Below are 72,089 nucleotides of genomic sequence, written 5' to 3' on the forward strand. Positions count from 1 at the left end.
GATTTTTCTCAGGTTTTTGCCTGCCATATGAGTTCTGCTATACTCACAGACATCATTCAAACAGTTTTAGAAACTCCAGAGTGTTTTCTATCCAAATCTACTAATAATATGCATATCCTACCTTCTGAGCTAGCTAATGTTGAGTATTTGAATCCTGTTAATTTGCTAATGATAATACAAATATGTTACATGAAATAATGGCATCGCTGCAGGAAGTAGGGGTGCTGCAGCAAATAATAACAATAAAAATAATAATAATAAAAAAGAAAGATAAAAGGTTCCCCAAAATGTGTGAACTAGGCTTTTTTTAAGCCTGTATTAGCAGAGAAAAATATTTTAGATTCATTTTCCAGATTTGAGATTCCAGTGTTATTTATTGAGATTCCAGTGTTGTTTATTGGGCAGAATAACGTATTGTTTTCTATAATTTTATAAGCTCTGGAAATTTGGTCAAAAGAACTCTCTACTGAAGAGAAGCAGTGATTTGTGGGAACAACTGAAGACATATTGTCTGATGTGGAGACCGACCCAGCGCGCCTTCGCATGAGGAAAATAGCCATCAGAACAAAAACCGGAGCAACCGTCCATGTCCACCACAGCATATGGAATTGTTTTAAGATGGTCATACTATCGATCATTTAGCTATTTGATATAGAATTTTAGGACCCCTTTAGGTATGAAAAAATATACAGTACCATTCAAAAGTTTGGACAAACCTACTCATTCAATGTTTTTTCTTTATTTTTTACTATTTTCCACATTGTAGAATAATAGTGAAGACACCAAAACTATGACATAACACATATGGAATCATGTAGTAACCAAAAAAGTTGTTAAACAAATCAAAATAGATTTTAGATTCTTCAAAGTAGCCACCCTTTTACTTGATGACAGCTTTGCACACTCTTGGCATTCTCTCAACCGGCTTCACGAGGAATGTTTTTCCAACAGTCTTGAAAGAGTTCTCACATATGCTGAGCACTTGTTGGCTGTTTTTCCTTCACTCTGCGGTCCAAATCATCCCAAACCATATCAATTGGGTTGAGGTCGGGTGATTGTGGAGGCCAGGTCATCTGATCCAGCACCATCACTCTCCTTCTTGGTCAAATAGCCCTTACACACTCAAACTACATCACACCTCCTCCTCCATGCTTCACGGTGGGAACCACACATGTGGAGATCATCCATTCACCTACTCTGCGTCTCACAAAGACACCAAGAATCTCAAATGTGGACTCATTATACCAAAGGACAGATTTCCTCCGGTCTAATGTCCATTGCTCATGTTTCTTGGCCCAAGCAATTCTCTTCTTATTATTGGTGTCTTTAGTAGTTGTTTCTTTGCAGCAAATCAAACATGAAGGCCTGATTCCCGCAGTCTCTAATGAACAGTTGATGTGCTGCAATTTCTGTGGTGCAGTTAACTCTAATGAAGCCTGGGTCTTCCTTTCCTGTGGCTGTCCTCATGAGAGCCAGTTTCATCATAGCACTTGATGGTTTTTGCTACTGCACTTGAAGAAACTTTCGAAGTTCTTGAAATGTTCCTGATTGACTGACCTTCATGTCTTAAAGTAATTATGGACTGTCGTTTCTCTTTGCTTATTTGAGCTGTTCTTGCCATAATATGGATTTGGTCTTATACTATCTTCTCTATACCACCCCTACCTTGCTACAACTGATTGGCTCAAACGCATCAAGAAGGAAATAAATTCCACAAATGAACTTCCAACAAGGCACACCTGTTAATTGAAATGCATTTCAGGCGACTACCTCGTGAAACTGGTTAAAATCAAATCAAATTTTATTGGTCACATACACGTGTTTAGCAGATGTTATTGTGGGTGTAGCGAAATGCTTGTAGTAAAGGAATGGAATTAAGAACATGTAAATATATGGACGAGTAATGTCAGAGCGGCATAGACTACGATACAGTAGAATAGTATAGAATACATTATTTACATATGAGATGAGTAATGCAAGATATGTAAACATTATTAAAGTGACATTATTAAAGTGACTAGTGTTCCATTTATTAAAGTGGAGAGTGATTTCAAGTATTTGTATATAGGCAGCAACCTCTCTGTGCTAGTGATGGCTATTTAACAGTCTGATGGCCTTGAGATATAAGCTGTTTTTCATAACACAGAGAATGAGAGAATGCCAAGAGTGTGTAAAGCTGTCATCAAGGCAAAGGGTGGCTACTTGAAGAATCTCAAATATAAAATACTTTTTTGGTTACTACATGATTACATTTGTGTTATTTCATAGTTTTGATATCTTCACTATTATTCTGCAATGTAGAAAATAGTAAAAATAAAGAAAAACCCTGGAATGAGTCATTGTGTCAAAACTTTGACTGGTACTGTACTGTATATACAAATTGTTTGATCAAATATTTAATTTGGCTTTTACTACTATATCCCAGAGAAACGTATTGAATCACACGTTCATAAATGGCAAAAAAGACAGTTAAAAAATAAATAATAAGAAAGAAGGTTTTGAAGTGTCTTTCCTATATCTAGGATATTTAAGAAAGCTAAGGAAATATACACTGCTCAAAAAAATAAAGGGAACACTTAAACAACACAATGTAATTCCAAGTCAATCACACTTCTGTGAAATCAAACTGTCCACTTAGGAAGCAACACTGATTGACAATACATTTCACATGCTGTTGGGCAAATGGAATAGACAACAGGTGGAAATTATAGGCAATTAGCAAGACACCCCCAATAAAGGAGTGGTTCTGCAGGTGGGGACCATAGACCACTTCTCAGTTCCTATGCTTCCTGGCTGATGTTTTGGTCACTTTTGAATGCTGGCGGTGATTTCACTCTAGTGGTAGCATGAGACTGAGTCTACAACCCACACAAGTGGCTCAGGTAGTGCAGCTCATCCAGGATGGCACATCAATGTGAGCTGTGGCAAGAAGGTTTGCTGTGTCTGTCAGCATAGTGTCCAGAGCATGAAGGCGCTACCAGGAGACAGGCCAGTACATCAGGAGACGTGGAGGAGGCCGTAGGAGGGCAACAACCCAGCAGCAGGACCGCTACCTCCGCCTTTGTGCAAGGAGGAGCAGGAGAAGCACTGCCAGAGCCCTGCAAAATGACCTCCAGCAGGCCACAAATGTGCATGTGTCTGCTCAAACGGTCAGAAACAGACTCCATGAGGGTGGTATGAGGGCTCGACGTCCACAGGTGGGGGTTGTGCTTACAGCCCAACACCGTGCAGGACGTTTGGCATTTGCCAGAGAACACCAAGATTGGCAAATTCGCCACTGGCGCCCTGTGCTCTTCACAGATGAAAGCAGGTTCACACTGAGCACGTGACAGACGTGACAGAGTCTGGAGACGCCGTGGAGAACGTTCTGCTGCCTGCAACATCCTCCAGCATGACCGGTTTGGCGGTGGGTCAGTCATGGTGTGGGGTGGCATTTCTTTGGGGGGCCGCACAGCCCTCCATGTGCTCGCCAGAGGTAGCCTGGCTGCCATTAGGTACCGAGATGAGATCCTCAGACCCCTTGTGAGACCATATGCTGGTGCGGTTGGCCCTGGGTTCCTCCTAATGCAAGACAATGCTAGACCTCATGTGGCTGGAGTGTGTCAGCAGTTCCTGCAAGAGGAAGGCATTGATGCTATGGACTGGCCCGCCCGTTCCCCAGACCTGAATCCAATTGAGCACATCTGGGACATCATGTCTCGCTCCATCCACCAACGCCACGTTGCACCACAGACTGTCCAGGAGCTGGCGGATGCTTTAGTCCAGGTCTGGGAGGAGATCCCTCAGGAGACCATCCGCCACCTCATCAGGAGCATGCCCAGGCGTTGTTGGGAGGTCATACAGGCACGCGGAGGCCCCACACACTACTGAGCCTCATTTTGACTTGTTTTAAGGACATTACATCAAAGTTGGATCAGCCTGTAGTGTGGTTTTCCACTTTAATTTTGAGTGTGACTCCAAATCCAGACCTCCATGGGTTGATAAATTGGATTTCCATTGATTATTTTTGTGTGATTTTGTTGTCAGCACATTCAACTATGTAAAGAAAAAAGTATTTAATAAGATTATTTCATTCATTCAGATCTAGGATGTGTTGTTGAAGTGTTCCCTTTATTTGTGTTCCCTTTATGTATATATATACACCTTTATACTTCCATTTTTTTTTTAACCGGTACCGGTTACTTTCAGACGAGTCCCGAGCAAAACGGAGACCATCGTGTTTGTGAGAGTCTCCCCTTTCCATAGAGTGGTCATAATAGTTTGTAGGACAAACCGTTCAGACGCTACAGACATTTTTGTGAGACATTTTTTATTATGTTACTTAGATTGACAGACCAGTGCGTCAATCGACTCTAGGGTAAATCAATTCAGGCTGTAACACAACAATATGTGGAAAAAGTCACGGGGTGTGAATACTTTCTGAAGGCACTGTATGGTCTTGTGAGTGTGCATGGGTTCAGTGCAGATAGTCCATGTAACCATTTAATTAACTATTTAGCAGTCTTATGGCTTGGGGGTAGAAGCGGTCTTGGAGACTTTTGGTCCGAGAGCCAATACAAATAATTTAGAACTATGTCCCCCCCCTTGACAATAGCATGACATTTTGAGAAAATGTGTGTGTATGCATGTGTTTGCACACACATAGGAATGTGACAGTCATGCAATTTTAGATGACGGTTATTTGTCAGCCAAATGACTGCAGCCACCGTTATAATCGTTCAAATAGTAACCCCAACATTATAATAATGGAGCTGATAGTAACAACCAACCCCACATTTGATGTGACAAACATCCCCAACCACCTCCCCAATGATAATTAAGTTGGTAGTTACCACATGGTTTGACCTACAGTAGGAACTCAGAACGAGGTTTCAAATATATCTCTCCTTTTTCTCTTTTCAACAAACATAATTGTTCATGGATACATTTACGAGGAAAATATATGTATTATGAAAAACAAATAAATTCCCCTCACCTCAGTGTTTTGTCATGCTGGCATGAATTCACCAGTGGGTAAGTTCTTTCAAAGAATTAATGCATTTTAACCTTAAAAATATTACATAGTGCAATTTAGATTGGGAGCAATGCTCACTGTGACAACCAACCCATGAGACAACCAACTGCGGTCTCTCCTAAGGATTACTTATGTGATGAAAAAAAATCTAATAATTCAGCAAATGTTTTTTGTTGTTGCTGGGTCTCAGGAGGATATTCATAATATAGAACTGCCTCGAGTGCCTTATTGCTTGAAGATGGGGTTGTCGTTTGGCAGAAAAACAACTTAAGGATTGTGACGTTAACCGACGGGCCAGAGGGCGATCGATTGTTTTGGGTTTGCTTGCTTTAACTAAAGGGAATTCAATGTGAAATCATAAAAAATGTCACCATGTCATTTAGGCAAATGTTGGGTGAAAAAAATAGGAAATTCCCTTACGTTGATCACCTTTTTCAAATCCAATCAATTTTACATGTTGATTCAACGTCAGCTGTTAACCCTGTCACATGCGTGGGGGCCCCTTGTTAATTACCCACCGGTGGACACACACACACACACACACACACACACACACACACACACACACACCAATAATGTCCCATTTGATATTCTGGCAGTGGTCTGTCTGGTGCGCCTGTAACAAACACCACTGTCTTTCCCTCTGTCAGATGGCGTGTGTTCTCTTCTTAGATGCACTGCACGGGTCATTCAGTTAAAATGATAACGTTCTAGGGGCTTAGTTTGACAATTAGCTTACCTCATTTCCCCCAAATTGATTTCCTATAACGGAGTGAAAAGCTTAAATTTAACGACGTGCAAGATAGTCTAACATTGATTAGATGACCCTTGGTAAAAACATTTACTTCTCTCTCTCTCTCGCCCACACGTCTGATATGGTACATTTTATTCAAGTTGAATCATAGCTTATGCTGTCTCTTCTTTTCATGTTCATGAAACAATATACCTTTAGGATTTTCTCGAAACAATGAGGTTAGACATACTCTTTCGAGTAGGTTAATTCCGAAAATCCTAGTAGCTCTGTAACTGCCAAGCGATGTCCATGGTGCTGAAGCGAATGGCTACTGTGAAGTCCTGACCCAATGTCATGCTCGCAACAGGAAATAGCTTTGTTGGGGAATATTTTACTTGTCATCATGGCGTTATTCTGCGTATGGTAGGCTATAGGTCATAAGGTCCTAAGATGTTCTGATGCTGCCCTAAATTTAGTTGGATCAGTTTGTCCAGTGTTCCTCTTTGGAGTTGATTGATTCGTAGCCTAGCCTCCATATCTGTGAACACCCGGTACGTTACGTGTTGAACACGGAACAAAGGAGAGCTCGGTTTGTTGTTTTGAACAATTTGAAAAGTCTCTGAAGTTTGAAAGTTTCTGAAAAAGTGTTCTATTGAAAAAGTTTGGTTACTAACTGACTTTGAATTTGGATCTCACGACGCGGTTAGCCTCAGTTGCTGGGACTGCTGTATCTGTCCAGGGATACTGCCAACCAAAAGTTTGGAGAGCAGTTTGGCGTAGCAGCTACCCTAACTGCTAACTAGCTATCAAGCTAGCAATGTTTCTTTGACAGTTTGAACACGGCCCACGACACGGTTTGCCCTTGTGTCTGGGGCCACAAATTGTCACAGGCTTGTTAATGTCTAAATCTATGCTGTTTGTTTGTTTAAATCTGCCCTGCAACCTTCCCTGTCTGGAACTGCATGGAGTTCCAGCATTAGTCTACATTGCTACCATGGCATCCAAAGCCTGTCAAGACATGTGTGTAGGTGGCAGGGAAGTCAGGCACAGGAGAAACAAACTTGGTGGAACTGGAGTAGTTTAATAAAGTTAAAAACAAACTCCAAAACCAACGTACATACTAAAATAAACATGGGTATAATAACCCGTCGCGCACCAATACAACAACACGAGCACATAACAACAAACAATCTCTGACAAGGACATGAGGGGAAACAGAGGGTTAAATACACAACATGTAATGAATGGGATTGGAACCAGGTGTGTAGGAAGACAAGACAAAACCAATGGAAAATGAAAAATTGATCAATGATGGCTAGAAGACCGGTGACGTCGACCGCCAAGCACCGCCCGAACAAGGAGGGGCATCGACTTCGGCAGAAGTCATGACAAAGCCAAAGATGGGAGTCATGGAGAGGAGTGTTCATCTGAAGAGAACAGCCATCTTTTCTTGTAGCCTCAGGAACTTGACCACTATTGGCCTGGGTCTGTCACATAGGCTGGTTATATGTTTTCTAGACCCGTGGGCATGCTCCACCTCAATCTTCATATGATCCATCTGCAGCTTTTTTAAGTGATAATTTTTCATACTTTTTCCTCAGACTCAGCCCAGTTCTCAGGATTCTGGTATGCTATCCACAATGATGTTATTCCATCTAGATTGTCCCTCTAGATAGACATGGGTCCCATTATGCCAAGCGAAAACTAAACACTGAATTCCACAGCAAGAAGCTTATACCAATAGTTAAGCATGGTGGTGGAAGTATGATTGTTTGGGGATGCTTTGCTGCCTCAGGAACTGGACGACTTGCCTTAATAGAAGGAACCATGAATTCTGCTCTGTATCAGAGAATTCTACAGGAGAATGTCAGGCCCTCGCTTTGTGCATGTGGGCATTGTCATGCTGAAACAGGAAAGGGCCTTCCCCAAACTATTGCCACAAAGTTAGAAGCACAGAATTGTCTAGAATGTCACTGTATGCTGTAGCATTAAGATTTCCCTTCACTGGAACTAGCTAGGGGCCTAACCCGAACCTTGAAAAACAACCCGAGACCATTATTCCTCCTCCACCAAACTTTACAGTTGCCACTATAAAGTTTGGGTTGCAATCTACTGCAGAGACAGCCTGCAGAGTTCTATCATACGATCCAGGTCTGTGCCCAAACAATTCGACCTTCTACTTTTAAAACTCCACCTTTCCAGAAATAAGTCTCTCACCGTTTTCGCTTGTTATAGACCCCCCTCAGCCCCCAGCTGTGCCCTGGACACCATATGTGAATTGATTGCCCCCATCTATCTTCAGAGTTCGTACTGCTAGGTGACCTAAACTGGAATATGCTTAACACCCCGGCCGTCCTACAATCTAAGCTGGATGCCCTCAATCTCAAACAAATTATCAAGGAACCTACCAGGTACAACCCTAAATCAGTAACCATGGGCACCCTCATAGATATCATCCTGACCAACTTGCCCTCGAAATACCCCTCTGCTGTCTTCAACAAGAATCGAACCCACAACCCTGGCGTTGCACACACCATGCTGGCGTTGCAAACACCATGCTCTACCAACTAAGCCACAGGAATGACGACCACCCCTCATCTCTGTCAAATGCTCCCTTAAACACTTCAGTGAGCAGGCCTTTCTAATCGACCTGGCCCGCGTATCCTGGAATAGAACTCATCCTGTCAGTAGGGGATGACTGGTTGCTCTTTACAAGTGCTTTCCTCACCATCTTAAATAAGCATGCCCCATTCAAAAAATGTAGAACGGAGAACAGATATAGCCCTTGGTTAACTCCAGACTTGACTGCCCTTGACCAGCACAAAAACATCCTGTGGCATACTGCATTAGCATCAAATAGCCCCCGAGATATGCAACTTTCAGGGAAGTCAGTAAACCAATATACACAGTCAGTTAGGAAAGCTAAGGCTAGCTTATTCAAACAGAAATGTGCATCCTGTAGCACTAATTCCAAAAAGTTTTGGGTCACTAAAGGTCCTAAACGATATCATAACCGCCATCGATAAAAGACAGTACTTGTGCAGCAGTCTTCATCGACCTGGCCAAGGCTTTCGACACTGTCAATCACCACATTCTTATCGGCAGACTCAATACCCTTGGTTTCTCAAATGACTCCCTCGCCTGATTCACAAACTACTTCTCAGACAGAGTTCAGTGTGTCAATTCGGAGGGCCTGTAGTCCGGACCTCTTACAGTCTCTGGGGGTGCCACAGGGTTCAATTCTCGGGCAGACTCTTTTCTCTGTATACATCAATGATGTCGGTCTTGCTGCTGGTGTTTCTCTGATCCACCTCTACGCAGACGACACCATTCTGTACACATCTGGCCCTTTTTTGAACACTGTGTTATCAAACCTCCAAACAATCTTCAATGCCAAACAACACTCCTTCCGTGGCAACAGCTTTTAAATGCTTGTAAAAATAAATGCATGCTCTTCAACCGATTGCTGCCCGCACCCGACAGCCCGACTAGCATCACTACTCTGGATGGTTCTGACTTAGCTATTTGTAGTTGTCCACATATTCTAAGTATCTAGTTAGACTGTAACTCTCCTTCCAGATTCACATTAAGCATCTCCAATCCAAAATTAAATCTAGAATTGGCTTCATATTTCACAACAAAGCCTCCTTCACTCATGATGCTAAACATACCCTCGTAAAACTGACTATCCTACCGATCCTTGACCTTGGCGATGTCATTTTCAAAATAGCCTCCAACACTCTACTCAGTAAATTGGATTTAGTCTATCACAGTGCCATCCGTTTTGTCACCAAAGTCCCATATACTATCCACCACTGCGACCTGTATGCTCTCGTTGGCTGGCCCTCGCTACATATTTGTCGCCAAACCCACTGGCTCCAGATCATGTATAAGTCTTTGCTAGGTAAAGCCCCGCCTTATCTCAGCTCACTGCTCACCATAGCAGCACCCACCCGAATTGCAAAAATAACTGAAGCTGTCAGAGCAGATTACCGATCCCTGTACCTGTACACAGCCCATCTGTAATTATCACACCCAGCTACCTCACCCCCATATTGTTATTTTTTGTTGTTGTTGCTCTTTTGCACCCCAGTATCTCTACTTGCACATCATCATCTGAACATCTATCACTCCAGTGTTAATGCTAAATTGTAATTATTTTGCCTCTATGGCCCATTTATTGCCTTAGTCCCTAATCTTACTATATTTGCACACACTGTACATAGACTTTTTCTATTGTGTTATTGACTGTACGTTTGTTTATCCCATGTGTAACTCTGTGTTGTTGTTTTTGTCGCACTGCTTTGCTTTATCTTGGCCAGGTCGCAGTTGTAAATGAGAATTTGTTCTCAACTGGCCTACCTGGATAAAATAGGTGAAATAAAACATAAAACAATTTTAAAATGAGGAAGCGAATCCAGATTCAACATTGGAATTATTTGTAAAACTATTCTTCCCAATTGTTGACAAGCATGCACCTGTTAAGAAAATAACTGTAAACTGTTAAGAGGCCACTGGATTAATGATGAATTGAAGAATGGTATGGTTAAAGAAATTATGCAAAAGTGGTGGCAAACAAGTTAGGCTACTCAGCTGATTGGTTGACATACTGTAAAGTGACAAAAGTTGTGACTAAACTTAACAAAAAGAAGAAGGAATTATATTATCAAACAAAGATAAATTACATAAAACACAATGGAGAAATACTTAAAAGTACCTTAAATTATATAATGGGCAGAAAACCAAATTAATCTCCCTCGTCATTGAATTTGGTTGGGTCAATTATAACAAAACCTTTCAATATTGCCAATCATTTCAATGACTATTTCACTAGTAAACTGGAAAAACTCAGAAGTGAAATGACATTATTTAAATGATAAAATAATGAAAGAGAAAGTTAGTGTGGGAGAGGTGGAAAAACTATCCACCAATAATGATAAACCCCTAGGTATAGACAACCTTGATGGAAAACTATAGAGAATAGTAACAGACTGTATTGCCAACCCTATTTTCTAAATCTTTAACAAAGCCTAAAGGAGTGTGTGTTCACAGGTGTGGAAAGAAGCTAAAGTAATTCCACTGCCTAAACATATTAAAGCACCCTTTGCTAGCTCTAACAGTCGCCCAATCAGTTTGCTGCCTGTTCTTAGTAAACTAATGGAGAGGGTTGTGTTAACTACTGACTTTCAGCATCCACATAGAGAAGGGCACTCAACTTGTAATGTGCTGACTCAGAGAGATGTTGTACCCACTGACTATTAAAACCTACTCTAAACAGAAACCGTGGATAGATGGCAGCATTCGTGCAAACTGAAAGAGCGAACCATCGCATTTAACCATGGCAAGGTGACTGGGAATATGGCCGAATACAAAGTGTAACTTTTCCCTCTGTAAGGCAATCAAACAGGCAAAACGTCAGTATAGAGACAAAGTGGAGTCGCAATTCAACGGCTCTGACACGAGACGTATGTGACAGGGTCTGTAGACCATCACAGACTACAAAGGGAAAACCCGACTTGCTTCTGGACAAGCTAAACACCTTCTTCGCCGCTTTGAGGATAACACAGTGCCACCGATGTGGCCCGCTTCCAAGGACTGTGGGCTCTCCTTCTCCGTGGCCGACATGAGTAAGACATTTAAGCGTGTTAACCCTTGGCCCAGACGGCATCCCTAGCTAACTACGTCCTCAGAGTATGCGCAGACCAGCTGGCTGGAGTGTTTACGGACATATTCAATCTCTCCCTATCCCAGTCCACTGTCCCCACTTGCTTCAAGATGTCCACCATTGTTCCTGTACCCAAGAAAGCAAAGGTAACTGAACTAAATGACTATCGACCCGTAGCACTCACTTCTGTCATCATGAAGTGCTTTGAGATGCTAGTTAAGGATTATATCACCTCTACATGCCTAGTTAAATAAAGATATATATATATATATCTTTATTTAACTAGGCATGTCAGGTAAGAACATATTCTTATTTACAATTACGGCCAAACCCAGACAGCACTGGGCCAATTGTGCAGTGCCCTATGAGACTCCCAATCACGGCCGGATGTGATGCAGCCTGGATTCAAACCAGGGACTGCAGTGATGCCTCTTGCACTGAGATGCAGTGCCTTAGACCGCTGCACCACTCGGGAGCCCAAAAGCATCTTGTCAGGCTGTACCACGCCTGGTATGGCAACTGCACCACCCTCAACCGTAAGGCTCTCCAGAGGGTGGTGCGGTCTGCACAACGCATCACCGGGGGAAAACTACCTGCCCTCCAGGACACCTACAGCACCTGATGTCACAGGAAGGCCAAAAAGATCATCCAGGACAACAACCACCTGAGCCACTGCCTGTTCACCCCACTATCATCCAGAAGGCGAGGTCAGTACAAGTGCATCAAAGCTGGGACCAAGAGAAACATAATCATTAACTGAATGAGAAACAGCTGTGTAGTAGGAATAAAACTGGGTGAGGAACAGCCAAACTCAGCTAACAAGGTAAGGTTGCTGAAGACAGTGTATTGTCAAATGTCAAACACCATGGAAAGACTGAGCACAGCAACAAAACATAAGGTCTGATATTGCATCAGCAAGGTCTCTCCCAGGCAGAAATTTCAAAGCAAACAGGGGTTTCCAGATGTGCTGTGAAAGCTCTTTTGAAGAAGCACAAAGAAATGGGTAGCGTTGAGGACCGTAGACGCAGTGATCGGCCAAGGAAACTTACTGCAGCAGATGAAAGACACATCATGCTTACTTCCCTTTGCAATCAGAAGATGTCCAGCAGTGCCATCAGCTAAGAATTGGCAGAAAACAGTGGGACCCTGGTACACCCATCTACTGTTCGGAGAAGTCTGGTCAGAAGTGTCCTTCATGAAAGACTTGCGGCCAAAAAGCTATACCTCCGATGTGGAAACAAGGCCAAGCGACTCAACTATGCACGAAAACACAGGAACTGGGTGCAGAAAAATGGCAGCAGGTGCTCTGGACTGATGAGTCAAAATTATAAATATTTGGCTGTTTGTTCGTTGAAGGGCTGGAGAGTGGTAGACGAATGAGTGTCTGCAGGCAACAGTGAAGCATGGTGGAGGTTCCTTGCATGTTTGGGTTGCATTTCTGCAAATGGAGTTGGGGATTTGGTCAGAATGAATGGTCTCCTCAAAGCTGAAAAGTACAGGCAGATACTTATCCATCATGCAATACCATCAGGGGGCCATCTGATTGGCCCCAAAATGTATTAAGCAGCATGACAACAACCCCAAACATACAGCGAAAGTCATTAAGAACTATCTTCAGTGTGAAGAATAACAAGGAGTCATGGAAGTGATGCTATGGCCCCCGCACAGCCCTGATCTCAACATCATCGAGTCTGTCTGGGATTACATGAAGACAGAGAAGCACCTGATGCTGCCTAAATCCACAGAAGAACTGTGGTTAGTTCTCCAAGATGTTTGGGCCAACCTACCTGCCGAGTTCCTTCAAAAATTGTGTGCAAGTGTACCTAGAAGAATTGAGGCTGTTTTGAAGGTAAAGCTTGGTCACACCAAATATTGATTTGATGTAGATTTTTCTTCTGATCACTCACTTTGGATTTTGTTAATTGATAAATATAAACTATTAACATGTCTATTTTTGAAAGCATTCTTACTTTACAGCATTTTTCCACACCTGCTTAAAACTTTTGCACAGTACTGTATACATAGACTTGAAATCACTGGCCACTTTAATAATGGAACACTAGTCACTTTAATTATGTTTACATATTTTTGCCTTACACATCTCAAATGTATGGACTGTATCTATTCTACTGTATTTTAGTCTATGCCACTCCGACATTGCTCATCCTAATATTGATATATTCCATTCTTTTACTTTTAGGTTGTGTGTATTGTTGTGAATTGTAAGATATTACTGCACTGTTGGAGCTAGAAACACAAGCATCTGCTAAACATGTGCATGAGACAAATAAAATTTGATTTGATACACAATCAGACACACTAACACAAACAAACTTTTTTTGTTGCAGTGTTTGTATATGGTTGTATTTGAAATGTGTGTGACTTTCCTTGTCTATCCGTATATCACGTTTTGTGTTTTTTGTGGACACCAAGAAAAAAAGCTAATGGAGATCCAAATTAACAAATAAATATATGAGGGCTCCAACGCATCCTCAGGGTTGCTCTTCACATTAGAAAAACCCAAAGTAATCCAGTTCTCTAATCACGACAATTCGTCCAAGAATAATCGCCGGACCCTGACAGACGTTCTTTGCAACTCTCTCTTCTCTCCAAACAGGCTGCGAGCAGCCGCTCTCATTACACGCGTTGATTAAAGCGCAGATTAACCAGCAGTGGCCCTGTGCGCCCCACTAGCAGCTCGCTCAATATCAATTAGAACCACTGCAAGCAGCAGCATGTCGGCACAGGCGGCTCTCTTTCCCACGCTTTCCAATGGCCTAATTGTGTTCGTGGTTATTTATCCGTTTAGAAAAGCAGGAAAACACTAATGATCAACGTTCAGGCAGAAAGGGGACTTGATAGACCAGGACCTTAATCTTTCACAGGGAAATATAGGCCTTCTCTTATAAACACACATGCTACGTCAGCTAGCTCAGACTACAATATAATAGGATACATATTTAATAATCCATTGAAATGTGTCTATCTGTTCTTATCTAATTCAGGACCTCACACACACCCAAGAGTCTGAAAGCAGCACAGGGTGCGCAGCAGAGCAGTGCCATAGTACTTTATTCAAGGGCACAATGGCAGTAAGTGGCACCTGATGTTCTGACACCAGCAACCTTTGAGTCTCACTCCCGGCAGATTTTCCCTGTCGGCCCTCGGATTCAAACTAGCATCCAATCTGGTTACTGGCCTGTTCTCTATCCTTGAGGGTACCACCACCCCCAGTACCGCTCAGCAGAATTTCAGTAGAGGGGGAGAGAATGTAGCCTAGATTACACCAGGAAGCCTTAGGCCTATATATCTAGCGTAGCCTATTGGAGTCACTTTTGTAAATAATGAATCTTATTACCTTATGAAAAGTATGCAATCTGACATCGGCAGGTCGTTAAAATAAATTCACATTTCTCCCCTCCACAGACCTACTAGCTTTTGCAGAATTGAAGCTAGTCACAGTTGATTTTATTAATTTATTTCATTATAGCATATGTTCCAATTGAGGCATAAAGTAGAAAGAGGCACGACAGCACCTCTTCACCCTCAGGAGGCTGAAAAGATTTGCCATGGGCCCTCAGATCCTCATAAAGTCCTACAACGGCACCATCGAGAGCATCTTGACTGGCTGCATCTCCGCTTGGTATGGCAAATGCACCGACCTCGACCGCAAAATGCTAAAGAGGGTGGTGCGGACGGCCCAGCACATCACTGGGGCCGAACTCCCTGCCATCCTCTATATCAGGCGGTGTCAGAGGAAGGCCCAAAAACAATTGACAGACTTCAACCACCCAAGCCATAGACTGTTCACTCTGCTACCGTCCAGCAAATGGTACTGGAGCATCAGCTCCAAGACAGCTTCTACCCCCAAGCCATAAGACTGCTTAGATGGTTACATGGATTATCTGCATTGAACCTATCTTGCACTGACTCAAGGCACACTCACAAGACTTTACAGTATCTTAAGACAGTATTCACACCCCTTGACTTTTTCCACATTTTGTTGGGTTACAAAGTGGGATTAAAATGGATTTAATTGTTAACGATCTAATGTCAAATTGGAAGGAACATTCTAACCTTTTCAATGTATTTTGATTAGATATGTAATCAACCCCCTGAGTCAATACAATCACCTTTGTCAGTGATTACAGCTGTTAGTCTTCACAGCGGGACTGTGAAGAGACACAGGCACAGACACACGCATACACATGATAAGACACACACTCTACACACGCGTAAACATGGATTTAAATTGTACATACATGGTACTGTAGTAGAGTAGTGTCCTGAGGGAACACACTTAATGTGTTATGAAATGTAAAGAAATATTTTAAATTGTATATAACTGCCTTAATGTTGCTGGACCCCAGGAAGAGTAGCTGCTGCCTTGGCAACAGCTAACAGGGACCCTTAATAAATACAAAGGGATATTCAATGTCTGCTTTTTTATTTCTACCCATCTACCAATAGCAATTTTAGACGCACTCATTATCATTACCTCAATCACTGTGGGAAGACATGAAACATGATATTTTCTATTGGGTAGAAAAAGATGGGTAGAAAAAGAGTTAAAAGCGTATCTTTTAGAAATAGATTGTGCCTTCCCTAAATAGCAGGAAGCAGATTGTACAGTCAACTTTCCTGCCAGTTCTTGACTATAGTGACACCATTTACCAGATTGCAGCAGTCACTACTCTTAAACCTTTGGATGCCATCTACCATAGCGCCCTTTGCTTTATCACAGGTGACAGTTTTAATACTCAGCACTGCATCCTATATCAGAAAAGTTGTCTGGTCCTAATAAAACTTCATTGTTCCCTTGTTGTTTACAAAGCTCTACTACTCAAGCTTCCAACCTACCTAACTTCGTTGCTAACATATAAAAGAATGACGTACCAAACCCACTCGCAAGATTGATTAACTCTTGAGGTCCCTCTGGTCTCAATCAATTTAGTTAAATACTCCTTTAGTTTTAGTGCCCCCCCATTGTTGGATGTTCTCGTGCTGCTAGGGCAGTTTAGGACTCTGGTGTTGAATGAATTCATTGTTGATTGCCATTGTTTCTATTGATTGTAGATGTTTATTTGTAGAAATGGTGGTGTTGAGGTTGTGCTTTGTGGTTATTTTTATTCTTCTTGTTATATTTGTAATGTAATTTTTTCTTCCTGTTTGTGACAAATGTTTGTACTCAGGGCACCATTGGGAATGAGACCCTGGTCTCAATTGAGCTACCCTGAACAAATAAAAGTTAATGCAAAAAATTAAAAGGTTTTATCTATTTTGATAGAAGTCACTTTACCCTGCATTTATGTACATCCTGTGTCTACCATGCACATTGATCTAGTATGGTACTCCCTGTATATCAAATCAAATCAAATTTTATTGGTCACATAAAATGATTAGGCTCCCGAGTGGCACAGTGGTCTAAGACACTGCGTCTCAGTGCTAGAGGGTACACAATTGGCCCAGTGACGCCTGGGTTTGGCCGGGGTAGGCCGTCATTGTAAAATAAGAATTTGTTCTTAACTGACTTGCCTAGTTAAATAAAGATTAAATAAAAAAATGAAAAAATAAAAAAACATGCTCTGAATACAACAGGTGTAGACTTTACCATGAAATACTTACTTACAAGACCTTAAGGTAAGGGAAGACCCCCATAAAATGGACAAAAATTAATGGCATCTTATTGGCATTGGGCCAACCAGATACACAATCGCAAATACCACTCAATTGGGCGGCAGTTGGTCAAAAACATATTGCAAGTGGAACATGTCAAATGCCGGGTTTATAAACCAAAAATCCAAAAAGTGGCGAGTGCGCTCCACTGTAGGATTTCATATGTGAAATGGTCTGAAAGTCAGATCGCAAGCGTGAAATCTTCAAACTTTAACAACATTTTAAAACTTTATAAAAAGTGTGTTTTTGACTGTTATTTTTTATTACATGTTTTTAATCAATTATACATATGTAGGAACCGTATGGACATAGATTCATTTTATGCGAGTTTGTCATATGGCTTATGTGTTGTCTATTTGCCATATATGATCATAGGAATTCGGGTTCTGAACCCAAAAGTCACAGAACCATGTCCAAATGGCATATAGAAGTATTGAAAGTACTAAATCAAGATGTTTGTCCACTTGACATGTATGATCATAGGAAGTCAGGTTCCAAACACATAAGTAGGCATCAGGTTGAAGTTAGGGCAGCAGGCAATGTATATGGCAATCATAATCCACATAGGCATCAGGTTGAAGTTGGGGCAGCAGGCAATGTATTCCTATGGGGAGAGATGTCAATGTCAACTGTTAGAAGAAATACTACCTGTTTTTACTGTTAAGGGTTAATTCCATACAGTCACGGATTTTTAAGGCTGTACCATAACAAAATGTGGAAAAAGTCAAGGGGTGTGAATCCTTTCCGAATGCACTGTACATATACTGTATATACAGTACCAGTCATAAGTTTAGACACACTGACTTTTATTTTTACTATTTTCTACATTGTAGAAAGACATAAACTATTAAATAACACATATGGAATCATGTAATAACCAACACAAGTGTTAAATATATTTTATATTTGAGATTCTTCAAAGTAGTCACCCTTTGCCTTGATGACAGCTTTGCACACTCTTGGCATTCTCTCAACCAGCTTCATGAGGTAGTCATCCCTTCTGGTTTGCGCTTAGTGGGACTGTCATTTGTTTTTCAACAGGACAATGATCCAACACAATTCCAGGCTGTGTAAGGGCTATTTGACCAAGAAGAAGAGTGATGGAGTGCTGCATCAGATGACCTGGCCACCACAATCAACCGACCTCGACCCAGTTGGGCCGCAGAGTAAGGTTGGGGGATTGTGGAGGCCTGTTTTTCAGTCTCTCGGTCTCAGCTTTAATGCACCTGTACTGACCTCACCTTCTGGATGATAACGTGGTGAACAGGCTGTGGCTGGGGTGGTTGATGTCCTTGATGATCTTCTTGGCCTTCCTGTGACATCGGTGTTGTAGGTGTCCTGGAGTGCAGGCAGTGTGCCCCCGGTGATGCATTGGGCAGACCGCATCACCGTTTGGAGAGCCCTGCGGTTGTGGGCGGTGCAGTGGTCGTACCAGGCGGTGATACAGCCTGACAGGATGCTCTCAATTTGAAGTCTTTGAGAGTTTCCTGCTTTGAGTTTGAGACAGACTGGGATGAAGAGTTCCAACTTGTGCTGTTTGAGGCATGGGAGGTTGTTTGGGAATCTCTTGGTTTTAGTCTGAATGAGCTCGTGTTTGGACATCATGTCAGAGGTCCTTAGAGCTTGCTGCAAGAGAATCTGTTGGAGCACGTTGGCACTTTTCATTACAGGTTGCACCGCGCCTGTGAGTGTGCCATTGATAATCTGGCAAAGGCACAAACAAAGTTGAAGTTTTGGTACAATTGAGAGGCCCGAAACCACACGATGTGACCATGTCCTGGTTTTGCTGTCCGTTCTAGGGTCACTGTTGCAGGCTCATTTTTCAGGCCATTGCTCCAAACTGAAATAAGTTTTTAATCTGGATTACATCATCGCCGCACCAGAGGGCAGTAATGGGGTTTAGCTGTGTCATGTCAGCATGTTGAAGCCATGCTTCACCTGCTATGATTGGGCGGAGAAGTCGGTTGAAACTGGTGATGTTCTGCCTGTGGCCATTGCTGTCACCTTTGACTATACTCATCCTCAGGAGCACGACGAGAGACCAATATACCCTGTGCCTGTTGGACAATTGAGTCACTCAGAGATTCTAGAAAGCCCTGATTTGTTTTGGCATACTTGTCTCTGGAGAAAAAAGGTGATATTGTTGCACTGCTTTTCCAATAGCAGGGTGCCAAACCAGACAAATGTACACGCCTACCGAGTGAACCCTGAAAAGAGAGAGAAGGTCTACAAGGAGGTGGAGTAAATGCTTGATCACGGCATTGCACAACATGGCAACAGTCTGTGGAGTTACCCCTGCATATTACTACCTAAGGCGGATGGGTCTCTGTTCAGATTTTCGTAAACTTAATGCCGTTACTAAGTTTGACCAGGGTCGACGATGGTGGGTGACTTTGTTGGCACTGCTTCAGTATGATGCTAACATGTTGAGCACCTTGTGTGGTGCTTTTCAAGGAAATTGGCCTCATAACAAAAAATTCCCTGTCTTGGGTAGGTTAGGATCACCACTTTATTTTAAGAATGTGAAATGTCAGAATAATAGTAGAGAGAACGATTTATTTCAGCTTTTATTTCTTTCATCACATTCCCAATGGGTCAGAAGTTTACATACACTCAATTAGTGTTTGGTAGCATTGCCTTTAAATTGTTTAACTTGGGTCAAACATTTCGGGTATCCTTTCATAAGCTTCCCACAATAAGTTGGGTGAATTTTGACCCATTCCTCCTGACAGAGCTGCTGTAACTGAGTCAGGTTTGTAGGCCTCCATGCTCACACACTCTTTTTCAGTTCTGCCCACACATTTTCTATAGGATTGAGGTCAGGGCTTTGTGATGGCCACTCCAATACCTTGCCTTTGTTGTCCTTAAGCCATTTTGCCACAAATTTGGAAGTGTGCTTGGGTCATTGTCCATTTGGAAGACCCATTTGCGACCAAGCTTTAACTTCCTGACTGATGTCTTGAGATGTTGCTTCAATATATCTACATCATTTTCCCTCCTCATGATGCCATTTATTTTGTGAAATGCACCAGTCCCTCCTGCAGCAAAGCACCCCCACAAAATGATGCTGCCACCTCCGTGCTTCATGGTTGGGATGGTGTTCGTCGGCTTGCAAGCCTCCCCCTTTTTCCTCCAAACATAACGATGGTCATTATTGCCAAACAGTTCTACTTTTGTTTCATCAGACCAGAGGACATTTCTCCAACAAGTACGATCTTTGTCCCCATGTGCAGTTGCAAACCATAGTCTGGCTTTTTTATGGCAGTTTTGGAGCAGTGGCTTCTTCTTTGCTGAGCGGCCTTTCAGGTTATGTCGATATAGGACTCGTTTTACTGTGGATATAGATACGTTTGTACCCGTTTCCTCCAGCATCTTCACAAGGTCCTTTGCTGTTGTTCTGGGATTGATTTGCACTTTTTGCACCAAAGTACGTTCATCTCTAGGAGACAGAACGCGTCTCCTTCCTGAGCGGTATGACGGCTGCGTGGTCCCATGGTGTTTATACTTGCGTACTATTGTTTGTATAGATGAACGTGGTACCTTCAGGCATTTGGAAATTGCTCCCAAGGATGAACCAGACATGTGGAGGTCTACATTTTTTGTCTGAGGTCTTGGCAGATTTCTTTTGATTTTCCCATGATGTCAAACAAAGAGGCACTGAGTTTGAAGGTAGGCCTTGAAATACATCCACACATACAGCTCCAATTGACTCAAATTATGTCAATTATCCTCTCAGAAGCTTCTCAAGCCACAAGATCATTTTTTGGAATTTTCCTTGCTGTTTAAAGGCACAGTCAACTTTGTGTATGTAAACTTCTGACCCATTGGATTTGTGATAGAGTGAATTATAAGTGAAATAATCTGTCTGTAAACAATTGTTGGAAAAATTACTTGTGTCATGCAAAAAGTAGATGTCCTAACTGACTTGCCAAAACTATAGTTTGTTAACAAGAAATTTGTGGAGTGGTTGAAAAATGTAAGGGTATGTAAACTTCTGACTTCAACTGTATCTGTTAACACCATTTTTATTTGCTGTTTATTTTTCAACTGTGCTGTGATGTTTTACAAAAGTTCTGAACCTTTTTAATTCTCATAGTTTCTATAGGTAGAACAGTTTTGCTAAAATTATTATTATATTTTTGATAGATTTGACTATGACTTTTCAAATCACCCTGCAGTGCTATTTGCAAAAGTTAGCTCCAAGTAAATGGACCTTCGACCAAAAACAAGCTACATATGTATGGACAGTACCAAAATATTTACATTTAGATTTTAGTCATTTAGCAGATGCTGTTATCCAGAGCGACTTACATTTCATTACATTTCATTTCATACATTTTTTTTCCCGTACTGGCCCCCCGTGGGAATCGAACCCACAACCCTTGCGTTGCAAACACCATGCGTTGCAAACACCATGCTCTATCAACTGAGCTACAGGGAACACCTAAAACAAAACAAATTATTTAATGGTTCCTTCTCCTTCTCAGGTTCTTCTCAGCTAAATCTGCAGAGCTGGGATGGTTGTATCCCCCATTTATATAACATTCTATTGGTTGCAAGCATTTTGTAAAATAATTGAAATTAAAAAATTCTAAGTTTTGAATCTGACGTTGTTTTGAATATCAGTTCATAAACCATGTGCCATGGAATAGGTACATCAAATCTCTTCCCAACTCTTTTCCAATCTATATGGTACAGCTGTACATTTTTTATCCTTAAATTAAACTGGTATACTTTTTATTTATCACAATTTTCTTTAACCAGTTTTGGTCTTTAATGCAGGGCCGACAGACAAGTTAATACTTTTTCCCCCTTCCACTTGCCTCTTACATTTTTGCGGTAATGCTGTAATTAGTTTGTTGTAATTTTGGATAGACATTTCATATATTTTTGTTAGCTGCATGTATGACAACTCCACTAGTCCTATTTATGATACAATTTACAAAGATTACACTTTTTTCAACATTATTTCCAAAAATATATTTTTTTCATCAATTGTTATATTTGAGTTTAACCAATAATATTTGTTGTATTATTTGTTATGTCTTCTTCTGGTGTATTAAACTGAAATTGCAACCAATTTGGCTTGTTTTAAAAATAGCGATATTCTGGAGATGATTTTCTTTTCAAATAACCTAAAGTGAGATGTTGTAATCTGAAAAAAAGGGAAAAATGCCATTCTTGAACATGGGGTGAGACATTCTTACTAATTTGCTAGAGAACCAGTTCAGATTTAACTATACATGTTGTATGATTGAAGCCTTTAGTGAGAGGTCAAATTTGTAAATATTTATGTCACGATTGTCTAGGACCAGTGGAGATGGAAATCAGGAGCAGGAGACAGAGGGCCGGAGCAACTGAGTTTTAATAATAAATAAAAAAATGCAATAGCCGTTGGGCACAGGGCGCGTGGCGAAGTCCGCCAGGAGAAAACACTTTTCCCAAAAATAAGCGCACTGGAAAACAAACAGCGTGCGGGGCGCAGCCCGGCAATATAATGTATACTTAATCGGATATAATTACAACTGTCCTGAGTGAACAAATAAACAATCCCGCACGAGAACCCCAACTGAAAATACACACTAAATAACCCCCCACTAATGACAAACACAAAACAGGTGCGGGATAGACAGACAAAACCAAAAGACACAGAAACAACGATCGGTGGCAGCTAATAGGCCGGCAACGACGACCGGCGAGCGCCGCCCGACCGAGGAGGGCGCCACCTTCGTTAGATACTGTGACAATTTAATCATTTCTACAACCAACATATTTTCATTCATTATTTGTTTTTTTACACATGAATACAATGACTCACTGTTCGCATTTGGCATTTCCTGCCTAAGTTTGCCCACTTTGTCAATGATGCAATCATTAAAATAATTGTCAACATCAAATGGTATTGTGATGAACAAGCTGAATTTGTTGAATTTGTATTGTAGCCCCTAATTTCATTTAAAGTGCTCATGTTTTTTTTACATTATTCTTTATATCATTGATCTTGGCTTCATAATACAGTTTATTCTTATTTTTATTGAGTTTAGTCACATCATTTATCAATTTGCAGTAAGTCACCCAGTCAATGTGCAGCCAGATTTATTAGCAACTCCTATTGCCCTGTCTCTTTCAATCATACAGTTTTCAATTTCTCATCAATCAATGGGGCCTGAAGAATTCTAACAATCAGTGTCTTAACAGGTGGATGTTCATCAATACATCTAAATCACTTTCATATGTGACCCATCACCTGGATTCGGTCCTATGTAGCAAATTTGAAATTGTGTTTTTTACATTGGATAAAAGTACAGACTCCGAGCTAGAAAATGATATATCATACACTGCCGTTGAGGAACAATGAGAAAGTGATTCTGCTTTGAAAGTTGACAAACTTGTAATGGGTGTAGAAATTGAAATGTGAATGTTTTGACACACCTACTGGAGAGGTCTTCTTTGTCTACCCCATTCAACATCGTTCACACCCTCTTAACCCTTAGCCCCACCCATCTCTTTAAGGATTCACTGTGTAGTAAACAACCAAAGATTTCAAGACTAAAAGGTGTGAAAGTAATTGCAAAAGTAGTAGTAAAAATAAGCTTTATCTAGGCCTTGGCCTATATTATAATCTGACTTTGGTGCAGGTAATGTTCTTCACATTACCGTCTCTGGTAAACACACTATATCAAATAAAATGAATGTTTATTTGTCTCATGCATAGGATACAGAAGGTGTAAATGGTACAGTGAAATTGTTACTTGCATAGTGGAGTATTTTGTTTAGATATGTAGCTAGCTAGCTAAACAATGAACCATAATCCCAACTCTAATGCTGCATTCAAAACAACTGGGAACTCAACCAACAAAAAAAAATCCTACTGGGAAATATAATTTTTAACAGTCATCTAACACAGAATTCCAACTTGGGAATTTGGGCTTATTTCTAGACTTCCTACACAGATCACACATGTAACGTTAGCAAGCCAGCCAGATAACGTTAGCTAGCTAGCTAACATTACGCTTTAACTGGCAATGAAACTTATAATATCGGAAAATGTAGCTACATGGATGAATGCTTCTCCTTCTGTCATGGATGCCATGGTTGCCCTTAATTTGAAGATGTAATCCAGAGACAGGTGTGTTTAAAGCTTGAGGTAGTCACCTCATTCAAGTACTTGGGAGTATGGCTAGACAGTACACTGTCCTACTCTCAGCACATATCAAAGCTGCAGGCTAAAGTTAAATCTAGACTTGGTTTCCTCTATCCTAAACACTCCTCTTTCACCCCAGCTGCTAAACTAACCCTGATTTAGATGACCACCCTACCCATGCTAGATTATGGAGACATAATTTATAGATCAGCAGGTAAGGGTGCTCTCGAGTGGCAAGATGTTCTTTACCATTCGGCCATCAGATTTGCCACCAATGCTCCTTATAGGACACATCACTGAACTCTATACTCCTCTGTAAACTGGTCATCTCTGTATACCCTTCGCAAGACCCACTGGTTGGTGCTTATTTATAAAACCCTCTTAGGCCTCACTCCCCCCTCCCCCCTATCTGAGATATCTACTGCAGCCCTCATCCTCCACATACAACACCCATTCTGTCAGTCACATTCTGTTAAAGGTCCCCAAAGCACACACATCCCTGGGTCGCTCGTCTTTTCAGTTCACTGCAGCTAGCAACTGGAACGAGCTGCAACAAACACTCAAACTGGACAGTTTTATCTCAATCTCTTCATTCAAAGACTCAATCATGGACACTCTTACTGACAGTTATGGCTGCTTTGCATGATGTATTGTTTTCTCTACCTTCTTGCCCTTTGTGCTGTTGTCTGTGCCCAATAATGTTTGTACCATGTTGTGTTGCTACCATGTTGTTGTCATGTGTTGGTGCCTTGCTGTTGTCTTAGGTCTCTATTTATGTAGTGTTGTGTTGTCTCTCATCATGATGTGTGTTTTGTCCTATATTTATATGTTATTTATTAATTATTTTTCTAATCCCAGCCCCCGTCCCCGCAGGAGGTCTTTTGTCTTGTGGTAGGCCGTCATTGTAAATAAGAATTTGTTCTTAACTGATTTGCCTAGTTAAATAAAGGTTAAATAAAATAAAATCAATAAAAAAGTAGACAGAAGCATGTTACATGGCAGACCAATCCCAAAAAGTTTTTTGGCATGCCCAGCCATTATCTCAGCCAATCATCGCTAGTATGAAGGTTCCTGTATTTTTCTGTAGCTAAACCAACTAGGCTCGTTATTGAACAATTGTATTCATATTGACAGATGGCATACAAGTTTGTTATTAAGACACATGAAAGTTGACATGTTCCAGAAGGCATTTCTGCAAAAAAACGCATTTTGATAAAATATATATATTTTTTAAATGCCTCTCCTGTAAAGTAGTGATGTGCGACATACGCCTAGTTTATAGAAACGGGTCACATATCCATACCATGATTTGCTAGACATCTTTTACATATTCACTGCCCTCTTTACACCTTTTGACATAGAATGTGGTGACATAAAAATAGAAAAGATTGGAAAAAATGTGCCAACAACATTTGGCTGTCAAATAGGCTTGGGTAGTCCCCCGTTACATTTTGATAAGTTGGTTAATTACATAAATAGTCAACAATTTAGAACTAAGTGACAGCAACAGTAAATTTTCATCAGGTTATAAATTGTGACCTTAATTCGGCTTTATGTAGCAAAATTTGAAATTCTGTGCTTTACATTGGATTAAAGCAGAGACACAGAGCTACAAAATGGTATCTCATACATTGCATTTTTGAGGAACATTGGGAAAGTAATTATTTTTTGAAAGTTGCTAAACTTATAACCTCAATTTTGAAAAAATGCCTTTGAATGTTTTGGTACTACTACTGGAGAGCTCTCCTTTGTCTACACTCATTCAGCATTGTTCACACCCTCTTTGTCACGCCCTGACATTAGAGATCCTTATTATTCTCTATGTTTGGTTAGGTCAGGGTGTGACTCGGGTGGGAAAGTCTATGTTTTCTATTTCTTTGGTTTTGGCCGAGTGTGGTTCCCAATCAGAGGCAGCTGTCTATCGTTGTCTTTGATTGGGGATCATATATAAGTTGTCATTTTCCTTTTGAGTTTTGTGGGATCTTGTTTTCTGTTTAGTGTCTGTGCCTGACAGAACTGTGCGCTTTTGTTTTCGCCTTTTGGTATTTTATTTGTGTTTTTGTGAATAAAAGAATAATGAACGCTTTCCACGCTGTGCTTTGGTCTACTCTTCCTACCACCAACGAGAGCCGTTACAGAATATCCCACCAAAAATGGACCAAGCAGCGTGGCCAGGATGAGTGGACATGGGAGGAAATAATGAATGGAGAAGGGCCCTGGACGCGGATTGGAGTGTATCGCCATTCAAGGAAGTAGATGGAGGCAGCAAGAGAGGAATGGCGACGATACGAGGAATTAGAACAACGACGGAAGCCCGAGAGGCAGCTAAAAAAAAATGTTTTGGGGGGCACACGGGTAGATTGGCGGTGTCAGGGTCTAGACCTGAGCCAACTCCCGTGCTTACCGTGGGGAGCGTGTGACCGGTCAGGCACCGTGTTATGTGGTGATGCGCACTGTATCTCCAGTGCGCATTCACAGCACGGTGCGCTCGTTGCCGGCTCCCCGCATTTGCCGGGCTAGAGTGGGCATTCAGCCAGGACGGCTCAGTGCTCCTGGTCTCCGGTTCGTCTCTTCGGCCCAGGATATCCTGCGCCGGCTCCACGCACTGAGTCGCCAGTGCGCCTTCACAGCCCAGTGCATCCTGTGCCAGTGCCCCGCACTTGCCGGGCTAAAGTGAGCATCCAGCCAGGACGGGTTGTGCCAGCTCTACGCTCCAGACCTCCAGTGCGTCTCCATGGCCCAGTATATCCTGTGCCTGCTCCACACACCCAGCCTCCAGTGCGTCTCTCCAGCCTGATACGCCCTGTGCCTGCTCCACGCACCCGGCCTCCAGTGCATTTCTCCAGCCTGGTACGCCCTGTGCCTGCTCCACACACCCAGTCTCCAGTGCGTCTCCCCAGCCTGGTACGCCCTGTGCCGGCTCCACGCACCAAGCCTCCAGTGATGATCCATGGCACGAAGCCTGCAGTGATGATCCATGGCACGAAGCCTGCAGTGATGATCCATGGCACGAAGCCTGCAGTGATGATCCATGGCACGAAGCCTGCAGTGATGATCCATGGCACGAAGCCTGCAGTGATGATCCATGGCACGAAGCCTGCAGTGATGATCCATATCACGAAGCCTCCAGTGATGATCCATGGCACTATGCCTCCAGTGGAGATCCATGGCCCTAAGCCTCCAGTAGCGACGGTCTGCAGTACGGAGCCTCCAGCGACGGTCTGCAGTACGGAGCCTCCAGCGACGGTCTGCAGTACGGAGCCTCCAGCGACGGTCGGCAGTACGGAGCCTCCAGCGACGGTCGGCAGTACGGAGCCTCCAGCGACGGTCGGCAGTACGGAGCCTCCAGCGACGGTCGGCAGTACGGAGCCTCCAGCGACGGTCGGCAGTACGGAGCCTCCAGCGACGGTCGGCAGTCCGGAGCCTCCAGCGACGGTCCGCAGTCCGGAGCCTCCAGCGACGGTCCGCAGTCCGGAGCCTCCAGCGACGGTCCGCAGTCCGGAGCCTCCAGCGACGGTCCGCAGTCCGGAGCCTCCAGCGACGGTAGGCAGTCCGGAACCTCCAGCGACGGTAGGCAGTATGGAACCTCCAGCGACGGTAGGCAGGACGGAACCTCCAGCGACGGTCCCCAGTCCGGAGCCTGCAGTGAAGATTCCCAGTCCGGAGCCTCCAGCGACGGTCCCCAGTCCAGAGCCTCCAGCGAGGATCTCCAGTCCGGAGCTTACGGGGGGGGTTCTTAGCCTGGAGTCCCCGACGACAATCTACGGTCCGGAGGTCTCGGCGACGATCCCTGCACCAGAGACGCCACAGAAGTGGGGGGAGCCTCAAGCGGAGCGGGATATGCGTCCCGCACCAGAGCCTCCACCGAGAGTAGATGCCCACCCGCACCCTCCCCTATAGGTTCAGGTTTGCGTCCGGAGTCCACAACTTTGGGGGAGGGTACTGTCATGCCCTGACCTTATAGATCCTTATTATTCTCTATGTTTGGTTAGGTCAGGGTGTGACTCGGGTGGTAAAGTCTATGTTTTCTATTTCTTTGGTTTTACCGAGTGTGGTTCCCAATCAGAGGCAGCTGTCTTTTGTTGTCTCTGATTGGGGATCATATATAAGTTGTCATTTTCCTTTTGGGTTTTGTGGGATCTTGTTTTCTGTTTAGTGTCTGTGCCTGACAGAACTGTGCGCTTTCATTTTCGCCTTCTGGTATTTTGTTTAAGGGTTTTTGTGAATAAAATAATCATTTAACACTTTCCACGCTGCGCTTTGGTCTACTCTTCCTACCACCAACGAGAGCCGTTACACTCTTAATCTAACCACGTTGTCCGATTTCAAAAAGGCTTTACGGCGAAAGCATAAAGTTAAATTATGTTAGGAGAGTACATTGACAATAGCTGTGTGTAATGTTTTGTCAATTCAAAGACAGGTGTCACCAAAACCAGCTAAAATTATGCACTAACCTTTGACCTTTGATCTCCATCAGATGACACTCCTAGGACATTATGTTAGACAATACATGCATTTTTAGTTCTATCAAGTTCATATTTATATCCAAAAACAGCGTTTTACTATGGCGTTGATGTTCAGGAAATCGTTTCCCTCCAATAACCGGCAGTCAAGTCAGCACAACAAATTAAATAATTACTATTTGAAAACATTACTAAAATATTATATTGTCATTCAAAGAATTATAGATTTACATCTCTTGAACGCAACCGGCTTGCCAGATTTAAAAATAACCTTACTGGGAAATCACACTTTGCAATAATCTGAGCACTGCGCCCAGAAAAATACGCTTTGCGATACAGACTAACCGCCATGTTGGAGAGATCTAAAATCGAAAATACTATGTAAATAATCCATTACCTTTGATTCTCTTCATCAGATGTCACTTCCAGGAATTCCAGGTCCATAACGAATGTAGTTTTGTTCAAAAAAGCTCATCATTTATGTCCAAAAAGCTCCGTGTTGTTAGCACATGATCTAAGCCCGCCGGACTTCACTTCATGAACGAGGGGAAAAAAAATATTTACATTCGTTCAAACATGTCAAACGTTGTATAGCATAAATCATTAGGCGGACGATTGCGTTCTCTTTTAAAACGTATTGGAACGAGAGTACCCAACATGAACTCGCGCGCCAGAATCTAATCGGCCATCACCGTTCCATGGTTCTTGTTCGGTCAGATCTCACAGTAGAAGACTCAAAACACTTTGCAAAGGCTGGTGACATCTAGTGGAAGCAATAGGAAGTGCTCAAACATTAATAAGCCCCTGTGTGTTTCAATGGCATAGGCTTAAAGGTAATTCAACACATCAGGTATCCACTTCCTGTCAGAATCTGTCTCAGGGTTTTGACTGCCATATGAGTTCTGTTATACTTACAGACACCATTCAAACAGTTTTAGAAAATTCAGAGTGTTTTCTATCCAAACCTGAACAATAATATGCATATTCTAGCTTCTGAGTTGGTGTAGGAGGCAGTTAAAGATGGGCACATATTTTTTTCAAAATTCTCAATACTTCCCCCTAGCCCTAAGAAGTTAAGCCTGCACTGTCACTCCATCCTTTATGTGTGAGAGTTTTTTCTTTGACATCTGTTGGGAGAAATGACTGATTTACAGTTCATGAGGGTTGCCTAATCACACATATGAAGTTTTGGAAAGATCTGACCTTTTTAACATGTCGAAACAGCCCCTACGACACCATTTTAAGGAACTTCCGTTTGACACAGGAAGCTGAAAGTGAACACATATCCTCCTTGGCGTAGGCTCTTATAGAATATTGAGTTTTAAGTCTTTACGTTAAGAACTGACTTATTTACAGAGGGTTGAATGAGTGTGTGTTATTTCAGAAACACGCTGCAACTGGATCTGTAACTTTTTCTGGAAAAAAAAGAAAATACATTTTAACATCAATTGTACATTGTATGATTTCTCTTAAATTACGATAGATAAATGTCTGGTTCTTTTTTTCCTGACACCGTAGGTTCATGTACTTTGACGTGAAGCGGTCAAATTAGTGCTCTATTTTCGTTTTTGACCTTTAATCCCAGAAAAATGGCCTTAACTCAAAAAGCGTTGAGGCCTCGACGCCATCTTGTTTGGGGCCAACTGCCCATTATGCCAAACCTATGCTCACCAAGTTTCGTCTTCGAATTCTTTTCCATTTAGGAGAAAAGGCCAAGTCATGATTGGTGATGTTTTCTACATTTGCAATATGATTACATTCGCCATCTGGTGGTATTTTCCGGGACAGCGGAAAAATGACCAAAATGTGAAAAAAATGTAAAACGGAAACCGAACGTCCGAGAGACTTCGTTCGATGACTTCCCGGAAGATCTGGCCCCGGTGCACGGCCCGCCGCCATCAGCAAATTTTACAAACATTCGCGGACGTCTAGTAAGGGACCGTACATTTGCAATATGGAGTTACTCATCGATCATACAGCAAATGCCACATTTTTTACATGAAAATTACATGAAAATTTTCTCGGGTGCAATCCCTAGGGTCTGGAAGGGTGTCCAGTGTGCTCACTCTCCACATAGATGTGGACCCCTTTGACATGAACAATTATAGCCCAATCTCTAAACTGTCTTGCCTAGCAAACATTTTATAATCTTTAATCAACACTAAGCTTAGATCTTTTCTAGCTTCTAAATTTATTCTAAACTTCCATCTGTTTGGTTTCTGCTTTCATAGCACTATATCTGCTGCTTCTTTGGTGATAAATGACATTGTAACTTGAATGGACAAAAGGCAACATTGTGCTGCCCTTTTCATAGACTTGAAGAAGGTTTTCGACATTTGACCATTCATTATTAATTCGTAGACTGCCTGAAATTGGCCTGGGTCAGGCAGCCTGTATTTGGTTTGAAAACTACTTGAGACAGGACATAATGAGTTTCTTCTCAGGTTTCCTTGATGCTACTAAGGGTGTCCCCAAGGGTCGATTTTGGGCTCTCTAGTTTTTTATATCAATATAAATAATATTGGTTTGTCTGTAACTTCCACTTGTATTTGGACAATACTGTTGTGTATTCTGTTGCCCCTTTTGCTGACAAGGCTCTTTCAGAAATACAAATACTTTTTTGCTTTGCAGAAGTTTTTGTTGAACTGAAATTGGTACTTAATGCAGGTAAAACGAACGTGATTTTCTAAAAAGCTTAAATGTATCTGATGATTTATGCATATATTCGCAAATAAAATAAAATGTTATCTGTCACATGTACCCAATACAACAGGTGTAGATCTTACCGTGAAATGCTTACTTACAAGCCTTTAACCAACAATGTGGTTCAAGAAATAGAGTTAAGAAAATATTTACTAAAGAAACTAAAGTTAAAATATATAATCAAAAAGTAGCACAGGAAAATTACATAACAATAATGAGGCTATACACAGGGGGTACCGGTACCAAGTCAATGTGCAGGAGTACAGGTTAGTCGAGGTAATTTGTAAAGTGACAATGCACAGATAATAAACAACAAGTAGCAGCAGTGTAAAAACAATGGGAATTGGGGGATGTATCAATGTTAAAGTTCGGGTGGCCATGAGATGAATTGTTCAGCAGTCTCATGGCTTGGGGTAGAAGCTGTTAAGGAGCCTTTTGCTCTTTGACTTGGCGCTCCGGTACCACTGGCCGTGCGGTAGCAGAGAGAACAGTCTATGACTTGGGTGACTGAAGTCTGACAGTTTTTTGGGCCATTGATACCGCCTAGTATGTAGGTCCTGGATGTCAGGAAATTTTCCCCAGTGATGTACTGGGCCGTACGCACTACCCTCTGTAGCGCCTTATGGTCAGATGACGAGCAGTTACCATACCAGGACGTGATGCGACCAGTCAGGATACTCTCGATGGTGCAGCTGTAAACCTTTTGAAGATCTGGGGACCCATGCCAAATCTTTTCAGTCTCCGGAGGGGGGAAATATGTTCTCGTGCCCTCTTCACAACTGTCTTGATGTGTTTGGACCATGATAGTTAGTTGGTGATGTGGACATCAAGGAACTTGAAACTCTCAACCCGCTCCACTTCAGCCCTGTCGATGTTAATGGGGGTCTGTTCGGCCTTCCTTTTACTATAGTCCACAATCAGCTCCTTTGTCTTGCTCACATTGAGGGAGAGGTTGTTGTCCTGGCACCACACTGCCAGTTCTCTGACCTCCCTATAGGCTGTCTCATCATTGTCGTCAGCAAACTTAATGATGGTGTTGGATTTGTGCTTTGCCACACAGTCGTGGGTGAACAGGGAGTAAAGGAGGGGACTAAGCACACAACCCTGAAGGGCCCCAGTGTTGAGCATCAGCACTGCCTCTGTTGAGCATGTGTTGTTGCCTACCCTTACCACCTGGGCATGGCCCATCAGGAAGTTCAGGATCAAGTTGCATAAGGAGTGATGAACTTTATGGGTACTATGGTGTTGAACGCTGAGCTGTAGTCTATGATCAACATTCTCACAAACGTGTATCTTTTGTCCAGGTCGGAAAGGGCAGTGTGGAGTGCGATTGAGATTGCATAATCTCTGGATCTGTTGGGGCGGTATGTGAATTGGAGTGGGTCTAGGGTTTCCGGCATGATGGTATTGATGTGAGCAATGACCAGCCTTTCATAGCACTTCATGGCTACCAACGTGAGTGATACGGGGCAGTTATAATTATCTTTGCTTTCTTGGGAAAAGGGAATATGCTGGTCTGTTTGAAACATGTAGGTATTACAGAATCGGTCAAGGAGAGCTGGAAAATGTCAGTGAAGACACTTGCCAGTTGGTCCGCGGATGATTTTAATACACGTCCTGATAATCCGTCTGGCCCCGCGGCTTTGTGAATGTTGACCTGTTCAAAGGTCTTGCTTACATCGGCTACGGAGAGCGTGATCACACAGTCATCTGGAACAGCTGGTGCTCTCATGCATGCTTCACTGTTGTTTGCCTCAAAGCGATCAAAAGGCATTTAGCTCGTCTGGTAGGCTTGCGTCACTGTGCAGCTGGCAGCTGGGTTTCCCTTTGTAGTCCGTAATAGTTTAAGCCTTTTATGATGAGCATGCCCCCAGACAAACCTGTTTGATGGTTTGTCTGGGGGCATAGCGGGATTTCTTACAAGTGTCCGGATTAGTGTCCCACTCCTTGAAAGTAGCAGCTCTAACCTTTAGCTCGGTGTGGATTTTGCCTTTAATCCCTGGCTTCTGGTTGGGATATGTATGTATGTATGTATGGCACTGTGGGGGGGACGTCATCGATGCATTTATTGATGAACCCGGTGACTGAGGTGGTATACTCCTCATTGCCATTGGATGAATCCCGGAACCCTGTTCCTGTCTGTGCTAGCAAAACAGTCCTGTAGCGTAGCATCCGCGTCATCTGACCACTGGATACCATACATTGGATGGTGCCCACATTGATCTTGTCCCCACTTACAAATATCTGGGTATCTTTCAAAAAGCATATTGATGAGTTAGTAAAGAAGTTAAGTATTAAAATGGGCTTCCTTTACAGGAATAGGGCATGTCTTTCATTAAATAGCAGAAAACAAATCATTCAGACGACATTCATTCCGGATTTAGACTATGGCAATGCCGTCTATATGAATGCAGCTGCCACTGTATTGAATGAAGCATTGGACACAGTTTATCATAATGCATTACGCTTTATTACAGGCTATAGGTTCAGTATACATCACCGCATTCTGTATCAGAAAGTTGACTGGCCCTCTCTTAAGTTTCGTGTTTATAAAGCCCTCTCAAGCAAACGTCCACAATACCTTATTTGTTAAATTACAGACATACGAGTCACGATACCCAATCACATGAATGGCTAACTCTAGAGGTTCCGTTGATCACTGTGGAATTAGGTAAATCTGCATTCCATTTTTGTTGCACCCGTGTATGGAATGATCTGCAGATCTATCTGCAACTTGATGTTTTGGTGGCAGTTCAAGTTGTTAATGGAGGACCTCATTGTTGAGGAATGTGTTTGCTTCATGATTTGCTTGTAGCATTTAATGTTTTTATTTAGTTGTATGTTTGAATGTTGTATATTTGATCTATTGTGTTCATACAGGGTTCCCTTGAAAAAAAAAGAGGACTCAATGGGACTTTTTGGTAATGTAAAATATAGTTCACAGAGGTTTAGCTGGTACAATGATATACTTGCTTGTTTTGTTACAAACTGAAATTAGGCAAACTATTAGAAGTTTAGTAACAAGGAAATGGCTGAGCGATTCCTGCATAGTGCACCTTTACATTTATATTAGAATATTCATTCAGAGTGGACTATGTGGCTTAATTATGCTTTAGCACAAAGCGCTAATTGATATTGAGAAAGCTAAGTGTTCTGTGTAATTGGTAATAAAGGACATCATTTCTCCTATGAGACCAGCCACCCGGACAGCTGGAGGAATTAATAATCTGAACCACTGTGTGGAAACCTTAAAATGTGAACTGGAAAAATATAATAAGACAAGCAAAGAAAATGAGACGGTTCACTTCAGACACATTTTTCTGACGGACAAGCTCAATTGTATTTCCTTGATTTGTGGGGAAAAACTCATTCTGATTGGCTGGGCCTGGCTCCCAAGTGGGTGAGCCTGTGGCTATGCCCATGCCCAGTCATGTGAAATCAACATATTATTTATTTAAATTTACTGATTTCCTTATACGAACTGTAACTATTATAGTAATGGAAGCAGTACATATCAGGTGCACCTTAACACACACCTAAACACACACACACACAATCCACAGCATCAGATCCAAACACAGCCCTCACTCTGAAATCAAGTATCTAAACACACCCCTCACCCTGAAATCAATTGTGTGTGTGTGTGTGTGTCCAATTCATCCACAGGCATACCATGTATGTGTGGGTTGTTAAAGAGGGCCACTGAAGAGCTCTGATAGATGTGTTCAGTGACCTTTGTCTATCAGATCCCCCCTCCAATGGTAGAGCAATGAGCCTGGAGTAATGTAGCTTTATCCTGTAAGTGCACTGGGACTGTGTGTGTGATGTGTATGAAAACTGAAAGAAGAGACTGCTACAGCCATTACATGTCATAACAAAAACACATGCAAAAAACATTTGTGGTGCCTTTTAACACAAAATAACTTAATAACAGATGTTATCCTGGCACATGCACTCCACCCTCAATCCACATTACAATAGCATTGCTCCTCTTATTAAAGTGGAACTGACAGTGTTTTTAACCTCTCTAGGGTAGGTGGAACCAAATCGTCCAACCTACGTAACAGCCAGTGGAATCCTGTGGCGCGTTATTCAAATACCTTAGAAATGCTATTACTTCAATTTCTCAAACATATGACTATTTTACAGCATTTTAAAGACAAGACTCTCGTTAATCTAACCACACTGTCCGATTTCAAAAAGGCTTTACAACGAAAGCAAAACATTAGATTATGTCAGCAGAGTACCCAGCCAGAAATAATCAGACACCCATTTTTCAAGCTAGCATATAATGTCACAAAAACCCAGAAGATAGCTAAATGCAGCACTAACCTTTGATGATCTTCATCAGATGACACACCTAGGACATAATGTTATACAATACATGCATGTTTTGTTCAATCAAGTTCATATTTATATCAAAAACCAGCTTTTTACATAAGCATGTGACGTTCAGAACTAGAATACCCCCCGCAAACCTCCGGCGAATTTACTAACAATTTACTAAGTTACTCACGATAAACGTTCACAAAAAGCATAACAATTATTTTAAGAATAATAGATACAGAACTCCTCTATGCACTCTATGTCCGATTTTAAAATAGCTTTTTGGTGAAAGCACATTTTGCAATATTCTAAGTAGATAGCCTGGCATCACAGGGCTAGCTATTTAGACACCCAGCAAGTTTAGCCTTCACCAAACTCCGATTTACTATTAGAAAAGTTTGATTACCTTTGGTGTTCTTCGTCAGAATGCACTCCCAGGAATTCTACTTCAATAACAAATGTTGGTTTGGTCCCAAATAATCCATAGTTATGTTCAAACAGCGCCGTTTTGTTCGTGCGTTCAAGACACTATCCGAATGGTAAATAAGGGTTATGAGCACGGCGCATTTCGTGACAAAAAAAATCTAAATATTCCATTACTGTACTTCGAAGCATGTCAACCGCTGTTTAAAATCAATTTTTATGCCATTTTTCTCGTAAAAAAGCGATAATATTCCGACCGGGAATCTGCAATTAGGTAAACAGATGAAAGAAAATAAAGCATGGGGTCGACTCGGGCACGCGCCTAAGCCCATTGTCCTCTGATCGGCCACTTGTCAAAAGCGATAATGTGTTTCAGCCTGGGGCTGCCTCGATATCGTTCAGCTTTTTCCCGGGCTCTGAGAGCCTATGGGAGCCGTAGGAAGTGTCACGTTACAGCAAAGATCCTCAGTCTTCAATAAACAGAGGCAAGAAGAACAACAACTTGTCAGACAGGCCACTTCCTGCATGGAATCATCTCAGGTTTTTGCCTGCCATATGAGTTCTGTTATACTCACAGACACCATTCAAACAGTTTTAGAAACTTTAGGGTGTTTTCTATCCAAAGCCAGTAATTATATGCATATTCTAGTTACTGGGCAGGAGTAGTAACCAGATTAAATCGGGTACGTTTTTTATCTGGCCGTGTAAATACTGCCCCCTACTTTGCAGATATGAAACAAACAGATAATCATAATATCTGTCAAAAATATAAAATTCCCAGTTTGTGCTATAAGATGTTTCAAAAAGAGGTCCTATTTGATTCAAAATTCCATGACGTAGAGTAAGGAATTGTTGTCAGAATAGATGGATGCAGTTCAATGCATGATTCATATAATTCACCTGTAAATCATGCTGCAAATCACAGCTGGCCTGGTGCATTGTTTGCTTCCTCTTGCCATTCGGGATGCACTGTTTCAGTTTCAATGACTCAATATTTTGGAAAAAAACGGACAAATGTAACTAAGGCTAGGAATGCCAATACAGTCAAACTAGCAAGGGCGATGATCACAAGTCAGTCATAATGTGGCTAATAGGCTAGCATATCTATTTAGGTAGCCATTTATTTATCAAGCTTAAATCACAGAGTCTAACGTTAGCTAGCTGCTGGGAGGATGTTGTCAATGGACGACTGGGGTTGAGTGGCCAATCCACCCACCCCCGCCCCATATCGTTTTTCTGTGGCTACAGCTGGAGACAAGAAATGTGTTAACAAGAAATGTGAATTCCTTTGCTAGCTAGCTATGCTTAACTTGAATGACTGTCATCCACAGTTAGCATATCTCTTAATTGTCAATCAAATGTTTTTTGACATCGGTCAAATGGGCAGGCAGGCAGGCAGGCAAGTTTCCATTCAGGTGTCAAAATGTGGGTTGGGACAAGCATGCAGAACGGCGAGCAGGCTACTATTCCCCATCATTAATCAATGCAATTTTGACGGCCAACTGCAAGCTGAAAAAGTTTGAGAGGGTTTATGTATTGGTTATTTATTTAATATTTGGGGGGGGGGTGATCAGCATTAATATTGCAGATAAATTGTGGGTTTTATCAATGTAAATGTCGGCATCATTTCTAATCTTAAATATAATTTATTTTTAAAGATACATTTTCCATCTTTATTATTTTCCCCTAAACCTACCCACCCCTCCCTTAATTGGAGTACAATAATGGACAGCAATATTTATGCTTATATTTTATGCTTTTTACTGACATGGTACATTTCTACATTAGTTCTTTTTTAGTCTTTTTTTGCTACCCTCAATCCCTCCCATCTATCTCTGAAAACCATCCAGTTTTGATTTCTAATTGCTATATATTTTTCAACTGTGCTGTAATGTTTCACACACGTTCTGAACTGTTCTATTCTCATAGTTTCTACTGATTGAATTAAAGATTAACATTTTTGCTAAGAGTATTATTGCAGTATATTATTGATCGATTGAGTATGGCTTTCAAGTCAGCCAGCAGTGATATTTGCAGAGTTAGCTCTAGGTAAATGTTGCAATTCTTCAGCTATTCCTGAACCTGCGACCAAAAACAAGCTACAGTACCAAAAAAAGTGATCTAATGATTCTGTCTCTTTGCAGCAAAATCTGCAGAGCTGGGATGGTTGTATCCCTCATATACATAACATCCTATTGGTTGCAAGAATTTTGTATAAAAATTTAAATTGAAAAACTCTTGGTTTTGAATCCAGCGTTGATTTGTGTATCAGTTCATAAACCATGTGCCATGGAAAAATCTCTTCCCAACTATTTTGCAACCTGTATGGCGCAGCTTTACATATTTTCCACAAATAGACAGGTATTTAATATCTTTCCCTGGTAGCATGATATTATCTATTTTTGCTAAATGTATTGTAGTGAGATCGTTTCTTTAATTCGGGATATGAATACCGAATATGTTCACTTCACCTTCAGACCATTTTATTGGTAAACTACACACTAATGTAAACGTTTTTAATTTTTTTTTGCTATCCAATACGTAATATGGTACACTAAGTTAGGTTGTAATCCATAGAGGTTAGATAAATTATCTAGATCTTCTATGAGGCTGTGCAGGGATCCAAATTGCAGATTTAAAATAAAATGTGAGTTGTTAACGTACAATGACAACTTTGTTTAAAGCCCTGGATTTCTAGCCCCTTGATATTATAGTTGGATCTAATTTTAAAAGCTAACATTTAGATAGCCATAATAAATATATATGCCGATAGTGGCACTCCTCTTGACAGTTTTATACTTTCTAAGAAGTAGCCATTACTATTTTACACCTGGGGTTACTATACATAACTTTAACCCATTGTATAAGAGATTCTCAAAAATGAAAATAGTCCAGGCATTTATATATAAATTCTAGTCTTACTTTTTCAAAGGCCTTTTCAAAATCAGCTATGAATACCTGGCTTGGTTTCCCAGATGTATCCTAGTGTTATGTTTCCAGTATATTATCTCCAATGTATCATCCATGCAAAAAAACCTGTCTGATTTTGATGAATAATATCCGATACCTTTTTAATTTTATGCGCTATGCATTTTGAAAGATTTTTTGCATCACAACACTGAAATGTTAGGGGCTTCCAGTTTTGTAAGTGGACTGGATCTTTATATTTACCACCTGGGTCCTGTTTCAGTAATAGTGTAATCAGACATTTGTATCTGATAGTCTACCATTTTTATAAAAGTTGTTAAAACATGTTAATAGTGGACCTGTGAGTACATAAAAAAAGGTTTAACATATCTCAACTGGTATGCCATTCAGCCCTAGAGTTTTTACAGACTTAAAGGCTTTAAAAGCATCAAGAAGTTCCTACTCTGTAATTTGTCTTCACATGAGTCTTTCTGTACAGCTATTAATTTTACACTTTTAGTAGAAAAAAAATTCTTAGAATTAACTTACATTTTAGTAATTTAGCAGACGCTCTTATCCAGAGTGACTTAAGTAGCTATCAGTAGAGTGAGAGCTAGAAAACTACACAACGAACAAAGGCACACACACGTAAATACATTCATGATTTCTTATTCCAAACGGGCGACGGTTCGTGTGCAAAGTATATGATTAACTTTTTAAGGCTAGGGGACAGTATTCGGAAGTTTGGATGACTGAGGTGCCCAAAGTAAACTGCCTGTTACTCAGGCCCAGAAGCTAGGATATGCATATGCATGGTAGTATTGGATAGAAAACACTCTAAAGCTTCTAAAACTGTTAAAATAATGTCCGTGAGTATGACAGAACTGATTTGGCAGGTGAAACCCCGAGGACAATCCATCCAGGATTTCTTTTTTTGAGGTCATTGGACCTTTCAATGTTTTTCTATGGGAAAGTCTAATAATTAGGACTCAGATTGCAGTTCCTATGGCTTCCACTAGATGTCAACAGTCTTTAGAAATTGTTTCATGCTTGTTCTTTGAAAAATAAGTATTCGTATTCTTTCGAAGTATCCCTCAGAAGGACTCTAGTCTTTTGGCTCGCGTGAATGAGTGTGCACTCCTCGTTCATTTTCTCCAGTATTGAACACAGTATATTCCGTCTAAAATTGTATCAATTATTTACATATTAGGGTACCTGAGGTTGGATTAGAAACATTGTTTGAATTGTTTGGACGAAGTTTACAGGTAACTTTTTAGATTCCTTTGTAGGCATGTTGGGCGAGTTGGAACAGGTGGATTTCTGAATCAAACGCACCAAATAAACAGACATTTTTGGGATATAAAGAAGGATTTTATCGAACAAAACGACCATTCATTGTGTAACTGGGACCCTTTGGATTGCAAAAAAGATGAAGATCATCAAAGGTAAGTGATTTATTTTATCGCTATTTTTGAGTTTTGTAACACCTGTGCAGGTTATGAATTCATGTTAATACAGGAAGTGGGTGAGGCACTGTCCTCAGACGATCAAATGCTATGCTTTCACCGTAAAGCCTATTGTAAATTGACAAAGCGGTTCGATTACCAAGATTCTAAGCTAAAGAATGGTGTATAACACTTGTATTTTTATGAATGTTTAATATTACTACTTTTGGATTTTGGATTTATCGCTCTGTTGTCGCGGTGGGATGCTAGCATCCCAATGATCCGAAAGAAGTTAATGTGAGAATAGTTCTAAAATGTATCCATGATAAGTGTCCCTTTGTCTCTCTCTCCTCCCCAGCCCTCTTCATTTGTTGTGTTTAAGATACCATATTTTGCCAGTCCACTAGGGAATTTTGTCCCATGTAAAGGGTGTATGTTTAGTCTAAGTTATTATTTACAGTAGTTAGCTAGTAAATAAATAATTAAACACATTTGTGTAGTACTGAATTATGAATGAGGCTGGGGTTTTTGCAGATGCATGAGGATACAACTGTTCAGAATAATGATATGGTAAGAGGTGATGATTAATACGTTGACTGTTTTATGGATGTGATAGGTAAAGACCTTTAGAGTTTAATTCAGGAGATGGTATCTCTTTAAACAACCTCTTCCATGGTGCCCCAAATCCTAACGTGTTAATTGCTGCATGATTACTTTAATTGCGTAACAATTAAACAAAGTGATTAAAAATATAACAGTCCTCAGATTAATGAAAGCAAAGTCACAACACATAGTACAAACATTGCTATGCACAGACAACAGTCACAATGTAAGTAATGTAATTTATGTCCCTCTAACTACCCTGAATGCCTCTGTCGATCCTTCAGCTATTGTATACAGTAATCATGTGTCTGAACCAGAGTTATACAGTTAGCACTGAGGCGGTGTGCACTAGTAGGAAGTCCACTGTGCAAAGCTCACCCTGCTCAGTTCAAACATAAATAACATTGTAATGTCTACTTCTGATAAGCTTCACAGTAAAGCAATAAAAACAATCAAGCAACCCAGAAAAGTGCAAAACATAGGCCACATTAACATATGTAGCATCAGATACTAGCAAGCTATTGATTTCATGCACCTTGTAACAGATGACATTCATATTCTGACTCGTCCAGGACAATATTGATAATCCGGAGTTCCAATGCGACAATTGTTTGCTTGCGGAGGATTACAGGAATGAGGTTGCTATCCATAGCAAGCACATTTAAATTATCCGTAAACTTATGGGGAAAAAGGTAATTAGATCTTTCTCGTCCATGTGGCTGGACACCATTCAGGCTTGATGGCTGTATCCCCACCTTGTCATCTGTCCTAACTGTAACTTGTCTGCCAAGTGTCGCGGAGTTGTCATAATGCTTCAGCAAATGTACATTATCCCAGGGGCGTTCGAAGACACAATGAAAGTAAACTCATTTATGTCCCTCTAACTGCCTGAATGCCTCTGCTGATCCTACAGATATTGTATGCAGTAATCATGTACCTATGAACCTGAGTTATACTGTTAGCACTGAGGCTGTGTGCCCTCGTAGGAAGCCCACTGTGTACAGCTCACCCTGCACTAACATAAATAACATGAGCATGGCTGCTTCAGCTAAGCTTCCCAGTAAAGCAATGAAAACAATCAAGCATCCCTGAAAAGTGCTAGAAATAAACCACGTTATCATATGTAGCAAGTTTCATGAAATAAATAATTTGCTAGTGACAGATGACATTCATATTCTGACAATCTTTGACACTCACTTAGATAATACCTTTGATGATACAGTGGCAGCAATACATGGTTATAACATCTGCATAAAAGACAGAAAGGCCAATGGGGCGGTGTTTCGGTCTATATTCAGAGCCATATTCATGTAACACTTAGAGAGGATCTCTTGTTAAATACTTTTTAAGTTACATGGCTACAGGTTCACCTTCCTCACCTAAAGCCAATTCGGGTGGGAAGCTGCTATAGACCAGCAAGTGCTAACAGTCAGTATCTGGATAATATGTGTGAAATGCTTGATAATGTATGTGATATCAACAGAGAGGTATATTTTCTGGGTTACCTAAATATTGACTGGCTTTCATCAAGCTCAAGAAAAAGCTTCAAACTTTAACCAGTGTCTGCAACCTGGTTCAGGTTATCAGTCAACCTACCCGGGTATGTACAAACATGCCAAGAATGAAATCATCAACATGTATTGGTTACATCTTTACAAATGCTGCAGAATTCGGTTTTAAAGCAGTATCCACATCCATCGGATGTAGTGATCACAATATAGTAGCTATATCTAGGAAAACCAAAGCTCTATGGGCCTAATATAGTGTATAAGGTGTCATAAAATACATTTTGTAGTGATTACTATGTTGGTGATGTAAACAATATTTAATCGTTTGTGGTCTGTAATGACATAACATCAGGCGCCGACAGAGATGGCCGCCTCGCTTCGCGTTCCTAGGAAACTATGCAGTATTTCGTTTTTTTATGTGTTATTTCTTACATTGTTACCCCAGGAAATCTTAAGTCTTATTACATACAGTCGGAAGGAACTATTGGATATAAGAGCAACGTCAACTCACCAACATTACGACCAGGAGTACAACATTCCCGAGGCGGATCCTCTGATTGGTCCACCACCCAGGACAATGGATCGGATCCCAGCCGGCGACACAAAACAACGGCGCTGCAGAAGGGGCAGATGGAGCGGTCTTCTGGTCAGGCTCCGTAGACGGGCACATCGCGCACCGCTCCCGAGCATACTACTCGCCAATGTCCAGTCTCTTGACAACAAGGTAGACGAAATCCAAGGGTTGCCTTCCAAAGAGACATCAGAGATTGCAACGTTCTTTGTTTCATGGAAACATGGCTCACTCGGGATACGTCATCAGAGTCGGTACAGCCACCTGGCTTCTTCACGCATCGCTCCGACAGAAACAAACATCTCTCTGGTAAGAAGAAGGGCGGGGGTGTATGCCTTATGATTAACAAGACGCGGTGTGATCATAACAACATACAGGAACTCAAGTCCGTTTGTTCACCTGACCTAGAATTCCTTAAAATCAAATGCCGACCACATTATCTACCAAGAGAATTATCTTTGATCATAATCACAGTCGTGTATATCCCGCCCCAATCAGACACATTGACGGCCCTGAAAGAACTTAATTTGACTCTATATAAACTGGAAACCACATATCCTGAGGCTGCATTTATTGTTGCTGGGGATTTTAAGGCTAATCTGAAAACAAGGCTCCCTAAATTGTATCAGCATATCGAATGCACAACCCGAGCTGGCAAAACCCTGAATCATTGTTATTCTAACTTCCGCGACGCATATAAAGCCCTCCCCCGCTCTCCTTTCGGAAAATCTGACCACGACTCCATTTTGTTGCTCCCAGCCTATAGACAGAAACTAAAACAGGAAGCGCCCGTGCTCAAGTCTGTTCAACGCTGGTCCAACCAATCGGATTCCATGCTTCAAGATTGCTTCGGTCACGTGGACTGGGATATGTTCCGCATAGCGTCGGACAATAACATTGATGAATACGCTATGGGGGCTGTGCTTTGGCAAAGTGGGTGGGGTTATATCCTGCCTGTTTGGCCCTGTCCGGGGGTATCATCAGATGGGGCCACAGTGTCTTCTGATCCCTCCTGTCTCAGCCTCCAGTATTTATGCTGCAGTAGTTTATGTGTCGGGGGGCTAGGGTCAGTCTGTTACATCTGGAGTATTCTCTTGTCTTATCCGGTGTCCTGTGTGAATTTAAATATGCTCTCTCTAATTCTCTCTTTCTCTCTTTCTTTCTCTCGGAGGACCTGAGCCCTAGGACCATGCCTCAGGACTACCTGGCATGATGACTCCTTGCTGTCCCCAGTCCACCTGGCCATGCTGCTGCTCCAGTTTCAACTGTTCTGCCTGCGGCTACGGAACCCTGACCTGTTCACCGGACGTGCTTGTTGCACCCTCGACAACTACTATGATTATTATTATTTGACCATGCTGGTCATTTATGAACATTTTAACATCTTGACCATGTTCTGTTATAATATCCACCCGGCACAGCCAGAAGAGTACTGGCCACCCCTCATAGCCTGGTTCCTCTCTAGGTTTCTTCCTAGGTTTTTGGCCTTTCTAGGGAGTTTTTCCTAGGGAGTTTTTCCTAGCCACCGTGCTTCTTTCACATGCATTGCTTGCTGTTTGGGGTTTTAGGCTGGGTTTCTGTACAGCACTTTGAGATTTCAGCTGATGTACGAAGGGCTATATAAATACATTTGATTTGATTTGATTTGATACGCTGATTCGCTGAGCGAGTTTATTAGCAAGTGCATCGGTGATGTTGTACCCACAGCGTCTATTAAAACATTCCCCAACCAGAAACTGTGGATTGATGGCAGCATTCGTGCAAAACTGAAAGTGCAAACCATGGCTTTCAATCAGGGCAAGGTGACCGGAAACATGACCGAATACAAACAGTGTTGCCATTCCCTCCGCAAGGCAATCAAACAAGCTAAGCATCAGTATAGAGACAAAGTAGTCACAATTCAACGGCTCAGACACGAGAGGTATGTGGCAGGGTCTACAGTCAATCACGGACTACAAAAGGAAAACCAGCCCCGTCACGGACCACGATGTCTTGCACCCAGACAAACTAAACAACTTCTTTGCTCGCTTTGAGGACAACACAGTGCCAATGACACGGCCCGCTACCAAAACCTGCGGGCTCTCCTTCACTGTATCCAGCGTGAGTAAAACATTTAAACGTGTTAACCCTCGCAAGGCTGTCGGCCCAGATGGCATCCCCAGCCACGTCCTCAGAGCATGCGCAGACCAGCTGGCTGGTGTGTTTACGGACATATTCAATCAATCCCTATCCCAGTCTGCTGTTCCCACATGCTTCAAGAGGGCCACCATTGTTCCTGTTCCCAAGAAAGCTAAGGTATCTGAGCTAAATGAGTATCGCCCCGTAGCACTCACTTCCGTCATCATGAAGTGCTTTGAGAGACTAGTCAAGGACCATATCACCTCCACCATACCTGACACCCTAGACCCACTGCAATTTGCTTACCGTCCCAATAGGTCCACAGACGACACAATCGCAATCACACTGCACACTGCCCTAACCCATCTGGACAAGAGGAATACCTATGTTAGAATTCTGTTCATCGACTACAGCTCAGCATTTAACACCATTGTACCCTCCAAACTCGTCATTAAGCTTGAGACCCTGGGCCTCGACCCTGTCCTGTGCAACTGGGTCCTGGACTTCCTGACGGGCCGCCCTCAGGTGGTGAGGGTAGGTAACAACATCTCCACCCCGCGGATCCTCAACACTGAGGCCCCACAAGGGGGGGGGCCTTCTCCTGTACTCCCTGTTCACCCATGACTGCGTGGCCATGCACGCCTCCAACTCAATCATCAAGTTTGCAGACGACTACAGTGGTAGATTTGATTACCAACAACGACGAGACGGCCTACAGGGAGGAGTGAGGGCCCTCGGAGTGTGGTGTCAGGAAAATAACCTCACACTCAATGTCAATAAAACAAAGGAGATGATCGTGGACTACAAGAAACAGCAGAGTGAGCACCCCCTATCCACATCGACGGGACAGTATTGGAGAAGGTTCCTCGGCGTACACGTCACGGACAAACTGAAATGGTCCACCCACACAGACAACATGGTGAAGAAGGCATAGCAGTGCCTCTTCAACCTCAGGAGGCTGAAGAAATTTGGCTTGTCACCAAAAACACTCACAAACTTTTACAGATGCACAATGGAGAGCATCCTGTCGGGCTGTATCACCACCTGGTACGGCAACTGCTCCACCCACAACCACAAGGCTCTCCAGAGGGTAGTGAGGCCTGCACAACGCATCACCGAAGGCAAACTACCTGCCCTCCAGGACACCTACACCACCCGATGTCAACAGGAAGGCCAAAAAGATTGTCAAGGACAACAACCACCCGAGCCACTGCCTGTTCACCCCGCTTTCATCCAGAAGGCGAGGTCAGTACAGGTGCATCAAAGCGGGGACCGAGAGACTGAAAAACAGCTTCTATCTCAAGGCCATCAGACTGTTAAAAGCCATCACTAACATTGAGTGGCTGCTGCCAACATACTGACTCATCTCTAGCCTCTTTAATAATGAAAAAATGGATGTAATAAATGTATCTAGCCACTTTAAACAATGCCACTTTATATAATGTTTACATACCCTACATTACTCATCTCATATGTGTATACTGTACTCTATTACATCTACTGCATCTTGCCTATGCCGTTCGGCCATCACTCATTCATATATTTTTATGTACATATTCTTATTCATTCCTTTACACTTGTGTGTATAAGGTAGTTGTTGTGAAATTGTTAGGTTAGATTACTTGTTAGATATTACTGCATGGTCGGAACTAGAAGCACAAGCATTTCGCTACACTCACATTAACATCTGCTAACCATGTGACAAATAACATTTTATTTGATTTGATGAGGAGCAACCAGACGCTGCACTTAACACATTTATGAAATCTAGTCACTAAAAAGCATGCACCCATTAAGACAATGATTGTAAAAACTGTTCAATCCCGTGGATTGATGAGGAATTGAAAAAAAAATGTATGGTTGAGAGGGATAAGGCAAAAGGAATGGCAAATAAGTCTGACTGTACAAACAACTGGTAAATGTGCTGCTAATTGAAAAATGACTTGTGTCATGCACAAAGTAGACGTCCTAACCAACTTGCCAAAACTATAGTTTGTTAACAAGACATTTGTGGAGTGGTTGAAAAACTAGTTTTAATGACTCCAACCTAAGTGTATGTAGACTTCCGCCTTCAACTGTATGTGGTAGTATAGTAGTGGCCTGAGGGCACAAACGTAATGTGTTGTGAAAAGTGTTATGAAATGTAATGTAATATTTGTTATTGTATATAACTGCCTTAATGTTGCTGGATCCCAGGAAGAGTAGCTGCTGCCTTGGTAGGAAGAAAAAGGAAGAAACAACAATATATCACACGAAGCAGCTACAAGTGTCAGTAAGAGGGTCCATGATTGAGTCTTTGAATGAAGAGATGGAGATCAAACTGTCCAGTTGGAGTGTTTTTTTGCAGATTGTTCCAGTCGCTAGCTGCAGTGAACTGAAAAGAGGAACGACACAGGGATGTGTGCGCTTTCGGGACCTTTAACAGAATGAGACTGTCAGAATTGTTGTTGTATGTGGAGGATGAGGGTTGGAGTAGTTATCTCAGATAGGCCTCACTCCCCCCTAAGAAGGTTTTATAAATAAGCATCAACCAGTGGGTTTTGCATCGGGTAAACAGAGATGGCCAGTTTACAGAGTATAGAGTGCAGTGAATCTAAAATTGTGCTGTTGCTACTGTCTGTAAACACACAGTCCAGTTCAAAGTGAATGATGTGCAGGCTCATGTTGCAAATGGCTTATTTGCATATAGGCCTACAGTAGCTCTGATTGGCTATTGCGCACCGGTCTGTGCATACTCCGGTACTGGGCAAGACAGATGTTTTTATTAGGTTTTATTTAGTGCAGTGTTTATTGATTGTCCAAATGCATGGCCGCTTTCCCACTCCATATTGCAATAGAATATTCACAAATGCCTTACTCTACATCATTCCCAAACATTCTATGAATGTATGACAATGTCAAAATGACCATATCTAAGTGCTCGCTTATCAGAAAATATAAAAAAGGTGTAATATTCTTCCTGGGGATGTATATGAACAGATTTAAATAAGATTTCATGTAACTAAAACGCTGTTAGTGACTTATAGGAGATATCAGACAAAATACATCTTTCTGTAATATTCACACGCAACTCATTAAACAGAGAGCATAATGATTCCACCATTTCATGGGATATTAGACCATAATGACCACAGTACTCCCCTTTCCACCCCAGCTAGCCACAGCCACACACAAACGCACACACTCACGCACACACACAAGCAAGCCCCAGTCAATGCAGACCAGCGTCCGGGCTAATTTATGGGGAAATGAGAAGCTTGCCTGGGTAAAATGATGGCTACTTACAACTCTGAAATATTCACAGCAGACAGAGAGGAGGGAGGGGGCTCTCTCAGAGAGATAGAGAGAGCGAGAGAGAGCGAGGGGAATATTCATAGGAATTTATGTTGGATGCAGAGAGAGGGTCTTAACACATTGTTTTCTCAGCAAAGAAACAGCAGACATAAAATGTGCTCCTATGTACTAAATCTTCAATTGCCAGCCCCAACAAATATTTAAACACACACACAAAACACAGCAGCTGGAAAACCGGGGTATTTTACTTTGAGAGTTAATGGGAATAAAATACCTCAGTGGATGAGTGCAGATGTGTTTGATACAAATAGTCATTTTCCTATTTGCTGCCTCATTGGGCATGATGAATGATGGGAGTCAGGGAGGCGGCGTGATAGATGGCAGCACCTTGGCTCTATTGCATGGCCTATTGATTCTCCTTCTTTATTACTCCTACAACCCAGCTGGCTGCTCTGCCCCCTCACACACACACACATAGTCACACACATGCAAGCACACACACAATAGCCTGTACATGCACAGGCATACACACGCACGATTATGGGAAGGGAAAGAAAGGGAGAGAGAGAGTTTCTCATCAACTCCGGCAGTGTCTACTGTTTATTCTACCTGAGTCCTTCAACTGTTGAACTCTGGAATAAACACTGAGATATTCTTAATAAAACATTCCAGCATTTATTCTAGAATTACAGAGAACACTGAAAATTCTTTAAAACAAAACTGAGAATGCCTGAATAGAATACAGAAAATCCGGCATAAAACATGAAAATTCAGGAATGGAACAATTAAATTAATTCCAGTGTGGAAAACTAAGAAGTCTGGAAATAGAACACTTAGAATTCCAGAATGAAACTGTACTCTGTGCTACAGTCTGAGGTACAATATAGGTTAGATACATAATTGGCACCCATTCAAAAAAACTGTGACTAACAAAGTGCATATTTTTAAAATTCATCATAATTTTTGTTTAACAGACCTACAAAGACTGTGTAAACACATATGCTTAATGTGATTACTCTGATTAAAAGTAGCCTACAATATATACGATTTTTTTCATTGAAATAGCTCTAATTGACCATAATAAAGTGGCAAGGATCAGATGAGATGCTATGACGATTAGACGGTGACGTTCAACCCCGGTTTGGCCTTTGTGGCCGCATAGAAATTCCATTGGTCGGATTGCATTTTGCAGGACATTTGGTCTGGACGCTCTAAATGGGACACATACAGTACGTAAGCGAAGGTGACACTTGCCTTTTCGGGGGACCCCAGTCAAACAAACAATCATGGTGGATATTACGAAACTAACACAAAAGTTTACCTACACTCTCATTAATATTCAACAGAGTCTGAAATAGACCATTAATATACTTCTCCAAGAAAACATGACAGCCTAAAAGGAAAAGTGTCCCTCCGTTTGAGGTTAAACTCTCTCAAGCACCATAACTGGATGATAAAAGTCCATTAGACTGTTATCAACAACTTAGCAAATCTTTTCTGTATTCGTAAGGACAGAACGAACAAACGAAAGCAGTGACCTGTCAACATCGATACGAAAACAACAACTCAGATCTGCCAACAACAACAACAACAACCAAGCGATATGCCAAAAGAAACCAAACCAGCTCCCCAAAAAAATAAATCACTATCTAGAACCTAAAAGGGTTCTTCGGCTGTCCACATATGAGAACCCTTTTGGTTCCATGTAGAACTCTTTACACAGAGAGTTCTACATGGAACCCAATCGAGTTCTACAGTGAACCAAAAAAAGTTCTACCTGTAACCAAAAATAGTTATCCTATGGGGACAGCCGATTAACCATTTTGGAACCCTTTTTTCAAAAAGTATAGAACTATGTTGTCAACGGGAGATTATCTGCTAAGAAAATACGTTTGGCCAGCCAAAAGGGAGTTGTATGAAGGATGTGGAAAGACCAGTGTGATCAATCGGAGTGGATAGCTACTTTGAGAACTGATGGACCTTTGTGCACTCAAAGCTGGTAAGCTTAAAGGAGAACTGCACCTCCTGATTTGGCCTCATTTTTTTGGCTTGGTCATTAAGAAATGCAGCAGCCATGACTGAAACCAAACAAGATTTGCATTGGGGGGGGAGAGGTTTGATGTGGGTGTTTCTTAGGTGTGTCTTTGCCATTCAATCACAACAAACACGTTTCAGTAGTGAGTACAGCAAGATAAGCTAAGCTAGCTTTGCAATGGAGAGAACAAAGTTTGAGGACTTCTCCCCTCCTGACTGCCTCGCCATCTCAAGATGGTCAGCTGATTCAGATCTATGTGTAGGCTAAAGCCTGAACTGACCTTGTGTTTAGCCAAGCTGACAGCAGCTAGCTAGCATAGCTTGGTGATTGCTTCAGCAACTATCCTATTTAACTGATACTTCTCTGTCAAATAATTTATGGCAAGATAGCAAGAGCCAGTGTCTGGAATGTGTTTTATAAGACGTTATACAACATCTTACGAAAGTAGCTTGCAACGTAGACTTAACGTTTCATCACGTCATGTTACCATGGAAATTCAAAACTACTGCGAGTTAAATGCCCGCGGTCTTCAGTCAGCTGTTAGATCTTTCCCATGAGACAAATCCCATAACTAATATCCCCACAGGTGTAGGATACATGTGGACATTGCACAAACATCACCCAGCTTGAGTGTAGATACATCAACCAAAATTCTATGGATGTTCCAAACACATAACATTTTCTGCTGTAAATATCATATTGATGTGCTTATCAAGACAGTATGCCTACACTTTACCTAACAAATCAAAATCAGTTGGTGTAGAGTACAACTTCAGCTGTCTAACCAGAACTAGAATGGCATTTCTATTTCTATGGTCTATTTTCCCACATCTAAGGATTTGGCTGTCTAACACACTGACATGCACAGCTCTTCAAGTTTCCAGTGGGTGATGAAGTCCCTTCCATCTTTGTAATGTATTACGGGTTATGGACATGTGCAGTCAGGTGGCAGGAGGGGTGGAGTGCACGCCACTCCATCCTGGATATGACAGAGTTTGCCTCATTGGTCCAGCAGGCAGAGTACAGTAACTGCAGGAAGAGATGCAGGAGGATGGCACTCTTCTCATTACAGAGCAATATGAGAAGAATGCAATTGCTGAACTTATGTAGATATTCTAAACAAAGTGTTTTGATAACTTTCAAGTGTAACAGTTCCATGTAGGGCCTCTCGAGTGGCGTAGCGGTCTAAGGCACTGCCTTGCGGTGCTTGAGGCGTCACTACAGACCCGGGTTCGATCCCAGGCTGTGTCACAACCAGACGTGACCGGAGTCCCTTAGGGCAGCGCACAATTGGCCCAGCATCGTCTGGTTTAGGGGAGGGTTTGGCCGATGGGGCTTTACTTGGCTCATCGCGCTCTAGCGACTCCTTGAGGCAGGCCGGGCGCCTGCAGGCTGACTTCCGGTCGTCAGTTGAACAGTGTTTCCTCCGACACATTGGTGCAGCTGGCTTCCGGGTTAAGCGGGTGGGTATTAAGTAGTGAGGTTTGGCGGGTCATGTTTTGGAGGACACGTGACTCGACCTTCGCCTCTCCTGAGCCCGTTGGGGAGTTGCAGTGATGAGACAAGATCACAATTACTTACCTCTATGGGCTAGGAGGCACATCATCGTCCCACTCTATTCAACAGCCAGTGGAACAGCATGGCGCGAAATACAAAAACGCAATAATTTCAATTTTTCAAACATACGACTATTTTACACCATGTTATTAAAGATAAGACTCTCGTTAATCTAACCACATTGTCCGATTTCAAAAAGGCTTTACAGTGAAAGCAAAACATTAGATTATGTTAGGAGAGTACATAGGCCAAAATAATCACACAGACATTTTCCAAGCAAGCATATATGTCACAGAAACCCAAAACACAGCTAAATGAAGCACTAACCTTTGAAGATCTTCATCAGATGACAAGCCTAGGACATTATGTTATACAATACATGCATGTTTTGTTCAATGAAGTTCATATTTATATCAAAAACCGCTTTTTACATTGGTGTGGCATGTTCAGAACTAGCATACCCACTGAAAACTTCCGGTTAATTTACTAAAATTACTCATCATAAACGTTGACAAAATACATAACAATTATTTTAAGAATTATAGATACAGAACTCCTTTATGCAATCGCTATGTCAGATTTTAAAATAGCTTTTCGGCAAAAGCACATTTTGCAATATTCTGAGTACATAGCTCAGTCATCACGGCTAGCTATTTTAACACCCACCAACTTCGGGGCACACTAAACTCAGAATTAGTATTAGAAAAATTGTATTACCTTTGCTGATCTTCGTCAGAATGCACTCCCAGGGCTGCTTCTTCCACAAGAAATGTAGTTTTTTTCCCAAATAATCCATAGTTATGTCCAAATACCTCCGTTTTGTTCGTGCGTTCAGGTCACTATCCAAAGGGTAACGTGCGAGCGCATTTCGAGACAAAAAAACTCTAAATGTTCCATTACCGTACTTAGAAGCATGTCAAACGCTGTTTGAAATCAATTTCTATGGTATTTTTCTCGTAAAATAGCGATAATATTCCAACCGGACAATAGTGTATTCATTCAAAGAGGAAAATTAAAAACAGCGTGGTCTCGTGAATACGCATATCCAATCTCTTAGTCACCAGGCAGACCACTGACAAACTGAGCTACCATACTCTGCCCAGAGACAGGAGACGCCTCAATCCGCTTTCTGAAGGCTTTAGAGAGCCAATGGAAGCCTTAGAAAGTGCAACGTAACCCCAGAGATACTGTAGTTTCGAAAGGGACTAGAAAGAAGAACTACAAATTGTCAGACAGGCCACTTCCTGCTTGGAATTTTCTCAGGTTTTTGCCTGCCATATGAGTTCTGTTATACTCACAGACACCATTCAAACAGTTTTGGAAACTTCAGAGTGTTTTCTATCCAAATCTACTAATAATATGCATATTCTCGTTTCTAGGCAAGAGTAGTAACCAGTTTAAATCGGGGACATTTTTTATCCGGCCGTGAAAATACTGCCCCCTAGCCCAGACAGGTTAACATGTCTGTATACAGTTATCACAGTGACATCATGGACATCCTATTGTCGTCCGACATCCAACTTGTTGTCATTATGAAAAAGTATAAACACAAAAACGACTGGTAGTCCAAAATAGCATAACTGGTGTATTTTAACACCAATAAACCCATCCGTTTAAAAATGTATTCAGTATATAGATTTTAGGCTGGGTTTCTGTACAGCACTTTGATATCTCAGCTGATGTAAGAAGGGCTATATAAATACATTTGATTTGATTTGATTTTAATATGTCATTCTAGCAAACCAGTCAACTAAATGCAACTTTCTAAACAATGTTTTGGTTTGTTTCTAGCTTATTAGCTAGCTAGGTAACTCGGATACCTCCTGCGCCTTAACCTGTTGTTTCGGCCTGTTGTTTCCAATGTTTTTTGTTTTAATTTTATTTTGTTCATAAGTGTTTGTGTCAAAACCTGCTACCAACTAGCCAGCTAGCTAGCTAGGTTGCAATGGAGCTCGCTTTGCCTGGAATAGCAAATGAACATTTCCAGCACTTTTGTCCAGGACAATATTGACAATCCAGAGTTCTAATGGGGAAATTGTTTGCTTGGGGTAGATTACAGGAATGAGGTGGCTATCCTAAGCAAGCAAATTCAAATTTAAACCTTCTCGTTCTCAACTTCTGTGGCTAGATGCCGCTCGGGCTTGATGGATGTGTCCTCGCCTTGTCATCTGTCCCTATCCGAATGGCCTGTGCTGCCTTGGAACTTCTCCATCTGCTCCTCCAATTTTTGGTGAAGTAGACGGAGAACAGCAAGAGGATTGTTCCAATCAGCGCTGGTCCCATGTCACAAGTCGTGGAAACCAAAGGCAGCGGCATGCTGCTAAGCTGACTGCAGTGTCTGCGAGAGGTCAGGAGCAGACTGACAAGAGGAATAGCTTCGGCTCCCTGGTGCATGATCTATCTGCACCTTCATCGCTGAGACTGCCTGTGTCTGCAACTGCTAAGCTGCTCCCAAACATGTTAAACCTGCATGAGGAAACTGAGTCTATCATAGTTTATGTGGGATTCAATTAGATTATGTAGGGCAGCTCAAAACAGCTGAAGATGGATTTTAAAGAACTGATTGGGTCTCTGCTTGACACCAACAAATGCCCCACAATATCTTGCCCTGTGCCTTCACTAAATTGTGGCATAGAACGTTTCAGCAGACTTTTAGCCCTCCATAACTTGACACGTGTTTATTGCAGGTTAGTGGGACTAACATTTATTGACAAGTTTGAGACTTTCTGAAAATAAAGCTTATTTTATAAGGAGGATGGGATCCACCCAAATCATTTGGGTTTCTGGAACCTTTCACAGCATTATAAGGCTGCATTAAGACAGTGACTTATTAATGACCCAAGCCCAGCTCAATTAATCCCTACCATTGTGTCGCTGAGTTGTCATAATGCTTCAGCAAATGTACATCATCCCAAGGGCATTGGAAGACACAATGTAAGTAACCTAATTTATGTCCCTCTAACTGCACTGAATGCCTCTGCTGATCCTACAGCTATTGTATGCAGTAATCATGTGCCTATGAACCAGAGTTATGTTAGCACTGAGGCGGTGTGCCCTCATAGGAAGTCCACTGTGTACAGATCACCCTGCATTAACATACAGTAAATAACATGAGCATGTCTACTTCTGCTAAACTTTCCAATAAAGCAATGAAAACAATCAAGCATCCCAGAAAAGTGCTAAAAATAGCCCAGGTTAACATAAGAAACAAGGTTCATAAAATCAAAAATGTGTTAGTCATGTTCATATTCTGACAATATCTGAAAATAACTTAGATAATTCCTTTGATGATACAGTAATAGAAAAAAAACATGGTTATAACATCTACAGAAATGACAGAAATGTCAATGGTGGAGGTGTTGCCATTTATATTCAGAACCACTTTCCTGTTAAGCTTACAGAGGACCTCATGTTAAATACTGTTGAAGTATTATGGCTACAGGTTCAACTGCCTCACCTAAATTAAATGATTGTGTTAGGGACAGACGTTCCGGCCGTGAAAATACTGCCCCCTATCCCAAATAAGTTTTAAGATGCTATAGACCACCAAGTGCTAATAGTCAGTATCTGGATAACATGTGTGAAATGTTTGATAATGTATGTGATATCAAAAGGAGGTATATTTTCTGGGTGATATTGACTGGTTTCATCAACATGCCCACTCAAGAAAAATCTTCAAAAGTGTAACTAGTGCCTGCAACCTGGCTCATGTAATTAGTCAACCTACCAGGGTAGTTACAAACAACACAGTAATAAAATTTGCTTTAAAGCAGTATCTGAATCCATTGGATGTAGTGATCACAATATAGTAGCCATATCTAGGAAAACCAAAGTTCCAAAGACTGAGCCTAATATAGTGTCACATTTATGAAATTGCTTATTCCAGATACTAACAAGCAGGCACCCATTAAGAAACTGTCTGTAAAAACTGTTAAATCCCTGTGGATTAATGAGGAATTGAGCAATTGTATGGTTGAGAGGGATGAGGCAAAAGGAATGGCAAATAAGTCTGGCTGCACAACCGATTGGAAAACATACAGCAAATTGAGAAATCATGTGACTAAACTGAATAAAAATAAGAATAAACTATAAAATAAAACAAAGATAAATAATATAAAGAATGATAGTAAATGCTTTGGAGCACCTTAAATTAAATATTGGGCAAAAAAGCAAACTCAGCTCCATCATTCATTGAATCAGATGGCTCATTCATTACAAAACCCACTGATATTGCTAATTACTTTAATGATTTTTTTTCATTGACAAGATAATCAAACTTAACTATGACATGCCAACAACAAACACTGACATTACACATCCAAGTACAACTGATAACATTTTGAATTCCGTAAAGTGAGTGTGGAGGAGGTGAAAAAATTATTGTTGTCTATCAACAATGACAAGCGAGGTCTGACAACATGGATGGAAAAGTACTGAGAATAATAGCGGACGATATTGCCACTCCTGTTTGCCGTATTTTCAGTGTAAGCCTACTAGAAAGTGTGTGCCCTCAGGCCTGGAGGGAAACAAAAGTCATTCCACTACCCAAGAATAGTAAAGCCCCCTTTATTGGCTCAAATAGCCGACCAATCAGCATGTTACCAACCCTTAGTAGACTTTGAGAAATAATCTTTGACCAGATACAATGCTATTTTACAGTAAACTAATTAACAACAGACTTTAAGCACGCTTATAGGACATTCAATAAGCACGGCACTTACACAATAACTGATGATTGGCTGAGAGAAATAGATGATAAAAACATTGAGAACTTGTTTGTTAGACTTCAGGCAGCTTTTGACATTATCGATCATAGTCTGTTGATGGAAAAATGTATGTATTATTGCTTTACACCTCCTGCTATATTGTGGATAAAGAGTTACCCGTTCATAAGGAAGCCTCTCCAACATAATCGAGGTAGAATCAGGAAATTCCCAGAGCAGCTGTCTAGTTCCTTTACTTATTTCAATCTTGACTAATGACATGCCACTGGCTTTGAGTAAAGTGTGTCTCTGTATACTGATGACTCACCACTGTACACGTCCACTACTACAGTGAGTGAAATCACTTAATCTTCAGTTCCCCATTACAGAAAAAATTCATCATTAATTCCCTCTTGACCTTTAGTCTCCTGCGTTGTGTATTTATCTTCGAATATTCTTACACTGGCTAGCTAAACAATGTACCATAATAACAATGTATAACGTTACTACCCAACATGAATCTGCTGCTAGCGAAAGCTAACCAACTACCTAGGTTCAATGTTAGCTGGCTAGCTAATGTCAGGCAATAACTAGGAATGCAAATGGCTCTGAGATCCAAATAATATTACTACACAGATCGTACACGTAACGTTAGCTAGCGAGCCAGCCAGCTAACATTAGCTAGCTAGCTAAAAGTATGCTTTAACTTGCAATGAAAACGACTTTCTGACAAAATTAGACATGTATAATATCTGAAAATGTTGCTAGCTAGACTCTCTTACCCGTATACATGGATGAACGTTTCTCATTCTCCATCATGGAGTCCATGGTTGCCCTTAGTTTGAAGATATAATCCGGAGACAGGTGTTTTATAAACAGCCTTCTTCTGTGTATTCTTTTTTTGACTACCTCTGCATTATTTGCAATCAAACACCAGAATTTTCTCCATCTCCTTAGCTTCCATCGGGCATTCCACTGATTTGAAAACTCGGTCCCCCAGAAAGAGGAGAGCATTAGTAACACTTATGTAGGTCTTTGTGATCTTTCAAAATAGCCATGTTATAAAGGGTTACCTATTTTTATTTTATCCCTTTTTTCCCCAATTTTGTGGTATCCAATTGGTAGTTAGCTTCCGGGCATATTACTCTCTCATGTCCAGTCTCTAGATAACAAGGTAGATGAAATTAGGGCAAGGATTGATTTCCAGAGAGACATCAGGGATTGTAACATACTGTTTCACGGAAACATGGTTCTCTCGCGATATGCTGTCGGAGTCGATACAGCCACCTGGATTCTTTGTGTGTCGCGCCGACAGGAATACACATATCTCCGGGAAGAAGAAGGGCAGGGGTGTATGTTTCATGATTAACGTCTCATGGTGTAACATACAGTAACTCAAGTCCTTTTGTTCACCTGACCTAGCATTCATTCAACCTCTGAAAGGCACACATACACAATCCATGTCTCAATTGTCTCAAGGCTTAAAAATCATTATTTTACCTGTCTCCTCCCCTTAAGCCACACTGTTTGCAGTGGATTTAGAATTGACATCAATAAGGGATCATAGCTTTCACCTGAATTCCCCTGGTCAGTCTATGTCATGGAAAGAGCTGGTGTTCTTCATGTTTTGTATACTCAGTGTGTCTTTCTCTGTGTCTCTCTCTGTCCATCTTTCCCTGGGCACCCCACCTCCCCCCTTCTCTCCCTTCTTCTTTGTATCTTGCTCAGGGAGGTATAAAGAACATAGAAAGTAAAAAGCGCTGACCCTTCAGATTTTAATGTACCTTCCGTATCCCTTTGACCTTGTGCAAAGATTTACAGCTAATCATTTAGGGGGTTTGGTGTGTGAGGCATGGTGTGTGTGTTTGTTCACACGTATAGATAAGTGTGTTTCAAGCTGCGATAAGTTAACTTTATCACAGGGTCCCTCCCTGTGAAGTTAGGAGGGAGAGAGGAGAGGTTTACCATGTGAGTGCATGGGTGTGTGCGTGTGTGCATGTGCCTGTCTGTCTATCTGCAGACAAAAAATGACAGGATAGATGGCTTTAAAATATTGGCAAGTCGAGTGAATGAGAATGTTGGGTAATGCAGGGCCTCTGCTAACTGCTTTGTATTTCAAATCTCCCATTAGGCTTCAGATTAATGGACAGTTTTTTCCTAGCTTCAGCCGTAAAGATGCTGCAATATTTAGATTGTTATTATGCCTTTATTATCACTTAAATTGATGATATCTGTCATTTCAGCACTCTGTGAGTAATCTATGTTCCCTGCTACAGTGGCCTATTGTTTTCAATGTTAATTTATTTTGCTCATTTGCATTGGAAGATAGTTAAAGATTGAGTCAAGGATGGAGTGATTAGGGAGGAAAATAACATTTATTTCAAAGGGAATGCAAGCTATTTTTGAAAATCAATACACTTCATTGGTTTCACCAGAAGGTGTATTTGCCAATGACTAAGATACATGAATTAAAATCACATTTTTACATGTGAAATTGCATTTTCAGCTGTGACAGCTGTTTTCATGTTGAGCTGACATTTTGACATGTGAAAACAAGGTCAGTTGTGAGGTCAGTTGTTCACATGCTAGTTTAGAGTTTGCACGTTAACACCACCTTTTCACATGTGAGGAGAATAACATTTTCATGTTTTCACAAAATCGAAAATGCAGTTTCACATGTGGAAGTCAAATATGCAGTTTCACATGTGATAACCAATCACGTGAAAATATAATTTGCAGTTTCACATGTAAGAAAACTCCCTGTTAAAATCATACTTACACATGTGTAATTGCAAGTTGCATGTGGCGGTGAAATAGTGAAATGTCAAAAGATGGTGATGAACATGTTACAGTAGCAATGTTTCCACATGTGGAATTTCTAAATATGTTAGTTGAGTATGTTAATTCAAGTGTGTTAAATATGATTATTTCTTATTTATGAGCCATTCACACATTATTATTGTAGTCCTCCATGCTGTTGCATTGATATACATGAACACTTAGCGCTACCACTAGGGGGAGGCACTGCATGTGTTACTGCTGCAGGCGCGCACCTCTATTCTTCATATGTTGGTCCTTGACAGTTGGAAGAAGTCCAATGAAAAGAACAGAGAAGCTAGCTCTTCCGTGTCTCCTTTTTGTTATCCTGTTTTCCAGTTTGTATGCATGGAGATAACATGTTTAACCTAAACTGTGAAGACTTTTCTGGTCATTTTGACTTTGTTTTGATGTTTGTTTGTTTTGACGGAGTGAAAAAGTTATTAGCTACAGTGAGGGGAAAAAGTATTTGATCCCCTGCTGATTTTGTACGTTTGCCCACTGACAAAGAAATGATCAGTCTATAATTTTAATGGTAGGTTTATTTGAACAGAAAAACAACAAAAATCAAGAAAAACACGTCAAAAATTTTATAAATTGATTTGCATTTTAATGAGGGAAATAAGTATTTGACCCCCTCTCATCCAGAAAGATTTCTGGCTCCCAGGTGTATTTTATACAGGTAATGAGCTGAGATTAGGAGCACCCTCTTAAAGGGAGTGCTCCTAATCTCAGTTTGTTACCTGTATAAAAGACACCTGTCCACAGAAGCAATCAATCAGATTCCAAACTCTCCACCATGGCCAAGACCAAAGAGCTCTCCAAGGACGTCAGGGACAAGATTGTAGACCAAAACAAGGCTGGAATGGGCTACAACACCATCGCCAAGCAGCTTGGTGAGAAGGTGACAACAGTTGGTGCGATTATTTGCAAATGGTGGAAACACAAAAGAACTGTCAATCTCCCTCGGCCTGGGGCTCCATGCAAGATCTCACCTCGTGGAGTTGCAATAATCATGAGAACGGTGAGGAATCAGCCCAGAACTACACGGGAGGATCTTGTCAATGATCTCAAGGCAGCTGGGACCATAGTCACCAAGAAAACAATTGGTAACACACTACGCCGTGAAGGACTGAAATCCTGCAGCGCCCGCAAGGTCCCCCTGCTCAAGAAAGCACATATACATGCCCGTCTGAAGTTTGCCAATGAACATCTGAATGATTCAGAGGACAACTGGGTGAAAGTGTTGTGGTCAGATGAGACCAAAATGGAGCTCTTTGGCATCAACTCAACTCGCTGTGTTTGGAGGAGGAGGAATGCTGCCTATGACCCCAATAACAACATCCCCACCATCAAACATGGAGGTGGAAACATTATGCTTTGGGGGTGTTTTTCTGCTAAGGGGACAGGACAACTTCACCGCATCAAAGGGATGATGGACGGGGCCATGTACCATCAAATCTTGGGTGAGAACCTCCTTCCCTCAGCCAGTGCATTGAAAATGGGTATTCCAGCATGACAATGACCCAAAACACACAGCCAAGGCAACAAAGGAGTGGCTCAAGAAGAAGAACATTAAGGTCCTGGAGTGGCCTAGCCAGTCTCCAGACCTTAATCCCATAGAAAATTTGTGGAGGGAGCTGAAGGTTCGAGTTGCCAAACGTCAGCCTCGAAACCTTAATGACTTGGAGAAGATCTGCAAAGAGGAGTGGGACAAAATCCCCCCTGAGATGTGTGCAAACCTGGTGGCCAACTACAAGAAACATCTGACCTCTGTGATTGCCAACAAGGGTTTTGCCACAAAGTACTAAGTCATGTTTTGCAGAGGGGGTCAAATACTTATTTCCCTCATTAAAATGCAAATCAATTTATACAATTTTTGACATGCGTTTTTCTGGATTCTTTTGTTATTCTGTCTCTCACTGTTCAAATAAACCTACTATTAAAATTATAGACTGATCATTTCTTTGTCAGTGGGCAAACATACAAAATCAGCAGGGGATCAAATACTTTTTTCCCTCACTGTAGTTTACTTTTGTAAGTAAGTCATTGAGAATTACATTTTATTTCTGTTATAAATGTGTAGATGTCAACCACACTAATGATAGGTAATTTAGAAGGTTACTTTTTATGAAATGTTTATCTAATGTTAATAGATAATGTTTTATCCTATCTTGCTTTTTTGCTTATGTTATTGTTAGCTGTCCATTAGTTTTTGTTACATGTAATGTCAACATATAATTTTGCAAAAAGAGATGATTTTGATTTGAACAGTCAGTATTCTGAAAAACCCAGTGAAAAGAAGATAACTCTCCATATCTCCTTATTTATTCTGTTTAAAATGACATTGAAATGGGAAAATGCACAGGTGAAACTGTAGCGGACATGAGTCGGTTATGGTTCAAAACCATTTATTTATTCTCACGTCATTTTTTACACGTCTTTTTTTGTAAGGGTTATCCCAAACCTTAACCCTAACTACTCAGTTAATGCCTAAGCTTAAATTCGGTTTAACATTTACACAGTTTGACTGACAGCTAACAGGCGGCAAAACACTCCATAATTAAAATGGCAACACACTTCGTAATCTCTGTTGCCTGCATTTATGGCAAATTTCTCCATTTGCCTTCGAGGTTGCATTGCCACTTTGAAAGGACTAAAGTAGGGAGGGTCAGGGAGGAGAGGTGACACCTACATACCAACACCTTCCACTAGGACATCAGGAGATGGAATGCAAAAATTAAAATCTATAAATGACTTCTGAAAAACTCAAAAATTATTTGTATTTCAAAAAACATTTGTTTTTCTTTATTTTGACAGTCAATGCTGAGACCAAAGTCTCTTTTCCAGATGAGCCCTGTATAGCGCCACAATACACATCAAAATGCAATGAACACATTAAACTACACATTCATATACACATTATTATTGTCCACAACAACACACAAAAAGCAAAACACAATAATAAATAACAGACACATTCTTCAGTAAAAATGTCCCCTAACAACCGTCTGAAATGTCCTAGAGGCACCAAATCCTTCAATTTTAAAGTGCGTTGCAAATTCATTCTACATGCAAGGAGCACGGAAACCAAAGGCAGATCTACCTAACTCACTAGACACCAAAGGAGTCTCCGGAGTTAACCTCTTATGGCTAGGGGGCAGTATTTTCACGGCTGGATAAAAAACGTACCCGATTTAAATCTGATTATTAGTCCTGCCCAGAAACTAGAATATGCATATAATTATTAGCTTTGGATAGAAAACACTCCAAAGTTTCTAAAACTGTTTGAATGGTGTCTGTGAGTATAACAGAACCAAGCCAAAACGTGAGAAGATTCTGTACAGGAAGTACCCTGTCTGACCATTTCTTGCCCTTCTTTGTCATCTCTATCTATTACAAAGGATCTCTGCTGTTACGTGACACTTCCTACAGCTCCAATGGGCTCTCAGAGCCCAGGACAAAGTTGAATGACGTAATTCAAAGCCCTGGCTGAAACACACGAGCGCTTTTGCTAAGTGGTCTATCAGAAGACAAAGGGCTTAGGCTCGTGCACTGGCCGCCTCCGCCTTTCTCTTTTTCCCTCTATTTACCGAAACACAGATTCCCGGTCGGAATATTATCGCTTTTTTACGAGAAAAATGGCATAAAAATTGATTTTAAACAGCGGTTGACATGCTTCGAAGTACGGTAATGAAATATTTAGAAATCTTTTGTCACGTTATGCGCCATGCACGCGACCCTTATTTACCATTGGGATAGTGTCTAGAACGCACGAACAAAACGTTGCTGATGGAACATAACTATGGATTATTTTGGACCAAACCTACATTTGTTATTGAAGTAGAAGTCCTGGGAGTGCATTCTGACGAAGAACAGGAAAGGTAATCAAACTTTTCTAATAGTAAATCTGATTTTGGTGAAGGCTAAACTGGGTGGGTGTCTAAATAGCTAGCCCTGTGATGCCGGGCTATCTACTGAGAATATTGTAAAATGTGCTTTCACCGAAAAGCTATTTTAAAATCGGACATATCGAGTGCATAGAGGAGTTCTGTATCTATAATTCTTAAAATAATTATGTTTTTTGTGAACGTTTATCGTGAGTAATTTAGTAAATTCACCGGAGGTTTGCGGGGGTATGCTAGTTCTGAACGTCACATGCTAATGTAAAAAGCTGGTTTTTGATATAAATATGAACTTGATTGAACAAAACATGCATGTATTGTATAACATAATGTCCTAGGTGTGTCATCTGATGAAGATCATCAAAGGTTAGTGCTGCATTTAGCTGTCTTCTGGGTTTTTGTGACATTATATGCTAGCTTGAAAAATGGGTGTCTGATTATTTCTGGCTGGGTACTCTGCTGACATAATCTAATGTTTTGCTTTCGTTGTAAAGCCTTTTTGAAATCGGACAGTGTGGTTAGATTAACGAGAGTCTTGTCTTTAAAATGCTGTAAAATAGTCATATGTTTGAGAAATTGAAGTAATAGCATTTCTAAGGTATTTGAATATCGCGCCAGGATTCAACTGGCTGTTACGTAGGTGGGACGATTTGGTGCCACCTGCCCTAGAGAGGTTAAAAAAAGCCAGACTATGGTTTGCAACTGCACATGGGGACAAAGATTGTACTTGTTGGAGAAAGATTGTACTTGTTGTCCTCTGGTCTGATGAAACAAAAATAGAACTGTTTAGCCATAATGACCATCGTTATGTTTGGAGGAAAAAGGGGGAGGCTTGGAAGCCGAAGAACACCATCCCAACAGTGAAGCACGGGGGTGGCAGCATCATGTTGTGGGAGTGCTTTGCTGCAGGAGGGACTGGTGCACTTCACAAAATAGATGGCATCATGAGGGAGGAAAATGATGTGGATATATTGAAGCAACATCTCAAGACATCAGTCAGGAAGTTGTTCTTCCAAATGGACAATGACCCCAAGCATACTTCCAAAATTGTGGCAAAATGGCTTAAGGACAACAAAGTCAAGTTGTTAGTGGCCATCACAAAGCCCTGACCTCAATCCTATAGAAAATTTGTGGGCAGAACTGAAAAAGCGTGTCGATCAAGGAGGCCTACAAACCTGACTCAGTTACACCAGCTCTGTTTATTTATTTATTTATTTATTTTATTTCACCTTTATTTAACCAGGTAGGCAAGTTGAGAACAAGTTCTCATGTACATTTGCGACCTGGCCAAGATAAAGCAAAGCAGTTCGACACATACAACAACACAGTTACACATGGAGCAAAACAAACTTACAGTCAATAATACAGTAGAAAAATAAGTATATATACAATGTGAGCAAATGAGGTGAGATAAGGGAGGTAAAGGCAAAAAAGGCCATGGTAGCAAAGTAAATACAATATAGCAAGTAAAACACTGGAATGGTAGATTTGTAGTGGAAGAAAGCGCAAAATAGAAATAGAAAATAAATACAGTAGGGGAAGAGGTAGTTGTTTGGGCTAAATTATAGATGGGCTATGTACAGGTACAGTGATCTGTGAGCTGCTCTGACAGATGGTGCTTAAAGCTAGTGAGGGAGATAAGTGTTTCGAGTTTCAGAGATTTTTGTAGTTCGTTCCAGTCATTGGCAGCAGAGAACTGGAAGGAGAGACGGCCGAAGGAGGAATTGGCTTTAGGGTTGACCAGAGAGATATACCTGCTGGAGCGCGTGCTACAGGTGGGTGCTGCTATGGTGACCAGTGAGCTGAGATAAGGGGGGACTTTATCAGGAGGAATGGGCCAAAATTCACCCAATTTACGGTAGGAAGCTTGTGGAAGGCTACCCGAAACATCTGACCCAAGTTAAACAATTTAAAGGCAATGCTACCAAATACTAATTGAGTGTGTGTAAACTTCTGACCCGCTGGGAATGTGATGAAAGAAATAAAAGCTGAAATATATCATTCTCTCTCTTATTCTGACATTTCACATTCTTAAAATAAAGTGGGGATCCTAACTTACCTAAAACAGAGATTTTATACTTGGATTAAATGTCAGGAATTGTGAAAAACTGAGCTCAATGTATTTGGCAACGGTGTATGTAAACTTCCGACTTCAAGTGTATGTACCGGTATGTTGTTAGCTAGCTACCTAATGTTAGTTGGCCACTTATACATCAAACTTGCCAGTATATTAACTACAGGATATCTACCTACCTACCCAACATTTATTTACTTATTATTCCCGTCATTCTTAGCTAAGCTAAATGGTATAGTCGTTGTGCGTTCTCAATGGACTTCCGGGTGCTTTCGTAAATTTGCTCTGGCTATTTACTCTGATTTCAGAGCACTCTCGTCTGAGTGTACCGGAGCGCAGAATAATTAATTTACGAGCGCTCAACACAGGTTGAATATGGCCGATTGTCAGTAAACGTCGGTAAAAAAAAGCTTAGTTAAATTGTTACCTGCAGAACATTTACAGTCACCAACGCTCTGGATAACATCAAAACAGCCTTTCCAGCTCTGTCAGTTTCTTGATCTGTTCACGATCAATTTTCGCTGAAGCAGCAACCACAGCCTCCCAAATGCTGTTCAAATAGGTGTACTGTCTTCTCTCACTGTAAATGTCACGTTTGGAGAAGGGCCCACAAGTTCTCAATAGGATTTAAGTCAGGTGAGGAAGGGGGCCACGTCGTTATTCAGGCATCTTTGAGGCCCTTGCTGGCTAGCCAAGCAGTGGAGTACTTGGATGCATGTGATGGAGCATTGTCCTGCATAAAGATCCATGGCCTTCTAGAATGCTGAGGACTTCTTCCTGTACCACTGTTTGACGAAAGAATCTTCCAGAAACTGGCAGTAGGTTTGGGAGTTGAGTTTCAGTCCATCTTCAACCCAAAAAGGTCCAACTACCTCATCCTCAATGATAGCAGCCCATACCAGTACCCCTCCTTCACCTTGCTGGCACCTGACTCAAAGTGGTGCCCTGTGTCCATTATTGATCCAGCCACGGGCCCATCCATTTGGTCCATCAAGAGTCACTTTCATTTCATCTGTCCATAAAACCTTTGAAAAATCTGTCTTCAGGTATTTCTTTGCCCAATCTTGACGCTTCAACTTGTGAATCTTATTCAGTGGTGGTCTTGTTTCAGTCTTCTTGACCTTGGCCATGTCTCTGAGCACTTGACACCTTGTACTTTTGAACAATCCAGGTAGGTTGCAGTTCTCGAATACGGTGGCACTGGAGGATAATGGGTTCCTGGTAGTTTTGATGTTTAATTCTTCTTAAGTCTTTTGCAGTTAATTTGCGCCCCAGTTGACTATTCGCAACAAAACGTTTGATTGTCCGGTGGTCACGCCTCAATAGTTTAGCTATTTAAAGAGTGTCGCATCCGTCTGAAAGGCATTTTACATTTTTGGCTTTTCAGTGTCAGTTAAATCTCTTTTTTTGGCCCGTTTTACCTGAGGTAATGAGGCTGCCTAATAATTATGCACACCTTGATATAAGGTGTTATTCACTTTCGCCACACCCTCCCTCATTACACAAATACATATCACCTGAAAATGATTAAATCCAATAAGCATTCAAGTTTATATGGTTTAGAGTTCGAAAATGTGAATAGAAATAATGATAATATCAGAATACTCACTTGCCTAATAATTGTGCACGCAGTGTACAAATAGATTGTCAGCCAAGGAGGAAATTCTTTCCACAATCTTGTGCATAGTAATATACATGACCACATCAGTACAAATAATCAAATACAGTGTCAAGAAGCTTGGTAAACATAACAGTGAGAAGACAACAATGTGTCAACTGTTGTGTGTTGACTGTTAGATCCCTATTAAAACATGCTAATCTTCAGCCATTTTGTGTGATGCATGGTGTTGTCAACACAAAGTTCTACTATAACGTTATTAGACCTAATCATTCATTAACCCCTATCTGACTGAGGAGAGGATATGCAATGTGTGCGTGTGTGAGGGAGAGAGAGTAGGGCTATCGTTCATTAGAGTAAAGCACAATCAGCGGTAAACTAAGCATGGAGGCCTGGCTCATTATGGTTTATTTAAAACAACACAGCACCTCATTCCAAATCTACTCTCTGCCATATGTATACAGTAATTAGTGAAGTGAGGAGGAGGTGGTGAGCTGCTCTGTGTGTGCGTTCGTGTGTGTGTGTCTGCCAAAAGTGCCTGTGTGTGTGTGCGTGCGTGTTTGTGAGTGAGTGAGCATGTGTGTAAGACGATTTTCATTTTGCGTTTTGCCTCAGTTCTGCCCCTACAACTAAGGATCTAATCAATCTGCCGGCTATTAAGTTTGTTAATTGATAATGCATACTAATTAGCTCTGGCTCTGTTTCCACGGTTACACAGAGACGGTGATTGTAGGCAGGGGTCCAAATGGACTTTTAAAGCAGCGAGCGTGAGGTGAAAGCCACCAGGCCATCACACACATGTGGAGGCTCCTCAGAGGAGGAAGGGGAGGACCATCCTTCTCAGTGAATTTCATAAAAATAAAAATAGTGAAACAATTCAAGAGTTTTTTTTTTATTTGTTGATCAAACTATACGGAATATATTCACGTCACCAGATAAATTATTAAAACACACAGTTTTGCAATGAAGGTCTACAGTAGCCTCAGCAGCACTCTGAAGGGTAGAACCATGGTGTAGCCTGAGGAGAGCTAGCTTCCGTCCTCCCATGGGTACATTGAATTCAATTCAAAACCTCGGAGGCTCATGGTTATCACCCCCTTTCATAGACTTACACAGTAATTATGACAACTTCCGGAGGACATCCTTCAACCTATCAGAGCTATTGCAGCATGAACTGATATGTTGTCCACCCAATCAAAGGATCAGAGAATGCATAAGCAAAGCATAAGTCACAGCTAGCTAGCACTGCAATGCATATAATGTGGTGAGTAGTTGGCTCAAAGAGAGAGAAAGACAATAGTTGAAGAGTTTACGTGTGATCAGGAGTGTATTCATTCCGCATTGTCATGCTGGAGGGTCATGTCAGGATGAGCCTGCAGGAAGGGTACCACATGAGGGAGGAGGTTGTCTTCCCTGCAACGCACAGCATTGAGATTGTCTGCAAACAACAAGCTCAGTCCGATGCTGCTGTCATACACTACCCCAGACCATGACGGACCCTCCACCTCCAAATCGATCCCGCTCCAGAGTACAGGCCTCGGTGTAACGCTCATTCCTTCGACGATAAATGTGAATTCGACCATCACCCCTGGTGAGACAAAACCGCGACTCGCCAGTGACGAGCACTTTTTGCCAGTCCTGTCTGGTCCAGCAACGGTGGGTTTGTGCCCATAGGCGACGTTGTTGCCGGTGATGTCTGGTGAGGACCTGCCTTACAACAGGCCTACAAGCCCTCAGTCCAGCCTCTCTCAGCCTATTGCAGATAGTCTGAGCACTGATGGAGCGATTGTGTGTTCCTGGTGTAAGTCGGGTAGTTTTTGCCATCCTGTACCTGTCCCGCAGGTGTGATGTTCGGATGTACCGATCCTGTGCAGGCGTTACACGTGGTCAGCCATTGCGAGGACGATCAGCTGTCCATCCTGTCTCCCTGTCTTCGGCGTGTCACAGTACGGACATTGCAATTTATCCTTGCTTCCATAGTCTGCCTGTACAAGCACCACCTGGACAGGACACAGCTAGATAAACTTATATTTTTGAAAAGATCAGGGAGTTTTGCAACGAAGAGGCTACGTGTATCACATGCCAAGCACCAAAGGCAGGACAGAAACAGGCTCTCCGAATATAGATTCCCTTGTTCATGCATGGTTCGGACAGACCAGTCATCAGTGCTATCTGCAGTGCCTCTATTCAAATGAGTCTTTCCAAACACACACATCATACATTGCTGCTACTATGTTTTTATCCTGCTGCTCAGCCACTTTACCCCTGATTGAATGCATACAACTACCTTGTCTATCACTATCGTTATTGATATTGTTTGTGTACATGCTGTATATTATTTTATTTATAGTGACATTATTTCTGATATTGCTACTATGCAAGTAACCATTGGCTGTACCGTTTTAACCTTCTGTAGAGACACATCCACTTAGCAAGACTTAGCAAAATATTGATATATAAAATGAATGTGTGGTCATAACATTACATTTAAGTCATTTAGCAGACGCTCTTATCCAGAGCGACTTACAGTAGTGAATGCATACATTTCATACAATTTCATACATATCATACTTTTTTTTTTTTTTTTCTGTGCTGGCCCCCCGTGGGAATCGAACCCACAGCCCTGGTGTTGCAAACACCACGCTCTACCAACTGAGCTACAGGGAAGGCTACATGATTTTGTGACACCACACAGACTTACTAAACACAATTACTTCGTTTGTAAATTGTTTTGGAGTGTGCCCCTGGCCATCTTGTCTACAAAAACATATTTTGTTTAATTGGGCCGTCTGGTTTAAGGAATTTGTAATGATTTAGACTTTTACTTCAGTACATTTTAGCAATTCCATTTACTTTTGATACTTAAGTATTTTTAAAACCAAATACTTTTAGACTTTTACTAAAGTAGTATTTTACTGGGTGATTTTCTATTAAGCCATCTTTACATCTGGACACTTTACCTGGATTTTTTCATTATTGTAGGCTACTACCACTTTTAGTCTTAATCTTTACTACACTACTCACTGTTTAGCACATGACCTCACATGTGAATCCTTAAAGAGATGGGTGGGGCTGGCTTAAGAGGGTGTGAACAATGCTGAATGGGTGTAGACAAAGGAGAGCTCTCCAGTACCAAAACATTCAAAGGCCCTTTTCTCAAAAGTGAGTTTACAAGTGTATCAACTTTCAAAGCAGAATTACTTTCCCATTGTTCCTCAAAAATGCGGTGTATGACATACAATTTTGTAGCTCTGAGTCTCTACTTTTTACCAATGTAGCAAAATTTGAAATGTTTTTATTTTTATTTTTTACCTAAGACCAAATCTAGGTGGTGAGTCACATTTCACTTGGTTTCCCAAGTTAAGCATGGGATAGCTACAGGAATAGGGTTGGAGAGCCCATGGCATACAGAGTTTGGGTGGAATATAATCTGTTGTGCAGCAAGAGCATGCTCGTCAAACAGTGGTTAATGGGTGGAGTTAAATAACTGTTCTTATATTTATTTCTTAGTTGCTGATATAAAAAAGTGCTATCAATACCAAAGTAGCTTACCAGGCATCATTGATTAACAGACCGGCAGGAAAGCGCACAGCCTCCATTCACTATTCAAATTCATACAGATTGCATGTTTTTTCCCCCCCTGTTCCAGCCCATTTGATAATAGGCTATTTTAAATATAAAAACATTTTACATATTATTAAAGACAAGATTAGATTTGAGAATAGATGAGTGAACAACTGTGCAGCCTGAGGCAAGCTTTTTTCTTCTTCTACTTTCTCAAATCATCAAATTGATTTCTAAGGTTTGTATCATTCACAACTAAAGTTGCCAAATAAATTCTAAATCTAGCGTATAGGACCTGTTTAAAATGCTCACTTTTATGCTCAACACAGCCACTTCCTATGCACCCTCACTCCAGAATGGGAAAAATATCCTTTCCTGTTTTATGTTCAATTGTATTCTTCTTACCATAATTTAATATAAAATAATTGCATGGAACTTTTCACCATATTTTCTCAGCTAAATGAATAATCCTACAGCCTATGGCATGGAGAATAGCCAGATAACATACAATAGGCCAACTCTGCTCTTCTGAAATACATTTTCTTCATGGTCATAATGTTTTCTTTAGGCCAGACTAAAATAAGTAATGGATCTATTGTTATGGTGTATATTAAATTGATTTATTAGACTTTTAAAAAATGTAGATGTTCCAAAGGCACACATAAGCAGCTTGTACGATTGGAGGCATAGAGATGCTAAACATGTTTGTCAATGTTTAATTACTGTGAGACCGGTAGTCTTTTGTATGACTACTGGCTGACAAAATTTCATGACCGCCACAGACCTTGGCCTGTAACCTAGGCCTCAATTCGAGCGTTGGTTTTAATTTCACAGCCCTTCACTAACATGGAAGTAGGCTATTTAAAATGAGTGCATGGTGGGTGAAGGAATTGACCGATGAAATCTATGGATATAGCAGCCTATAGCCTAATTTTGTCTTTCAAACAGGTAGGCCTACGTCATATATCTTAAACAGGAAGAAATAGGCTCCAACACAGAGCCCTCTTGCAGTTAGTAAAGTGTAATTAAAATGAAGACGGTTGAATTAATTATGTCTACTCAAATTTGCCTACTTTCAGCACTGTGAGCTGTTCACATCCAACCGGCCTCACAAGTGCAGACCACTTGTAATCTCGCCAGCCCAGGACCGCCAAATCAAGCTACTTCACCTGGAGGATCATCTGAGACCAGCCACCCAGACAGCTGAGGAAACTGAGGAGTAT

Source organism: Salmo trutta, chromosome 29 (genome assembly GCF_901001165.1).
Source record: "Salmo trutta chromosome 29, fSalTru1.1, whole genome shotgun sequence".
Classification (NCBI taxonomy): Eukaryota; Metazoa; Chordata; class Actinopteri; order Salmoniformes; family Salmonidae; genus Salmo; species Salmo trutta.